Raw genomic sequence first — 72089 nt, forward strand, 5'->3', positions numbered from 1 at the left:
TGTTGGTTTCCTTGGTGTGTGTTCCTGTTAGTATGGGAGCTTATATCGGCGTGTTAGGCATCGTGTGAGACCGCGTTCACGGGAATTGGTTCTAGTACGTTCTCAGGGTTTCGTGGTGGTACACCAACACCTGGAACATCCACACCATTCTCTCCATGGTTCTCAAGATTGTTGTTTATTGAGTCAGACATTTCAACCTGAAATCAAAGATCTTGGGCAAGAAAAAGTGTGAAAGATAACTTGCGTTGTGTAGTAAAACCAGCAAGAAAATAATCACTATTATTTTTAGCCCTACGGTGGGCGCCAAACTAATTACCGTGAAAATGGTAATAATAATTAAATTTGATTTTGTGGTTCTACAAATACATAATCTATTTTTATGCTAGTTGTTAGGGCAATAGATGCTAAGTGAGGTACTTGGAATCAAAATATGTGCTTAAAACAAGATGTTAACCAAACCGAATGGTTGTCGATCGGAGCCTCGAGCTTGCTTATTCGGGACCTCGGGGTTGAGTCTACTGCCCCGCCAAGGGTCGTCAATGGAGACTAACAATTATAAATAAATCAATGACGGCTCTTTATGGCCAATAACAAGCAATAAATGAAGAACAATAAATAGCACACAATGAATATGAACAATAAATGCAAGTAAAGAGGTCTGGAGAATGTGTTAGAGAGTAGAGAGAATGTTCTTGAGTATTTAGTATTGAGAAACAGGCGTTTACAAAATGACAAGGATCCCCTTTATATATGAGGAGGAATCCTAACATAGTACAGATGCATTGATTACGAAGATATGGGGCTGGTACAGCCATTTAATGTCTTGATTCATTTTTTGGACTAGTCCGCTAGGCCTTGTCAGCTAGATGCACGTGCCTTGGGAACTTTACCTTGATCTACCGAGACTGTCAATTTGTACTGCTCCGAGGTCGAGCGTCGATGGCTGATAACTAGGGATTTTGACGCATTTTATACTCCGTCTTGCTTACGCTTTGATTATAAATTCATACAAAATAGTCCCAAAAGGCTCATAAGTTGTGCTTGATTGCAGGTTTGATCAACAAAGTGACAAGATGTCAAAGATCAGCTCAAAAGGAGTGAAAATTGCACAAGTACCAAAGACAAGACAAACTCAGGAAAAACAGGCCTAGTGTGGCCGCACTACACTTTGTGCGGTCCGCACTAGGGAGATTTAGAGAGCTGGTATTTCAAGCATTAAGGCAGTGCGGCCACAGAAGGTTTTGTGTGGTCCGCATTGAAGGCAATGCGGCCGCACTACCATTCTGTGCGGTCTGCAGAACCAAGGTTCAGAGAGGGTGAAGTTGGAGCTTTCAAGCCTGTGCGGTCCGCGGTCCAGTTTGTCCAGACTGCACTAGAAGCCTCCGAGGCCGCAGTCTATTCTGTCCGGTCCGCGGAGCCTGAGTTCAGAGAGTCAAGTTTTCAAGTTCAAGAGCCTAGTGCGGCCGCACACCATTTTTTGCGGTCCGCACTAACCCCGCAGGGGCAATTTTGTTTAGATTTTCCAGCTTAGTATAAATAGATCCTTTTTCTATTTTTAGGGTATCAGACATTGTAATACAGTAGTTGTGCTTGTGAGACGACTTTTCTTAGCCATTTTTGGGCATTTTTACTTAGTTTTCATCATTGAATCTTTATAGCTAACTTAGCTATTAACTAATATATGTTTATCTTCATCTATATCTCTGTTTTTCTCTTTAAGCATGAGTAGCTAGACCCATTATCTAGGGTTGTGGCTCAACCCTAGTGTGGATAATTGATGGGTGTTGTGATTTAGGGCTAGATTGGCTATGGGTGTTTGTTATTTGGGTCAATTTCATGTTTTAATTTATGAATTAGTGGTTGCAAACACTAGTTTGTGCTAAGTTGACTTGGGCTCTTCTTGAGAAAAAGAGCCTAAGTCTCCGAAATTGACTCAACAAGGAATTGGGATGGACTCAAGAGATTTGATAGTTCCAATTAAAGGGTTAAACCTCAAGAGAGTAATACCCGACTTGAACCCTAGTTGCTTGGGCAAATATGCATACCCAATTGGTCTTGAGAAAGTCAATTGGGCGAAATCACTCTTTCTACCGAGAGGTGTAGAGTGGGTAGTATCGAGCAACGGTTATAATATATTCCCCAATCATTTCAATCGTACCTTAGATGCAATTACCCGTCAATTGACCACCTAGGCAGAAGTCACTACCCTAGTGCCTTTTAAACCATTAGATACAACTTGTAGCATTTAACTCTTAGCTTAACCTAGTTGCAACTATAATTTGTAATTTGATAATAGTAGAGTATAAAGAAAACCCAAAAATGAATAGAAGTGCAATTTGGAACAATCACGCAATCCTAAGTTAAATAGACACCCAATTCCATTCCTAGCTCTCTGTGAAAATCGATCCCGACCCACAAATCGGGTAAAAGCTATTGCGACCCTCTCTCGCTATTTATTAGTGGTGCAGAGTTGGTTGCGATCAATGGCCTTCCAGGGATGAAACTCGATCGTAGTCTCGAGCCTCCGAGACATGCTTACGAGGCATTGTAATGACAGAAAATTGGTCCCTCCGATTTTACCGTATACAAGAAGGACTCTTTACTCAAAGAGAATATCATCCACAATAAGGAAGGAGTTAGAAGTTGAAGTTAACTAGAACTCTTCCACCAAGGAAGAGTATAGCACTGGATCTCTAATTATTTCCTATTCTACTAATTTTATAAATTAAATGATGTTCTCACTTTACAGGTACGCACAAAAGCTGAAGTTAAATGTGAGTTGAGAGCAAAATAGCGAGGCATTTTGCAAGCAATTCTTGTGTGATTCAAGTGTGTGAACCTGAAGCTACATAAATCAGATAAAAGAACTAGTTCCAAGTGTCTTGTCTTTTATTCTAGTTCAATTGTAGTAGGTGTTCTTAATTTGTACCCTTTAGCTTTATCTAGAAGCAATTGTATTAGGTACTGTGAGTATTCAAGTTAGAGTTAACTTGAAGTTGTCGTAAAAGTTAGAGGCTGGTTGCCACAACTGGATTAGAGGTAATCTTTAGGTTTACGAAGAGTTTTTATAAATGTTGTTTTGGCTTAGTGATTTAGTGAATTTTTGGGGAAAATCCTACTAAGCAGTAGGTCGTGGTTTTTCACCTTTTGAGCCGGATGTTTTCCTCTCACGCCCAAAACTCGGGAAGCGCGATCGGTGCTCAACCGAGTGAACCCGACCGAGCAAGCCTGTTAGATTTCCTTCTACCCAAACTCATCAATGAATAAATAAAAAATATATCTCATTAATTAAACATTGAGGGGATTTCATTAACAACCCCAATTTCTATTTCTATTAGCAGCCTCATTCATAATTTCCAAAATAGTATGAGTTTATAGATTTATTGAAAAACATGTTTGACAAATACTAACATTTATAAATCAATATTTAACATCAAATACCACCCAAAATATGTCTACGGAGCCTCTAAGTACAACAGAAGAGTAATATGAAAATACTGGTAACAAGGCCCCGGCTATACCTCAAAATACAATACATGAGAAACAAAAGATACATGACCCCGAAATGAAGTGGGGCTCACCAAGTCAGCTGGAAAGAGTGTACCATTATCACTGATCAATGCCACCTGCTGTGGAACCACCTGCATCCATTAAAGATGAAGCACCCCGACAAAAAGGGACGTTAATACCTTCGAATAACACTAGTACGTAAAACTAAAAGTTCTCTTTCAAAATAGAATGACCATATAAGAAAAGGAAAATCATAGAAACAACAAGTCACCATCAATAATATCCAATTGCCCAATTGAAACATAACAATTTTTAAAATACAAAAATAATATATATTTTGGTTGGGAGATCTTTAGTACGGATAATACCACAATTAACGATACCACTATCCACAATACCATTATTCACAATGCCACTATTTATAATGCTGCTATTAACAATATCACCGTACTCTTGGAACGGAGTCCGATCACGACTCGATCGGCTAGATCATCTCATCCGAGGCATTAACCACAGTCACAATCTCAAGAACAATCACAATCACAACCTCTGTGCAAATATACCACCGTTAATCTAGTACGGAGTTTGATCACGACCCGATCGGCTAGGCCGCCTTATTTGAAGACATCAACGACAATCATAATATATATCACATATTTATATCATAATTGTCAGCACAATCACCACCATGTGTGCGGCATAGCGTTCGATCACGACCCGATTGGCTAGGCCGTCTCACCACAATGTCGTGCAGTTCGACATCATTTGCTTTTACCGATAATCTCATCCAAATTGAGGGGAATAATTTCATCACATCAATCTCATCCCAAATAAGGAGAATATTCACAATTCACTCTTACACCAGCATGCGTAGTTTCAGGGTTAGGTTATTTCAACCAACCCATCCTCGGTGACTATTGATACTCCCAAAAATATTTTTATATTAATTTGAAAACAAAGGTAATATAAATACAAATGTACTCACCTCAACATCTTTCACATTGTATAAATCTTCCTTAGTATTTTCAACCACTCACAACTACAATATTTCCTTGGCTCTTTTGGCCATTCACAAGATTCTTTATTCATGGTACAATGGCCGTATTTCATATTTCACACTTTCATTTCTTTCCTTTCATGGGTCATCATCATAAATATCAATATACAGAATATTCCGAAAATCACAACTTTAAGTTCATTAGAAATGAAGACTTTAAACACAATAGATTTCTTTCCAATAAATGGAGCAAAATGATTGGCAATCGAAGCGCAAGTTAAAATCATAAACAAGTAACACGCAATTTATTCTTGAAATACTTTTTCCAAAGAGGGCAATACACAATTTCAACTGATGAATATGTAAGATCTCAAAACACGTTGGGAATACTTACAAGACATATCATTAGTTAAAACAACCAAATTTTTTGGATGACTTGAGTATATAAGCTTTTAGGCAAATCTATTTTCGAAGTCATTTATAACACTTGAATCATGGCTCATTTCATAACCTTTCTTACATCGATCATTTCATTTCATCAATGTCGTTGGCCACAAGTATACTTTCTTTCTAGGTACGTTGGCTACACTTTATATACCCAATTCACTTCCAATCATCTTTTTATTTTATCAACAATAAGACCTTCCCAATAAAGATTTTAGGTACACATATGAGCAATTAATAATCTTAAACATATTGAGATTTTCTCACATAATTTGGCATCATAACCTTCATTTAAAACACGACTCAAAGACATAGCATTTAATACACATATCACTCTTGAACACATTCCCAAAAGATAACATAATACGATAGGAACATTCGGAACACGTTTTGAATACCTAATTCTAGACACTTTGCTTACTCGGAATATATATTAAACATATATCTTTTAATACTAGCTTATTCGGAATAGCCAATTTTATAGTGAACAACTCAGGACTTACATAAAATTTATGAACACTGTGGGATTCAATTCTATGAGAGAAAGTTTAGCCAACATACCTTGTCGAGATTTCCTTAAGTTACTACAACGCCCCAACAATTCTAGCAAAAACAATCTATAGGAGGATAGTGAAAATCGACTAATAATTAGAAGGATTCCCATGATGTAACTCTTTTAGAAATTTTGTCAAACACCTAACATGCGAAATAGACTACAAGGCTCTAAAATGGAGATCCTTTCATCCCTCAACCAATTTCAATAATAAACTACCTAAAATAGTCCATTACTCCACATACTACAACTTTGTGTCATATGCATGGCCTATTTCCAATCCCACAATATATTTGAACTCATAACCTCTTGAATGAAAGCGTAGAAGTAGGACTTACCCGGAAAAATAATGATCTAGTGATTGACTTCCTTGATTCTTGAAGATTGGTGCAATAATGGATGATGGGGTATTAGGTTTTCTCCTTCTCTCTATAAAATGCTCTTACCTCTCTCTAAACTCACCAAAAAATCGTCTCAAATAAAGCCCCAAAGGCTACTTATTAAAATAGGGTCGTTTCATATTAACAAAATCCAAAATTTGCACAGCTGCGATGCATGGGGCACTGCGTGGTGCGGAGCAGTAGAGAAAAATATGTCTAGAAACAAAATTTGGAAGTGTTTTGGAAATTTGCACAGTCGAGCCGCATGGGGCGCCACGGTAGTGCAAAATTCTGCCATCTTTTGGTAATTTAGTCATAACTTCTTGTTGGAGTGTCCAAATGACGAACGGTCTAAAGAGTTAGAAACTAGAATCGAAAATCTTTAATTTGATAGGTTGTTCATCACTTGGCTTAGAATTAGGCCTCTTCTTGGACTTCAAATCACTTATAATATGCCTCGTACACTTATTATTATATCTAGTTGATATTTATCATATTAATAGCCCTCGTTTGCACACAAAATAATATAATTAGCATACATTAACTTTCTTAATAGCACTTAAGTACTTCGAAATTTTCCGGGGTGCTAAATTTTCACGCAAAAATACTTGTTTTATTTACTTTCCACATTTATTATTTTTGCAATAGTAGTATAAGGAACACATAGAAGAACCAGGTCCTTCTATAATTCGTGCATGCGAAAATTGGACACCACTTAAATCACCCCCTCTTGTGTGGCATTGAAGTATAAAACATCAATTTATATCAGAGAAGGTTATCCTTGAAGAGGCTAATACCTTAGTAGAAGATCAATATGAGTGTACCACCTGAAAACTGGAAAGGGCAATCCACTGGTAGGCCACCACTTTTTAAGGGCCAATACTACTCTTGGTGAAAAAATAATATGAGAGTCACATTATAGGAGAGAACTATGAGCTATGGGACATTGTCACCGATAGTCTATTGGCTACCTTGAAGAAAAATGCTGAAGGAGTAGATGTGCCAAAGACAAGAGCTGATTACACTACTGAGGACTTGAGGACGTGGAAGAATAATGCTAACACTAAGAAATGGCTTGTTTGTGGACTTGATCCAAATGAGTACAGTAGAATCCAAGGCTGTACCACTGCTAAGAAAATATGGAACACACTGCAAGTGGATCATGAAGGAACACCTCAGGTGAAGAGATCTAGAGGAACTCTACTGTACTCTCAATATGAGAGTCTTGCTATAAAGGAAGGAGAAACCATTCAAGAAATGTACACTAGGTTCACTACTCTAACAAATGAGCTGAAATCTATTGGAAGGATTATTCCTGAAGAAGAAAGGTCGAAAAAATATTGACAAGAGTTTTGCCTATCACTTGGGAGAGCAAAATCACCACCATCCAGGAATCAAAGAATATTGTCAGTCTCCCACTGGATGAATTAATTGAAAATCTTACTACCTATGAACTTAGGAGATAGACCATGAAGATGGATATAACTAAGAAGGAAAGGAGTTTGGCTCTCAGAATCACTGAAGATTCTAAATGGCCATGATCATTAAAGACTTTAAGAAGTTCCTAAGGAGAGGAAAGGGGTCTTCAAGAAGTATTAGCTACAGCAAATCAAAAGCTCCTGAGAAACTAACCAATGATGGCTTCTAAAAGTGTGGAAAGAATGATCATTACATCAAGAACTGTCCTCTGTAGGAAATTGAGTGGAAGAAGAAAAGAGCAGAACGAAGGAATAGGAAGAAGGAACATGTTCAACCCAAGAAAAACAACAACAAAGGATCAACAAAGGCTATGGTTTCTGCTTGGGGAGATAGCTTAGATGAAAATGATGATGATGATGATAATGATGATGATGATGATGATGATGATGATAATGAACGGGAACTTATAGATATTGGAGAATCTGATGAAGATGCTGAGGTAAGTATTTTTAATCTCAAAGACAAGATTAAATTTTTGTCTAAGGAAAGGTTATCTAAGTTGATCCTAAAGCTAATTGATGAATATGAGGATGTAAACAATGAAAAGGAACAGATGTCAAAAGAGTGTGTAGTTTTAAAAGCTAAGTGCAAAAACCTGGAACATAGGGCTAGTGAAACTGAAAGTGAAAATGCTGGGTTGAAGAACCAGGTAAATGAACTTGACACAAATGTCCTAGAACTTAGATTTGAAAATCTAAAATTAAAATTAGGAACATGTAAAAAGACATGAGTTGATCACACACAACTCACTTTAGAATAAAATATAAAGAAAATGAAAGATGAGTTGTACAAAAGAGATTAGCAGATAAGAATCCTAAAGGAGGATCTAAGCAAGGTCAAGAATGAGCTAGACAGAACCTGTAAATGGAACAGATCCTCTGATACACTTTCATGGCTACATGAACACTATAGTAGCAAAATGAAAGGACTTGGCTTTGGGAACCCTACATCTAAGTGGGATCCCAATAGCAAGTACATCGCACTTACTGAGAACAAAATTTGTACACACTGTGGTAAAACTGGTCACTATAAAAGTGAATGCACTGCAAAAGAAAAGGCAATTCAAAAGAACCAAAAATTTGTTCAAGGGAAAAATAGGTTGCCAAGTTGGGTTAAAAAGAATTTGATTCAATCTTTTGCCTATAGAAAGGGACCCAAAATAGTTTGGGTTCCTAAGACTAACCCCTAATTTTCTTTTGCAGGTCTAAGTGAAGGGGAGTAGCCAAATATGGTACATAGATATTGGCTGCTCAAAGCATATGACAGGAAGCAAGAACCAATTCCTTTCACTTGAGGACCTTAAAGGAGATAATGTCTCCTTAAAAATAGGAAGAAGGGTCAGATCATTGGGGTTGGTAAGGTAGGTAAGACTAACTCTCACTCTATTGAGAATGTCTACCTGATTGATGGATTGAAGTACAGTCTAATAAGTGTATCACAATTGTATGGTAGAGGTAACATGGTTGCATACACCTCTACAAAATGCTTTGTGATTAATCTTATCACTGACAAGATAGTTTTGCAGGGAAAAAGAGTGAACAACATATATATTGTGGATTTTTCCACACTCTTAGATAATGAACTCAATTGTTTAAGTGTGTTGGATAATGATCTCCTCCTTTGGCACAAAAGACTTGGACATGCCAGTCTAAGTCAACTCAACAAATTAGTCTCCAAGGACTTGGTGATAGGACCGCCTAACATTAAGTTCAAGGAAGATAAAGTTTGTGAGGCTTGTGCAAGGGGGAAATAGGTAAGATCCTCTTTCAAAAGAAAGAAAATGGTAAATACCACCAAAATGATGGAACTGGTCCATATGTATCTTTGTGGGCCAATGAAAACATTGAGCACATGCGGCAAAAGATATGTTATGGTGCTTGTTGATGATTACACTAGGTTTCCTTGGACACTGTTTCTAACATCCAAAGATAAAGCATTTGACATATTCTCTTCTTTTGTTTAGAAAACTCAGAAATAACTAGGTAATCAACTTGCATCAATTAGGTCTGATCATGGTACTGAATTTGAAAATGCTAAATTTTCTGAATTTTGTGATGAGCATGACATAGATCATAATTTTTCCTCTCCTAGGACTCCACAACAAAATGGATTAGTTGAAACAATGCAATAGGACATTGGAAGAAATGGCTGGGACTAAGTTTCCTTCTAGTAAACTGCCTCATAGTTTCTGGGCAGAAGCTGTGAACACTGTATGTTTCATAATAAATAGGTGCATGACTAGACCTCTTGTTGAGAAGACTCCCTATGAGTTACTTAAAGGGAGAAAGCCAAGTATGTCCTATCTTAGGGCATTTGGATGCAAGTATTTTGTGCACAACAATGGTAAAAACTCCCTAGATAAGTTTGATCCTAGAAGTGTTAGGGGAGTATTCTAGGATATTCTTCACATAGTTAGTGATTTAGTGAAGTGTTGGAGAAAATCCTACTGAGCAGTAGGTCGTGGTTTTTTCACCTTTTGAGTTGGGTGTTTTCCACGTAAAAATACTTGTGTTCTATACTTTTCGCATTTATTATTTCCGCAATAGTAGTATAAGGAACACATAGAAGAACCAGGTCCTTCTATAATCTGTGCACGCGAAAAGTGGACACCACACAAATCACCCCTCCCCCTCTTGTATGTCATTGAAGTATAAAACATCAATTGATATCAGAGCATGTTATCCTTGAAGAGGCTAACACCTCAGGAGAAGATCAATATGAGTGCACCACCTGGAAACTAGGAAGGGCAATCCACTGCTAGGCCGCCACTCTTTAATAGCCAATACTACTCTTGGTGGAAAAACAGGATAAGAGTCACATTATAGGAGATGACTATGAGCTATGGGACATTGTCATCAATGGTTTATTGGCTACGTTGGAAAAATGCTAAAGGAGTAGATGTGCCAAAGACAAGAGTTGATTACACTGCTGAGGACTTGAGAAAGTGGGAGAAGAATGATAAAGCCAAGAAATGGCTTGTTATTAGACTGGGTCCAGAATCCATTGCTAAGCAAATAAGGGACGCACTACAAGTGCTCATGAAGGAACACCTCAATTGAAGAGATCTAGAGGAATTCTACTGTACTCTCAATACGAGAGTTTTGCTATGAAGGAAGGAGAAACCATTCAAGAAATGTACATTAGGTTCATTACTCTGACAAATGAGTTGAAATCTATTGGAAGGATTATTCCTGAAGAAGAGAAGGTTGAAAAAATATTGACGAGAGTTTTGCCTATCACTTGGGAGAGCAAAATCACTGTCATCCAAGAATTAAAGAATATTTCCCCTCTTCCACTGGATGATTGATTGAAAATCTTACTGCCTATAAACTTAGGAGACAGACCATGAAGATAGATGTACCTAAGAAGGAAAGGAGTTTGGGTCTCAGAACCACTGAAGGTTCTGATCTGGAAGATGATGAAATGGCCATGATCACCAAAAACTTCAAGAAGTACCTAAGGAGAGGAAAGGGGTCTTCAAGAAGTGGTAGCTACAGCAAATCAAAAACTCTTGAGAAACTAACTACTAATGGCTGCTACAAGTGTAGAAAGACTGATCATCATATCAAGAACTATCATCTATGGGAAATTAAGAGGAAGAAGGAAAGAGATGAACAAAAGAACAGGAAGAAGGAACAGGTTCAACCTAAGAAAAGTAACAGCAAAGGATCAACAAAGGCTATGGTCGCTACTTGGGGATATAGCTTAGATGAAAGCTTAGATGATGATAATGATGGTGATGATGATGATGAACGAGCACTTATGGCTATTGGAAAATCTGATGAAGAAACTGAGATAAGTATTTCTCATCTCAAAGCCAAGAATAAATTTTTGTCTAAGAAAAGGTTATCTGAGTTGCTCCTAGAGCTAATTGATGAATTTGAGGATGTAAATAATGAAAAGGAACAACTGTCAATAGAGTGTGTAGTTTTAAAAGCTAAATGCAAAACCTAGAACATAGGGCTAGTGAAACTAAAAGTGAAAATGCTGTGTTGAAGAACCAAGTTCATGAACTTCACACAAATATCCTAGAACTTAGATTTGAAAATCTAAAATTAAATTTAGGAACATGTAAAAAGATAGTTGATCACACACAACTCATTTTAGAAGAAAATATAGGAAAAATAAAAGATGAGTTGTACAAAAGAGATGAGCAGATAAGAATCCTAAAGTAGGATCTAAGCAAGGTCAAGAACGAACTAGACAGAACCTGTAAATGGAACAGTTCCTCCGATGCACTTTCACAGATACATGAACACCATAGTAGCAAAAAGAAAAGACTTGGCTTTGGGAATTCTACACCTAAGTGGGATCCCAAAAGCAAGTACCTCACACTTCCTGAGAACAAAAATTGCACACACTGTGGTAAAACTGGTCACTATAATAGTGAATGCACTGCAAAAGAAAAGGCAAGTCAAAAGAACCAAGAATTTGTTCAAGGGAAAAATAGGTTGCCAAGTTAGGCTAAAAAGAATTTGATTCATCCTTTTGCCTATAGAAAGGGACCCAAGCTAGTTTGAGTTCAAGAGACTAACCCCTGATGTTTTTTTTTGTAGGTTCAAGTGAAGGGGAGCATCCAAATATGGTACATGAATAGCGGCTGCTCAAAGTATATGACAGGAAGCAAGAACCAGTTCCTTTCACTTGAGGACCTTAAATGAGGTAATGTCTTCTTCGGAAATGGGAAGAAAGGTGAGATCATTGGGGTTAGCAAGGTAGGTAAGACTGACTCTCACTCTATTGAGAATTGTCTACCTGATTGATGGGCTGAAGTACAGTCTAATAAGTGTATCACAATTGTGTGATAGATGTAACATGATTGCATTCACCTCTACAAAATACTCTGTAATTAATCTTATCACTGACAAGATAGTTTTGCAGGGAAGATAGGACTGCCTAACATTAAATTCAAGGAAGATAAAGTTTGTAAGGCTTGTGCATGGGGGGAGCAGGTAAAATCCTTTTTCAAAAGTAAGAAAAATGGTAAGTATCACCAAAACGTTGGAACTGGTCCATATGGATCTTTGTGGGTCAATGAGAACATTGAGCAGACGTGGTAAGAGATACGTTTTGGTGCGTGTTGATAATTACTCTAGGTTTACTTGGACACTATTTCTAACATCCAAAGATGAAGCATTTGACATGTTCATTTCTTTTGTTAGAAAAACTCAAAAACAACTAGGTAATCAACTTGCATCAATTAGGTCTGATTATGGTAATGAATTTGAAAATGCTAAATTTTCTAAATTTTGTGATGAGCATGACATCAATCATAATTTTTCTGCTCCTAGGACTCCACAACAAAATAAAGTAGTTGAAAGAAAAAATAGGATATTGGAAGAAATGGCTAGGACTATGCTTCTTTCTAATAAATTGCCCCATAGTTTCTAGGCAGAAGCTGTGAACACTGCATGTTACATCATAAATAGGTGCATGGCGAGACCTCTTGTTGAGAAGACTTCCTATGAGTTACTTAAAGGGAGAAAGCTAAATATATCACGTCTTAGGGCATTTGGATACAAGTGCTTTGTGCACAACAATGGTAAAGACTTCCTGGGTAAGTTTGATCCCAGAAGTGATGAGAGAATATTTTTGGAATATTCTTCACATGGTAAAGCTTATAAGATCTATAACAAAAGAATTATGTGTATAGAAAAAAGTGTACATCTAATTTTTGAAAAGTCCATTAAATATGAAAACTACAATCAGAAGATATACATCAGCACCAAAAAAAACTAACAGAGTTGAGGTTTTTGTTAAATTTTTTAAAATTAAACATGTTTACAAGTAAAACAGCCCCTTAACAAGGCCAAATTTCTAGCACAAGGAAGAGGAAATTAAGAGAAGGTGTGGACACAGCCAGACAAGAGAGAGTTAATGTCTTTCACGAGGAAAACTACGTTCCATTAATCACATAAGATAATAATGCATCTTAAGATCAAAATAATAAAAGAAGTCTGACTATCAAATATGTAGACTGTAACGTATATTTTGTCTTTGACAGTTGAGTGTCCCCCTCCAGGCCCAAAAACAAACGAAAAGCTGGAAAAAAGCATCCCTACCACTCCATTCTCAGTTACTGTAAACCAGCAAAAAGGAGACAACATCAACACCTAGGCCTGAACAAAGATGCACGTACTTATACACCCACCCAGCACTTGGATTTTGAACGTTAGATAACAACATAACATACACAGAGAATACACATAAAGCAATCATTGTTAAAGACGAATTCAGAATTTGTAGTAAATAGTTCTAGTGTATCATTATACTTACTACTCCTTTGTGACAATAAGTTTGAACTTGACATAACGATAAGATATCCAAAATTGTTCAACAATATATATATATAAATCGAGCCTTCTTATCCAAAATTGTTCAACAATATATATAAATCGAGCCAGAGTACATTTGTAAACGCTGCCATTACCCTGAATCCGCCATTCGAGAACTCCTCCACGCAGCCTTCTTTGATTGATCAGCTTGTAAAGAACAACAAAAGGTAGATAATTTCACTGGAACTAACAACCATAAATCCAATGGTTATTCAAGAAGTTGAATAAGAAGCAAATTGTTATAGCTAATCACCAAATGAAATGCCATAATTGATAGTCACACTTTGGCTTACCATAAAAACACATAACATAAAAATAACAGGATGGTCACTCTACACCCTTCCCTTTTAGTCAAACTTTCTCTCCTTTATGCACATTTACTTTTTTATTTTTTAACCTCATAGTAATTTCACCCAAAAAATTAATAAATCAACGAATCAAATACAAAGAAACACATTAATAACCATATTTTATCCAGTAATATTGTTTGTTTTGTCACCCTTTTGGCCCTTCCACTCCACACACTGATCAGTAGGCCTACTCTTCTGCTTCCCGGCTTTCAACGGACAAGCGGTCTGAACCGGCGGTATCATGCAATTATACTGCAAACACAATGAACTGCTCACCGGAATTTCCACCGTCGGATTAATCTCAATCCCTGTCAGAAAATTATGCTGTACATACAAAACCTGCATTCCAGCCGATAATAACCGGTCCACCAAAACCGCCGGCACCTGACCAGTGAACCGGTTATTATTCAAATACAAATTCTGCACATTAGAAAACAATGGCGATATCTCCCCGAAAAACCTGTTAAAACTAATATCCACCGTCGGAATAGTCACTTGTGACATTGGTAAAATCGGACCCGTAAATAAATTCCTCTGTAGCTGAAGATTTGTGAGTGGAAAAGTAAACAAAATCCCGGGAATGCAGCCGGTAAACCGGTTCAAGCTAAGATCAAGATAGTTCAACTGGTTCAGCCGAGTTAACAGAAAATCAACTGGACCGGTAAACTGATTCCATGATAATGACAAGTATTCAAGAGAAGAAGGAAGTGACATAGGCAAAAGAGTACCAGAAAGTTCGTTATGTTTAAGGTCTAAACGGGTTAATCTTTGAGAAACAAAAGGTGGGATCGAACCGGACAAATGGTTGTGACAAAGTATAACGTTGGATAATGCTGGAAGTGCACCAATAGCCCAAGGTATATTTCCAGTGAGCTGATTAAAACTAAGATCAAGAGTTTGTAGCTCCCGGAGCTGACCCAATGACGCCGGAATATCGCCGGAGAGAAAGTTCCGGCTAACTCCAAGAAATCTCAAGTTCTTCAACTGAGACAAACTTTCGGGTAATGCACCGGTTATCCGACCCGGAACTACAGTAAACTCAGCAAGAGAAGAAAGTTTCCCAATAGAAGGATCCAAAGTTCCGGTTAGACCCGGTGACCCAGCTCTCGGGTCACCAAGATTCAATGCGATCACTTTATCTCCATCACAGTAAACTCCAGCAAAATTACAAGGCTCAGAAGTAAAATCCCAAGAAGCAAAATAATTCGAACCTGGTAAATCATCTAAGCTTTTTCGAATAGCTTGTAATGCCAAGAAATCAATAGGGTCTAAAATCCCATGTACAAAGAAACTATTTTTAAGAACAAAAAGCAATGGAGTCAAAAATACAAAGAATGGTACCATAATTACCGTATAGATGAAGAGAAGAATGATACAAAGGAACTTATATAAGGTAAAGATTGAACTTTTTGGTTTGTTTGGTTTACTTTTCCGTGAGAAGCAAAGAGTTCTCGTGTCAAATGGGACCTTGTGATTGCTTTAATGGAAACCAACAGCAAAGGAAAAAAAAAAGTAGCTTCACAGAAAAGCAAAGCAAAAGCTTTTTGTTTATGGTTGAATCAATGAATCTTATTCAATACAATTGGTATAAGAAATTTGTGTTTTTTTTTTTTGGTGGCTTAGGAGAGAAGAAGAAGTGAAATGAGAATAGCAGATAGAGAGTTATTGTTTCTACGGTCACTTTCTTGTGTGTGTACAAGACAGGAGGTACAGAGTTAATGTTTTTTTTACTTATTTTTTGTTATAGTTAATGTTGTGTTTTGTTTGTTCATTGGGAAGAGGGGTGGATGGCCAAACGGTTGTACGTGCCTAGCTGGATATCACGAGCCTGAGGTTTGGAGTGACAGATCATCAGGTTCGGTGATTGAGGTAATTCAGACGAGGTCCACGTGAGCTTATGCTTGCACAATCATCAAAGTCTATTTTTTTGTTCTCTTTATATTTTTCACTTTTCCTTTTTTATTTTTCTTTTTTGCTTAGTTTCTTGGTATAGTTAATTAAGTACTACAGATGTTTAGTACAAATGTAATTTATAGCCTGTTTCGCCAAGCTGGAGAAATTAGCTTATTTTGAGAAGTGCTTTTGAAAAAAGTACTTTTAAAAAAAGTACTTTTTTAGAGAATCAGTTTGTGTTTGGCTAATCTTTTTAGAAAGTGCTTTTAAGTGTCAAATTACGAATAAGGGCATGAATAGATTTACTTAATAATTAATATTATAAGTAAATAAATAATATCAAATTTTTGTTATTACATGCAATAATTAAAAAAAATTCATTTTATTTAAGTAAAAGATGAAAATAAAATTAAAAAGTACTTAATTCTTTTAATATAAGTTAAATATATTAAAATTCCTTTAACAAATATAAAAGCATCCACCCCTAAAGTCACTATATATTAGAAAGTTTCCTAAAAATAAGAAGAAATATTTATAAATTAATATCCTAAGTATTAAGTTTAAGGGTTATTTTGGTATATACTATATTTTGTTAAGGGTATTTTAGGTAAGAAGAAAAGCCAAAACTGCTTCTGCTTCTGAAACTGCTTCTGCTTCTTCCCAAAAGCACTTTTTTTCCAAATAAGCTTGGCCAAACACCTCAAATTAAAAAAAAATGCTTTTGGGAAAGAAAAAAGAAAGCACTTTTTTTGTCTTGAGAAGCTTGGCCAAAGGCTATTAGTCAATGAAATATTGTTAGATGTCTTTAATTTCTGGCAATCACTTGCTTTCCAATTAGTTTTCATATCTACTCTAGTTTTTGTATTATTTTTAGTAAAATGTTACGTGTAATCATAGTACTGAACTTTCGATTGTATCTACCACCAAAGGTTGGGGAATGAATGAGATTATTCATCCTTAGTAAGAGTTTTCAAATTTAAGTCGGGAGAATAAAAAATTTCTGGTAAAAAGTGTTCTACGTTAATAGGCTCTACCCAACGACATGAAATTTAATTAGTGAAACCAATAAATTCTTGATACCAAATGGTATAGAAAGAACTTTAGGCTCTATTTGTTCCATTAAGTGCATTTATTTTACGTATTTATTCAATTTAAACGTTACCGGATCATTAGCAGATTACATTAAATTAATTTTGCCATAACTCCATAACCTCCACAATCTCCTTGTTTTTTTGGTTTGTTTCGTATTATGTCTGATATTGCTTTGCTCAGAGTACATTATTACGGGATTGTGGATCCCCTTCTTCCAAACATAATAATAATAATAATAATAATAATAATAATAATAATAATAATAATAATAATAATAATAATAATAATAATTCAGAAATTGCCCATTCAACATTTTTTATGGTAATAATCTTATCACTATCCTCGGAATAAATGTTTAATTATTACTAGTTGCAGTTTCATTGTCATGCTTAAAACAGAAAGATAAAAAAAGAGACGGAAATTTCTGTGTGTAATTCTGTGTTCATAGTGGCCAAGTGTCTGGTTGAGATGTTTACACAAATTAAGTAAAAATTAAAGGCGATGAAACAGATCTCATATTCCATGTCTTAAATTTTTCTACCATAAAATAAAAACAGTCAAATCCCTCTTTCTGATTTATTCGTATGGGAAGCATGCAACAAGTATGGCGGCTACAGTACAGTCTCATTCGTAGCCATGCAAGCAATTACAGTCAACAACACGGAGGAACCGTGAGAAGAAAAGCAATCGCAGCTGACGGACGGTGCGATTTGTTGCAGTTGATGGACGGTGCTATTATAATATTCGGCAAAGGCCCAAGTACACTCATGTAATACGAGAAATGTTTAAATATATACTTCGTTATATTTTGGGTTCAAATATAATTGTCATAATATTATTAGTTCAAATATACCCTTTTCTATTAAGTTTGTTCAAAATAGACATTCAGTGCTATGTGACACCTATATTTGATGAGGTGGTTGCCACATGGCATGCCACCTCAACGCACTTAATCTATATATATAAAACAAAAATTTGAAATACAACATTTTCATGGTAAAAGTAATAGTGGCAATAGTGGTGGAGGGGAAGAAAATTTTAGTAGTGAAAAAAAATAGAAGGGAGGTGTAAAATAGGTTAGGGGCGCTGAGGTGGCAAACCATGTGACATTCACCGTATCAAATGTCAGTGTCATGTAGAATTGGATGTCCACTTTGGACAAACTTAACAAAAAGGGGTATATTTGAACTAATAGTATAACGACAGGGATATATACAAACTCAAAGTATAACGTAACGAGGAGTATATTTAAACCTTTTATGATAGTATAGGGGTAGATATGGGCATTTTCTGTTACGCCCCATGTTTTCGTACGTGAAAGTGCGCCATATGTAAATTGATATATGTAAGCTCAAAAAGGGATGAAATCCTTCTACAAGGCTAAAGAAGGTTTATCAAAGTATTAGGAAAGTTAGGATGAATGCTACTTTTTAATCATGATTTAAATGAGATTAAAGTCGTGATATGGCTATATATGATGTTTGGATATGAAATACAAAGTTTGGGAAAATTGCATTTAAGTTGTGGAAAAGCCAACTAAGGATTTGCCTTGTAATGAAGCGTTTTGAGCAATACATTTCATCTGTTATATGAGGTCATTTTAGGACATATTATATACCAAAATGAAGGTCTTGGAAGATAGTTTCCAACGTTCCAAACAATTTATTCATATGACATCTGGGCAGAAAAATACGCACTTTTAAATTAGGGTCGCCAAGGCACGTTGCCGCACTTCGGAGAAACTGACAGGTTTATAGGCCATGTTGAGATACAGTTTTCTCCCAATCTATTGAGAGTTACATGGATATATTTATATGGAATTAAATCCCTATGTGTCTAGTTTCTAACGCTGCAAACCGTTTGTCAATACGATATCGGAGTAGAGAGATACAAGTGTCCAAAGTGGTACTGCTCAAGCTGCCAAGCAGGCAGCTTACCCACCTGCTTGGAGATTTGAGGTAGTGGGCTTATAAGTTGTCTTTACCCATTACATTTCGTCAATATCCAGATATTTCTTACATCAAAACTCTCTCAAGCTCTCCAAGAACTGGTCCAGGATCCCAATAACAAGACTCAAGAGAAATCGACACAAATCATCATCAAAGATATTAAAGACTACAAGAGAATGCTTCTATGGTGTTGTGGTGTAATTGAAGGCTATTGTGAGCTAGATTGAGATAGGGTTTCGAGTTGTAGCTGATGTACAAGGTATGCACTCGATTGTGCCTAAGGTTAATCTTGTGTTGGTTGTGTTGTTGGAGTGAAAAACTATAAGATAGCACTTGAAAGAACATGGGATATGGTTGTCTTTTTGGTTGGACTGTTTTGTGGCTAAATATATGGTTTGTGGTGGATGAAAATTGTGAGAAATAATTTGATAATGTGTGGCTGATGTTGTTAAGCTTTTCTAGGTGTTAATTAAGTTGATTGAAGAAGAAAAGATGAAAAACAAGTGATTGACGATAAAAATTAAGGTGCTAGATGTATGAGGTTATTTTGGAAGGTATTTTGTAGATGGTTTAAACTTGAAATAATATGGTACATATAAGTATGATGTTCTGAAAGTTGTAAACTAATTTATGGAATAAGAGTTGGATTCAATTTATATCTTGTTATGAGTAAAAACGAGCTTGCCGCTCAATATAATTGTTAAGATAATCAGAGAAACTCATATTGGATTATATCGTTGTTGTTGCTATTGTTGGTTGTAGTTGTTGTTGTTGGGTTGTTGATGACCCTTAGTGGTATTTGGGTTGTATTAAAAATAGAGGAGTTGCTGCCCAATTTTTCTTAAGTTATACGACTAGCCAAATACGATGGTACGATATTATATGTTAATGGCAATATCATTTCACGCGTTATAGATGAAAGAAGTTGTGTTGAGCTTGGTTGAGTAATAAGGAAGAGACCACACATGTATGCTAAGGCTAATTCTTCCTTCTTTTGGATGATCCAAGTAACGATATGTGAACATAATGCTATTTCATAAGTGTTTCTACTCTTAACAGTAAGGATATCTATGTTATTCATTCCTATAAAGTGATATTTAAGCATGTCTAAGTATGTTCCTAAGTCCCTATTGAGGCATATGATAGTGACGTTAATGTTTAAAATATAGTGATATATGCATATTCATGCATTTACCACTGTGTTATGGTCGGACGGGCAGCTATCACCGGTTGAGCAGTTATGTATCATTATTTACCGCTGGTTGGGCAAACATGTATATTCATTTACCACCGAGCTACGACCGGTTGGGCAATTACATATTTACTACTGAGCTACGGCCGGTCGGGCAGTTACCACTGATCAGTTGGGCAGCCATGCATCATAAGATATGGATAATAGTCTCAAAGATAAGATATGGATAATAGTATCAAAGAGAAGCATTATATATATATGAGTATAATAAGTATGCATATACGGTGGCACTTCAGAGATTCAGGTTAATTCTTACATGTCCTTAATTAATGTTGACTTAGTGTTATGTTTCAATTCCGCCATACATACTCGGTTCATTATTCTTACCGACGTCCTTTCGTTGGGGACGCTGCATTCATGTCTACAGGTATAGACAATCAGTTTGATGAGCCCTCATAGTAGACGAGGTCAGCATTCAGAGAAGGATCGGTAAGACTCCACCTCATTCGGAGTGCATCCGAGTCTATAAGTCATTGTGTCAGAGTTTTGCTACAGACTTATGGGTAGGCCGGTTTCCTGTTGCATTTGATGTCAAATAATCTTACAGACTTCGTAGACAGAGGTTCATTTTGTATAGTATGTCAGAGGCCTTGACGACCCATAGGTATTCATGTTTTAAGAGAGATGGTTCATTGATACAGTGATTTCCCACTTATAGTTATACATTACGAGTTGTGGCCATGTTGGTCCATGATAGTTAAGAAAGAAAAAAAATGAGTTACAGAGTGGTTCGCTCGGGCCAGTACAGTACCGGATACCAGCCACGCCTTCCCAGGTTTGGGGCGTGACATTTTCCGTATAATATTTGTCTAATTTATATATAATGTGTATAATTATATATAATCAATATATGATTTATTTATACCCAGCTCAAAAAAGTAAACAATGTAAAGATCAAATTTCTTAGTAGGGCCTTTTATGCCACCTTTGGGGCCTAGTTGGAATGGCCATATAGCCTTCTTATGTAAAAATAGCACGGGCCAGCCAGTTTTCAGATTGATCATTCAAAAATAGCCAACGTTTGTAAAATCATTGAAAAATAGTCACTATTTTGCTGCAACATGGATAGTTACAGCATAATATACTGGAGATCGGTGCACCTGTGCATGAACTTCCAGCATATTATGCTGGAACTCCAACACGCGGAAAGTTCCAGGATAATATACTGGACCGGTAATACTGGATTATTTTTCCTGATTTTGAACAGTATTTTCGTTCAGATTTATCTTTACATGAAAAGTGACTAAATTTCAATTACTTTTGAAACTGGGGCTATTTTTGAATGACCACTCGTAAATTTGACTATTTTTGAATTTCTCCCCTTCTTCATGGAGTAGTTTCCCAATATAGTTATTTATCGATTTTGATATAAACTTTGATAAGTATCATTTTATTTAATTGATATTTTTAGCTATATATAAACAGTTGAATTTCTTTGATATATGTTAAATTTCTAATGAATTGACGAAAAGTGTTTAAAAGTAATTTTCGGTAATAAAAAATTAAAAATAGGAAGATTAGTAGATAAAGGAAGTGGTGCGGGAAGAGAGTCACATCAAATAGATTCTAAAGTGGCTAATAATCAGTTAATATGGCCCAAGCAAATACATATTATAGAGTAATGATATTTGCTTTTAAGGAAATGGGGCTTCAATTCTTCATAATAGTGACTAGAGGTTGTTATGATATTATGGGTTCTCATTCCCCACTATTTCTTGTTCAGTTTCAATATTCAAGCCAAAGCAAAGTAGTTACAAATGATTCCTTTTTGTGTTAGAAAAAGAGAAAAACGTCTCCTTCCAATATTCTTAAATCCAATAAAAGCCTCTCTTTTGTCACTGTTTTCTCTTCCCTTTCTTTCTTTTTTTCCAAAAGACGAATAACTATAAAGGTCGCTATATATATGTTTCAATCACTTAACAGTTCAAAGGAGAGCAAATATGTCCCAATTCGCAACTATATCATTGACTAATAATAATTGATGCCCAATTCTACAATTATTCAGCTATCAGACATTTGCTTTTACAAAAGCCAAAAGATGCCCAAGATTTAGATAATCAAACAGAAATAAAGGGAGAGAAAAAGAACGGACACTACGTACGTAGAACAATAACATATGAGAGGAGACGAGAGTGCTCATTTCTTTAAGTATTTAACTGATATACACGGACAGCTACGTTAATATAACAATTTTGCACTATATACTTAAAATTGTCATCGTATATTATTTAAATCTATTTTATAATTGACCACAAAAAATTCATTAGAGGAAATACTTTGTGGATTATATAATGCTTAAGCTTTACATGCAAGAAGTAACAATATACCTAACACATTATTACTTTTTTTCTTTTATTGTCCCCTATATTATTTATGATTGTATCAGGACGATGTACCTCACGATTTTATGTTTGACAAACACAAATCTGGGGACACTTCTTTGGGCAGAAATGTAAATTAGTGTAGGCAATACAATGATTATTTCTCAGAGCAAATATTTTTCCCTAGGTTTTGAGACTACTACTGATCTGAGTAGTCATCTTTAAGTCTAACCAAACAAATGTGCATAGCTCCCAAATTATGAAGGCAAACCACTTCCCTCATGATTATACTCTTACCTCAAAAAGGCCCTTTTTCCTTTACATCATCAGCAATACTAGCAACTAATCATTTTTTTTTTGCCCTTAATTATTTGGTATTCAAAATTCATCGATCCAATTAAATTTGATTCGGGCTGAATAGGCTTTGTGGGGAAAGAAGCGCTCTCTCAAAAAGTTTGTCATTCTCAAGTTTGAACTTGAAATCTCTTAATAAGAGCGGATGAATTCTAATCATATCACCGAATCTTTGGCTGTGCATTTGGCCATATTTAATATATTCAGAACTAGTACACTATAGATCCTCCTAAATTAGGAGGGTATATATATATATATATATATACATAGAACTACTAAACCTAATTTTATGTAGCCAACCGAAACAATTGGAACAATGATACTCACTACCTAAGAAGTTAATTAATGAATGAGGATAATAGTTTATTGGAGTTTGGAACTGTAGCAAACGTAATCTTTACGATAAGTCATGTTACCAAACCATTCTTTCATTTTGATACTTCTATGTCAAGAATATATGGGTCTTAACATTAGAAACAGCCTCTGTCTTTATAGAGTAAGGGTAAGATTGCATTCACACTATCCTCCCAAGCCCCACGTATATATATCATAACTGAAATAGTAAATGCATAGAGACGTGTTTGTTTAAATTGCACCAACCCCAACAACTGTGGGCCTTTTGCAGTAAAGATGAGAGGGGTGGACCGAACAATTTTGGATAGCATGAGCTAACTTTGTACAGACAACAGAGAGAGTGAAGGAGGAAAGTAGAATGTGCTCATTTATGAAGCTTACATATCACGTCTCTTTCATCCAACTAGGCTGCTGCGCAGAGCCTGATCTAGGCGGTGGGTTTAACATAATCCATTACTTTCGACTCGTAATTGGTATACATGTATAAGAATATTTTAAAATATAAAGATACAATAAGATCAGTCATTAACTCTAGACTAGATTATGAATTTGTCTATCTTGGTTTTGAGCTCTCTCTCATTTACTCATATTGAGTTGGCCAATGGTACTAGGTTAATGCTCTCGTATTATTTTTGCACATATAACTTCGAATGAGCAATGCACATGCTGTGTCATTGACAAATACTAACACTTTAGCAAATGGATTTTTCATGTTTGTACGTTCTGTTGAATAAATTAGAGGTGTACTGAGCTACTGACAAAGGCGTGGATTAACTTTGTTGAGAGATACTATTATTCGAAGTTAATAGTAAATGTTCATTAAAAGTCTTTTGACAGAAATTGGGATGCCGTCTTGGTCTCGAAATGCTAAACTACGAATGCCAACCATCTCAGCAAATGCTAAACTCCATTTCGTCAAGTTAGGAAAACCAATAATTTTTTTGGCCAAAGGTGTTTTTTTTTTTGCCAAAAGCACTTTTGGACAAAAATTGGGGTGTTTGACCAAGCTTTTGGAAGGAAAAAAGTGCTTTTGAGGAGAAGCAGAAACAGTTTTGGAGAGCAGAAAAAAGTAGCTTCTCTCCAAAAGCTTTTTTGAGAAACACTTTTCAGAAAAATACACTTAGAAACAGTTTTTTAAAGCTTGGCCAAACACTAATTGTTGCTCAGAAGTACTTTTCAAACTAATTAGCCAAACACTAACTGCTTCTCAGCAAAAGTACTTTTGAGAAAAGCACTTTTGAACAAAAGCACTTCTCAAATAAGCTGATTTTTGCAGCTTGGCCAAACAGGCTATAAACCAATTTTCCAGCAACTATTGCACCTAAGTAGGGGCGGCAAATGGGCGGGCTGGGTCGAAAACGGATAATAAAAAAACGGATAAATTATTCGACCCGACCCATATTTAATACGGATAAAAAAACGTGTTAACCGTCGGATAATATATATGGGTAACCATATTATCTATGGCTCCATGAATATGATCACTTTTAGGAGATCTCCTGGTCTCCAAACTTGAGGAATCCTCAATTTGAGATTTTACAAATGTAAAAGTTAAACTCATTAATTATCCATTGATTATCCATTTTTCAAATGTATAATATGATTTTTATCCATATTTGACCCGTTTTTAAAATTTTCATTATCCAATCCATTTTTAGTGGATAATTTCTTTTAACCATTTTGCCACCCGACACCTAAGATTCGTTAAATAACTTTCCAAGATGTGGAATTACGTAGCTGTTGGCTAGATTAGTTATTGGTCTGGACCGAAAGTGACTATGAGCTATATCACACCCTATCCCTTTATGATACTATGGTAGCAGGACCAACCCTAAAATGAGCCTTGTTCCATTCTTCCTTCCCTTGATATACAGATAATTATTAACTAAAAAGGAAAAGGAAAAACAGAGAGCTATCCCAATTTGTGAGGAAACAAAGTATTTATACCCTTTTTCCCTGTTTAAGAGGCAAAAGAACTCTAGTTTGTCTTAAAGTAGTGCTAGGCTTCATCACAACAAGGACAAGAAAACCAAAAGGATGTTCTTAGGCTAAAAGAAGTTAGGAAATCCATGAATTTCACGTTCTAAATTAAAGTAGTACAACAACGTGTTTATGAAAAAGCAGATTTATTTAACTAACTACAGATCAGTGAAAGCTACTCTCATTGACTGACCTCCAAAGAAGAGCTTTTACCATCTTGTAAACTCTAGTCCATAAGCAAGTTCATGCAGGTGACTAACCTCGTAATTAGCTACATGGTGCGGCTCAACGGCAAATCTAAAATAGGTTCTATGTGTTCAACTGAATCAGTTGCTTTTGGCTCAAACAATGTATACAATTATAAATATTGAAAAAGTATGTGTGTAATAAGATCACACTAACCATAGATACTAGATTTGCCTCTGTTGTGGGGCTAGGGGAGGTGGAAGATATCATCCATGTGCATCAACACTGTCCTTTATAATTTGTTAACAACAAGGTGAACACCTCAAGTTCTAGTACTTAATAATGGCTGAAGCTTAACAAATGAATTCTGATAACTGAATGCCCCTAGTGAATAACCATTGAAAGGAGAAAAACTTCAACTGCGAGTACATAGATAGCTTACTACCAAAAGGCGAAAGGAATTTTGAAGTGTTTAACAATATAGGAATCTGTTATTCACAATGAATCTTTACATCTACAACTACTAGAATCCAGCAATCAAAGCAGCTTACGAAATCTTGAAACTCATTTGCACTGCCAACTCCCTTCCTCTCTACTATCATTGTAGTTTGGTATGGCTTAAAATCATCAGCACCTATGACAGGACAGGGATCGTACCACCCGCTGCCAAGATTTGCTGCTCCAGCTGCATTTTCATAAAACAAGCAGTGATTTGAGCTGATTTTATAGACTTTGGGAAGGAAACAAAAAAATCCTTTCTCAAAATTAGCTAATGATATATTGAAAAAATCGGAAACATAATTGGTAATGTGAAGAAATCAAAGACAAGGTGCTAAAAACCTTATTGCGAAAAAATGGAGACTTCAGGGAATCAAAAGCTTTTAAGTTTTAATGAAGCCAAAGAGGAACTGAACCATACTCTTCTCATGGAAGAGAATTCGAAGTCGGAAATCTGGCATCTCAAACAATAGTTGGGTGGTAAAGTCATAAAGATCAAATAAAATATGAATGCTGAGAGGGCAGTTTCACTATCTCATTAAACACCGGCCTCAAGGCAAATTCCATGTTTGCTTATCAAAGGCTAGGACCTATAACACATATTCTGTCAACTATATCATGAAATAAATTTGTGAAATATCCAAGTTGATGGTTGAGCATCAGAACACCCGACTCGCTGAATTTTTAGTATCGTATACTAAGTAGCTTCTTCTTCAATAATATGGTACTTAATCTTCGGAATCCCATGCATTCATAGAAGAGTACTTACCCTCAACAAGGTCTCAAGTTTGTTCTTCACAAGAAAATATTCATGTTTCATGTGCTGCAGACATTGCACACACCTGCACAAGGAAAACAGATGTACAAAGCTGAAGCATTTTGCAGTGCCATGGATACATCTCAAAAATCGAACTTTGATGCAACATGATCACAAAAACAAGACAGTATGAAGACTTGAATCCGAACTAAAGCAAAATAACGTCGGGGCTCGTCATTTCTTACAACCATCTGCAATAATTTATGCTATGTCAGGCGGAATTAATAAAGAGGCTTTCATTTTTATGTTATCTAATGGAGTTTGAGAGTTCCTACAAGGGAATTGAATCAAGACGTAATACCTATCTATCCTTTTATTTGTCTTGAAACCCAAAGCCACAGGTACATGATGTTAGTTGCTGACTCATGGACTGTATTTACATAACATATGGTACATATATCTTCAATGCTTTCTTCCAACATAAAACTAAAACATAACTATGTGGAAATGCTTCAACTGAGTTGGCCTTCGTATTCATCTTGTGAAAGAGAGAAGATTGTGTACTCAGCTAAACAATGCAAACTTAAGCAAATTTTGAGACGGAAAGAAGCGCAAATGCTACTTTTAGAGATCTTGCAGAGATTGCAGTTCATAGTGGTGTCCTCATAAGGGGCAATGATAATTAAGTGAAAATTTAGAGACTCACTAGAGAAACTGGTCTATTATTGTGATTTGATAACTTCGAAAGTGAAAATTACTGCTACTTTGGCAATTCAAAGAATCTGGCTACTATAAGAGATAAACAATAATGGAGTGGCATGCTACACTTCAATATCCTTAACCAGCCAGAAACATCTATACTCAAATCCCTTTGTGCTTCTATACCTGCATACACTATATAAAGATATATATTCTCCCAAAAAGCGTAAACTTCATTTTGTTAATTACTTCAACAAGGTTGATTTTGTCCACCAAAGCGAGACAGAAGCACAACTTTATCCCAAAAACACAAAAGAAGAGATAGAAACACAAAGAGACCAGGAAATTTGAGGGTGATGGAAGACAGAGACGTGACAAACACGGGTGATTGCAATTACAATGGAGTAGAAATATCTGGAAAAGAGAAATCGCAAAGTTCTTGACATGGTACCCTCGTGAATGAAGATCCATATTAGCCTCAAATAGCATCTAAGTTAGCCAATGCCCTATAAACCTGTTTCTCATTCATTTAAGAATATACCACATGATAATAGGTAAATCTTATACATGCACTATCTCTCGACAAGGTTTATCGCCATGCCAAGTAATGAGTCTAATGATTACAAAAGACAATGACCAATGCCGTACATGGTAGAAAACAAAACTCTCATAAACTATTTTTCTGAATATCTAAGCAGCCAAATTTGTCTATGAAATTTTCTCAAATTCCCATATGAATAGGGAGGAAGGAAAATTGTAAGGGCATAAAGCAAAACTCACCCTTCAAGGTTCTTCTGTTCACAAAAGTTTCTGAAAGCTATACAAGCATTCGTTACTCTTTGTGCACCTACGCTGCTCGACATAACAGAGATTCAGGTCAGACAAAGTAATAGTGATACTAAAAGAAAACCAGAAAGTCTTCAATTCAACTATCCACTTACTAACAACAAACCCTGTGAAATCCCACAAGTGGGATCTAGGGAGGATAACCCATACCCTGCGGAAGAGAGGCTGTTTTCGAACAACTATCTAGTTACTGTGATCTAAAATCTAATAGCATAAAACTTAATCTCTGAGTACAATAAATTTACCAAGTAGGTATTACATGTCAGCTAAATATTCAGAAAAGTAGTCCAAATGTAACTGGAAAAATACAAAAAATCCTTCAACATCAATTTAAGTAGTTCAGTCAACGACAAAGACCTAAAAATGTAAGGGACCAACTAAAATTAAGTACCTGGAACTGCTACCCTTGAATTGGTGGACATGGGAATCAACTTGCTTAAAATCCACGGCCTGTTGTTGACTACACAATTTTTTTTTTTTTTTAAAAAAAACATAATGAGCCAAAACTTCAACTTTAATAAAACAAAAACAAGGAAAAATAACCCCAGAAAATTATAAGACACTTAATCTCACAGTGTAGCTGCCAGATTGTTGATAATCTTTTCTGAATCTTCAAAGAAAAGTGTCACTACTTCAAATACAAAATCAGGGCTGCTCTCATCTTGCAATTTCTGAAGCTGAAGAAACTGATCATCCAAGAATCCCTTTTTAAAAGAAAAAAAATCATTTTTTGAACAAGAAAAACGAAACCCACATCAGAAAAGCCTCAATTCAACAAACCAAAACAAAATTGGGGAAAAAGAAACTGACCTCATGGTACAAAGCATTAATGAAGTCAATAAATTGTTTCTGCAATTTTCCAACAATTTCCATGATTTGGGTGTCTTCTCAATACTCAAAACTCCAACTTTGTACTATTCTGTTAGTACTATTTTATTTTATGTGACTTAAACTTTGCAGATCTGGCAGATGCACGAGAGCTACAGATGTGACAAATATATGTGGGTCCCTAAAGTATGTGAGAAAACCAAATGATGGATTTGACTACATTCATTATGATAATATAATAGGAAATACATTGAAAAGGTTTCACTTTTAGTCCTAATATTAACTCGTACTGCTGCAAATTTTTAATGTGGAGAAGAATGAGTTAATTTAATTCCTTTTCTTGCTAAAATCAATTAATTTGAAATTAAATTCAATAGTCGACGGTCAATGGCCAAACAGTTACCTTTATTGACATATAATTAAATACTTACGCTATTAAATCATTTAAAAAATAATTATAGTTGATGATATGATGTAAGTATCGACTTGTTAAACGTAAAAAGAGCGTGTATGACTGTTGAAATTGATCAAAATACACTAAACATGTAATTTTTCGATGTCGTTAGTAGATAAACTTAATATTTTCAATGTAGTCTTCTAATTCTTAAGATATGGACGAAATTAGAAATGGGTTAAGCTATGGAAAACACGAGGTTGCAGATTAATTTTTGGTTGAAGCATAATTTCTGGACAAACTCATTTCAGATATAAAGATGAATCCCGGAAGAAGAAGGAAAAAATAAAGATAAGAGGGAGGATATAATTTTTGGCTATATAACTGCATTGGAAGTAGGGGTGTACAGGAATCGGATTGGTTTAGATTTTTCAATTACCAAATAAAATCAATTGTCTCGGATTTTTAAATCTATAAACTAAACCAAACCAACAAAAGTCGAGTTTTTCAATCTCGGGTTTTTCGGGTTTTTTCCGACAAAATCTTCATAGCATAAAATTTATTATTTGTGCTATAATATTTCTTAGGTCCTAGTAGGATAAAATTATATAAGATGTTACTCAATAAAATAATATAAAATAATATGAGATGAGTCATGATTATACTAAAAAAGTCAACAAATTGCATAAAATAAATATTGCTAATTAATAAGCCATAATAAAAATAAATATAATCTAAAAGTACTAAATCATGTTAAAATAAGCACGACTAATAAGTACTAAGTATTAAATACATGACTAAATAATATTAAAAGTAAGTTATGTATTTTCACTATCTAAAGTAATGAAAAATAAGAAAATAAATATCCAATACTATTGTCATTCCTAGTATCGAATTGAATTTTTTTTTAATTTTTTATTGATTTGATTTTGCTTTGGAATTTATTTGAGTCACTAATTTTTATGGGCTATAAAACATATTTGACCATTCAAAAATTCTAAATCAAAGCTTGAAATAATACATTAAAAGAGAGAACTATGAAAAAGGTTAAAAAATATTTATAAATTACTCACATTACAATAATTATTTTTATGTATAAAATAATTTAAAACTTGTATACATGTAATGTCGGGTTGGTTTGGTTTTGGTTTGGCTTTTTTAGTTAAAACCAAACCAAACCAATTATGGTCGTATTTTTTTTTTCTAACACCAAACCAAACCATAGTCGGATTTTTTTTCTCAATTTGACTCGAATTATCGATTTGGTGCGGTTTTTCGGTTTTTTTTGTACACCCCTAGTTGGAAGTAAGAAGCAGATTTTTATAAGCTCATTATAGCCAGAAAAAATTTGTAGTCCATTCAAATAATTTAAAATTTTAATATTGAGCACACTAATGTTAATATCATTCTACACTCTCATTTTATTGACCAATGACAATTGCACTAATGTTAGTGTCATTCAGGGAGTTCAACGGAACTTGCTTTGGCATATTTATGTGTTTTTTCTCCTTAAATTATGTCATTCTTTTCTGCCGATAACCTCCAATTGCATCATAGAATTAGAAATAAAGAATTCTTTCACTATAATTATAGTGACTATTATCACTTCTTTTTTAATTTTAATGTAAATGTGTGACGACTACATTTATTTACCATTGTCAGTAGCTAGAGGACGCCTTTGGCTTCCAGTAGTCGCGGACTGACTGTAGATCCTTGCCAGGGGCGGAGCTAGCTCTTAGGTTAGGGGTTTAGCCGAATTCAGTGGCTTTGGTCCAAACCCGATATTTGTCTTAAGAAGTTCATTGAATATGTACAAATTGTTAATTTAGAACTCACTAACTTAAAAGAACTAAAATTCCGAACCCATAAACTTCAAATCGTGCTCCGCCTCTCATCCTTGCGTTCGTACTTTGGTAGGTCTCATGATGGGGCAGGGAGAAAAATACGAGCAGATGCATAATTCCATGCTTTCCATTAATCGAAGGTCCTAAATCCCCTATTCCTCTATTAAAGAGTGTGGTTTGTTTTGTCAACCCAACATTACAGTTTGCGACTTAAGTCAGAGTCATCTCAGACTTCAATTGGTATCTGTTGCTGCATGCTTAAACCACTTAAACCCCTGATCATTTTGCATTCTTCTGCACTAAAGAGTTGTTCATAATGCCTCTTCCAATGGGAGGATTTTCTACATCTCCTGATTATATCTAGGCTGCCACGGTTCCCTTTGAGAAGCTGCAGAACCTGTATCCAAAGCTCAATTCAGTTCTTCACAAATGACACAACAACAACAACGACCCAATGAAATCCCACTAGTGGGGTCTGGGAGGGTAGTGTGTACGCAGACCTTATCCCTACCCCTACCCCTACCCAGAGGGGGTGGAGAGGCTGTTTCCGATAGACCCTTAGCTCAAGAAGACGAAAAGAAGATGAAAAGAGACAATATATCAATACTATCAATAAAAACCATCGAAAGAAAAAATGAGAATACATAAAAATTGCCAAGATTGGAACCATTATAATATAGAGTATAGCATATGGAGTAAAAGAACACCAATAATATTCGAAACCTAGAGTTCAATACATCCACCTCAATTATCATAGTGGTTTGATCAGGAACTTGTCTGAATAGCCTTGTGTGTATAGAAATTTAAATTGATCAAGTAATGTTCAGCACTTGCCTGACTTATTCGCGGACGTCTAATGGAAGACTGTTGTATACACAAGGAAGCAGCCAAGACCATGAGGTTCATCTGCAATAAGTTGTAGTCATCAGCAAGTGAAGGATCAACAAGCTCTCGAATTCTGTTCTTCTTCAGCAGGGGTTTGGCCTAGGAAAAGCAAAGAGGAAATATTCAGAAACTGTTTTTCAAATACAATGGTGAGTAAGATAATAGAGAGAGTATAGAGGCATACCCATATGACAAGGCTTTGCTGTGTGTAATCAAGTGCTCGACGTCCAGTTATAAGTTCCAAGATTAGCACTCCAAAAGCAAAAACATCAGTTTTTTCATCTACTATGCCATGCATTAAGAACTCTGGAGCAAGGTAGCTGCATCATCAATTACAAAGTTCAATAAGAAGATTTAGCAACACACAAACTGATACTAAATTAGAAACCTTAGCTGCAAGTACAAGAAATTGAGGAAGCTCTACGAACCCAAATGTGCCCTCAAATTTCGATATAGTGAGGTGAGTCCATCGCTCTGGCAACCATTTAGCAAGGCCAAAATCACAAATCTGAAATGGAAACAGAAAATTTTCGAGGTTCAAGCACCCGAGACCCTTATAAAAGATTCATCAGGATAAATTTACTTGATACCAAAGGTCAGTACAACAACAACAACAACATGTCCCGTGAATACCCACAAGTGGGGTATGGGGAAGGTAAGATGTACGCAGCCTTATCCCTACCCTGGAAGGACAGAGAGTCTGTTTCTGATAGATACCAAAAGTCAGTAAGAGAGAAATTTAAAATACTATTTCCAGTAAGTAGAGTTTAGTTGATACCAATAAGCGCTATAATAGTCATAATATTACCTGAGGTTCAAAGTCCTTAGTAAGCAATATATTTGCAGCCTTAATATCTCTGTGGATAATTCTTCTTTGACCTCCCTCATGAAGATATCGCAGCCCTTCAGCCACCCCAACAGCTACCTTATACCTGATTTTCCAGTCTAGTTTCTGCTTTGACACTTTAAAACACTAAGCAAAATCAGTAAAGAAATATAAACCAAGTAAAAAATAGACACCATATTTGAGACCATGAGAGGGACGAACCCTGCAACATATTGGCCAAGCTTCCATTAGGAGACAGCTCAAGAACAAGATAGAATCCACCTTCAACTGCATAACCAATCAATTTAGCAGTGTTTGGATGGTTGACATGGGCCATTATCCCCAGCTCAGATAAAAAATCCCCAGTTCTCTCATCCTGCTTTCCCTTCGTGAGCCGCTTAATTGCAACAAATTGGCCACTTTTTAAACATCCTTTGTAAACTTCTGCATAACCACCCTTTCCTATCAAATTTTCTACAGAACAAAATTGCAAATGGCCATCAGAAGCTACACGAGAAGTTATCATGATACAACAAATTTAACCGAAGCATAAAGGTCCAAATTTATCCCGATACTACATTGAGTATTTTGCTTTTACCTCGTAGACTTTGGGGCTATTCATATCCTTGTCATTAGGAAATCATCTCGTATTTTCCCCTTGCCCTAACAAAGCTCCAACCTTAAATAAAACAGCAGCTTGGATTGGGTGAATTTCACGTGTCAAAGTATTCTACCTACTTCAGGTTGAAGGTTGGAGCTCTATTAGGGTCAAGGGCAAATGCGGGATTTGCTAACGAAAATGGTAACAAAGGGCATAATTAAGATATTTCGTATAACAAAGGTACGTTTGATCCTTTTCACTTTAATAAGATGTGAAATTCCAAGCAGATTACTAACCTTGGTGGAAATTGTTGGTTGCAGCTAGGAGCTCAGAGAGGGTGAAATTCCTCCTCTGAGGCCTGAAGTAATTCAAATCAGCATCAACAATGGGATTTTTCGCAACCCCAACTAACTCTCTCATGCTGCTACTAAATCGTTTCGATAGTTTGAGAGAACTCAGAGGATCCTTAGCTAAGTATCTTCTTGATTTAGTTCTAAATAGCTCAAGAAATCCAGCCCATATGGAAACAGGTTTCTCATGTTTTGCAACTTCCAATTCTGAAGTGCTGGCTTTTGAAGAGTCTGATTCTGATACTGCAGTCCTCAAAAAATCCTCCAAAACTGTGTCTGGAGAGCCATTTAACTTTTCTTTCTCCATCTCTACAAATTCAAAGTCCTAGCCAAAAATAGCAGAAATACGTGGTACATTAATAATTCAACAACAATAACAACATACCCCGTAAAATCCCACTAGTGGGGTATGGGGAGAGTAGAGTGTAGGTACACCGTACCCCTACCGAAAGGGTAGAGAGTCTGTTTCCAAAAGACTCTCGGCTCAATTCATTTCTTCAAATTTATCTGACACTATTTCCATTTAGAACGTTCCAAAATCTTTGACATCACTCAATGTGTAAACGGCTTCATTCAACTATTCAAGATTTAAACTTTGATGTGATGCTTTTCCATCGTACTAATTTTTCAACTATACTTCAACCTTTTCTCCAATTACCTCTAATATAAGTCCAATTAATATCTTAAACTTTAGCAATATGCCTCAATCTCAAACAAGTCGGGTCGGCTATATGAATCCTCAGGTTTCTCCATTTCTTCGTGTCTAATAAGTACCATCATATATAAAATAAACAGAGTGAGTAACAGACAGCAGAATAGTTTTCCAGATCATGCATAGCTAGCAAAAGGAGAAATAATATTATGCAAAATTCATCTTAACTAGAAATAAACAGACACTGTTGTTTTTGTTACACCACCAACAACAACAACCCACTAGAATCCTACTAGTGGGGTATGGGGAGGATAGAATGTACGCAGATCTTACCCCTACCTCGAAGGAGGGATAGAGAGACTGTTTTCGGAAGAACCTCGGCTCAGAGACAATAGATTCGTAACCACAACAGAAACCAGAAAAATAGTATCAACATCGTAAAATACAACAAATAAATAGAAGGCCCCAAAAAAAATGTGGAACACAACAAAAACTGCTAGCAGTCCTAGACGAAACACTATCACACTAGCCCGGCGCGGCGCGGCGAGGAGAAATGATCGACTACCCCTAATGTACAACTCTAATGTTCGACCTCCCCACCTTCCTATGGCTAATTACTCACAATTAACATATCCCAGAAATTTTCACAGTATTAAGAAAGAGAGAAATTTGTTATGACAACAAAAAGCAGAGCAGTAACAATTGAACAAAACGAACACAGAAACAGAACGAAGTTAAGAGGAACAAAGTTATACTGATATATAGTGTAGAACTAAATCACATGCATGAAAAAAAACATACCCATAAAGCAGAAGAAACAGACGAAGCTTTGATGAAAAACAGAACAGAACTGAAAGGTGGAAGAAAGAGATAAAAATGGAAGTAAAAATATTACCAAGATACATAGATGACTGATGATCAACTTATTTTATATTTTTCACTTCTACTGTTAGAACAGAAACGAAACCAAGAAAGGAAAAAAGGAAAAAAGAAAAAGGAAACAAAAGGAAGGGGAAAAAAAAGAGAGGAGACAAAAGGAAGGGAAAAAGGTATAATAGGAAACAGGAACAGTCTTTGTTGCCTTTTTCTTTTTTCCATTTTAATGTCTGTTTTTTTAATCTATTAATGTTGGCTCCGATCTTTAATTTCAGTAATATACTTCTCTTTTTGGTTTATTGTTTTTCTCCTTGTGTTCTATTGTTATTGGTATTATTGGCAGGATGTTTTATTTTCTTCCAGAACAAGCTAACTTACTCCCTTCGTCAACAACTATCAAAAGAGTGCTAAAATATGAGGTAAATACTTATTTTTTAATTCAAACAAATTAATATTAGTAATAATTAATATTTAAATAAGAATATATTTTACTACTTAACAATAATAATACTGAGATATTCATTTATTTGATGTTAAATAAATATGACGAGCATGGAAGGCTAAGTGCATTTTTTTGTGTGTGTGGGTGGGGGTGGGGTGGGTGGGGGGGGATGGAAGGGGAAATAATAAAGAGGATGAAATAGAAGTTGCAAAAGATTTTTATGAGGGAAAGAATGATGAAATCTTAGTCAGTACGAATGTTTGTAAAATACGTAGCTTTTATTGCAGTAATTGCGGCTCCTCTACTCCACGGTAGGTTTATCTATATAAGAAAACCCTAATCATGTTGATGTATTAGGTTTGCATTATACGTCTAAAGAAACAATATTACTTGGGATGTACCTTTCCTTTCTTGTTTGAGCAAATAAATGCAATGAATCAACATTGCATTTATAATATCAAAATATATAATATCCTAAAAATGCAATGAATGCAAGAAATGACAATGGTTATATAGTATAAAGGGACTATCACCCAATGATTGTGTGATTGGATGCCTCCTCTTTCTGATGACGTGAAACTATATGCATCCGATATGAATGTGGAATTAAGATAATTCTTTCGTATATTCCTCTCTTCTTTTTACAATGTGTTCTCTCCTTTTTGAAATGACAGCTCCCTTTCTTGTTGACTAACTCCTCCTATTTATAAGAGACATTTTCCAAAAAATTCTAAAATGTACAACATAAAGAATATCCAAAAGGCATATGTAGACATATAATTTTTTTGGGTCTAATCCATACAAAATTTGGATTAAATTCAATTGGATTAAATAATTAATTTGGGCTTTACAAGTTAAATTAATCTATTTTATTATTTTCAAGCCCAAGGTCCATTTCATCTTAAGGCCCAGACTCGTACCATGTGTCAAGTGACACGACATGTCCAGTCAAATCCAAAGCCAACAAGATAATGCCACGTGTTAAATGATGTGGCAGTCCAAGTCAAAAAGTAAGAACCAACCACAGGTTGCTAAATGACAAAAATGACATGGGCCGATCAGAATCAAGCAAGAGAGTTCATATCTAGCTGGACTGTCCATCCCTTACAACTATAAATAAAGGGGTTACATAACTCTCAAGGCTTTCCGAGTTGGAGGAGAGCATTCCGCAATTGGTAAAGGAATCCACAAACAGAGAGATCAATCATCAAGTGCTTAGTTCTTCAACAAAGGAGTGATCAACGGAGTTCTTCCCGGAGATCAACCCATAACAACAAAGTGTTGCTCGATGTTCTCGGCGATTAAATACATCACAAGGAGGTTTGCATCATCCTACATTCGAGAAAGACGCTTCTCAAGCCTTCGAATCACGGAGAATTTTAGAGAGGAGAATCAAGGGATACATAGAATTATACTCACAAATATTTATCAATAAAATCTTTTTTTCTTCATATTATTTTTGTTGCAGTTTATTTTTCGTCTTACAAAAATTTGTTACGAACAAATTTTGGCATGCCCGGTTGGACAAGTTCAGCCATTCATCTCTCCTTCTTGCAAGTTGAAAACTACAAACTTCAGATCTACTGCTACAATGGCCTTCCGCAAATGAGTTGTTTCATGCAAAGATGCTACTGTTGCCGCATCCGCTGAGCTCAGTCATGTTGTCCTAATCACTCGAAGCAAGTTCAAGGCTAGTGTCTTCGATGGATCTGAACACTTCTCCTCCTTGGAGATGGAAAAGAAAAGCAGATCTCATATGACGTTCGCAACCGCAATCTCTGAGGGCAACACCCCATTCTCAATGTTTGACGAACTTTCTCAAACAGCCTCAAACCATGGTGGATATGAGGATTTTGGTGGATTCTTCAGTTTCAACGAAAGTCAATGCCTTGATGACTGCCGCAACTAACGTGGACGAAAAGTTTGCCATGATGGAACAAACTATAGAGGTCTTGAAGAAATCTGTTGAAGACAAAGACCTTCAAATCGCTCAACTCATGAACAAATTGGAGGCCTATGCACCTGGAGAGTCGAGCCATGTCCCTCCTTATTCACCTGTCTTCACCTCCCAGAAAACAGCTGTTGAGGAATCATTTGCAAAGTTAAACATTCAAAAGGAAAAGCAATCTACTTCAGTTGCGATGTTATCTGTCCAACAATTGCAAGACATGATAACAAATACCATCAAAGCTCAATATGGCGGACCATCGCAAAGTTCGTTGTACTACTCTAAGCCTTATACTAAGAGGATTGATTGTTTAACCATGCCTACCAATTATCAACCACCAAAGTTGCATCAATTTGATGGCAAAGGGAACCCAAGGCAACATATTGCCCACTTTGTCGAGACTTGTAGCAATGTTGGAACGCATGGTGACCTTTTGGTAAAACAATTTATTCGTTCTCTGAAAGGGAACATATTTGACTGGTATATTTACTTGGAGCCCGAGTCCATTGATAGCTGGGAGCAACTTGAGAAGGAATTCCTCAATCGTTTTTACAGTACCCGAAGAACTGTAAGCATGATAGAGTTGACAGGCACCAAGCAAAGGAAGGATGAGCCCGTGGTGGATCACATTAATCGTTGGAGGGCGTTAAGTTGGACTACAAAAATTGCCTTTCAGAAATATCTGCTGTGGAAATGTGCATTCATGGAATGCACTGGGGCCTTTTGTACATTCTACAAGGGATCAAACCGCAAACTTTTGAAGAACTCGCAACACGAGCGCACGACATGGAGTTAAGCATCGCAAGTCATGGAAAAGCATCTTCATTTGCATATCAAGAGGAGTTCAAGAAAAATGTTGCATAGAAGAACCAAACCAAAGAATCAATGGTGGTGAAAGCAACTTCTGTGAAGGTCACTACTAAGCAAAAAGTGAAGGAGGATAATACCCCGAGTCAATATCCCAAAGAGGAGAAGCGTCGTCCCACCTTGAAGGAATTAGAGGTGAAGGTTTATCCATTTCTAGATTCAGACGTACCCACAACCCTCGATGAACTACTGGACAAGAAAGTCATTAATCTCCCTGAATCAAAAAGGCTAGAGGAAATTGGCAAAGTTGGCGATCCGAAATACTGCAAGTTTTATCGCGTCATTAACCATCCTACAGAGAAATGCTTCGTCTTGAAGGAGAAAATCGTGTCTCTTGTAAGTGAAGGAAAAATTATCATAGACATGGATGAAATAGCCGAAGCAAATCATGCAAGTAACTCGTTCAAGGAAAGAAGTGTTCAAAGTTGCATAACATGTCAAGCACTGCCTTCTTACAATTTGGAAGTTTCGAGCCCGTTGAAGTTGATCTTCCAAGGAAAACTCTTGAAGGTTCACTAGAGCTAGACAATCGCTCCAAAGACAAAAACGATGAGGGCTAGATTTTAGTCACTCACAAGAAGCAAAAACATCAGGCAGTTTTGAGGCTACGAATTCCTAATTCAAGAGCGATGATGAGCAATGCAGATAGGCTACAATCACCAAGGAATATCTAATCTTCTATTAACAAGAAGATTAACAGCGCCTTATCGCCGAAGTTCCGAAAGCCCATCACATTGTATGAATTCTTTCCTGGAAAATTCCTTTTTGGAGGTCACGTTGGTGCAACTCATGTAGTTTCTAGTACTGACGAAACAACAAAAAGAAGAGATGAGCCTGCTCCAATGTAAATACAATAACTTCATGATAACAGAAAAGTTGTCACATGTTGTGCAACAATGTCATTCACAGATGATGACTTGTTGCTGGGGTCTAAGCCACATAACAGACCTTTGTTTCTTGTAGGGTCCATTCGGGAACAACATCTCAATCACATACTTGTTGATGATGGTTCGGCTGTCAACATCATGCCAAAGATGGTGCTAAAAAAACTTTGGATCTCTATCGATGAGCTATCCAAAAGTAACCTAACAATCCAACGTTTCAACCAAGGGGGACAACGATCCATAGGTATGATCCGCATAGGATTATCCATTGGTGAGATGAATTCAAACACCCTGATTCACGTCATAGATGCTAAAACATCATACAACTTGTTGTTTGGACGTCCTTGGATTCATAAGAATGGAGTGATATCATCTACTTTGCAGCAATGTTTGAAGTACAGAAGAGATGGTGAGATAGTAAAAATTGATGCAGACATCAAGCCTTTCACTGAGACGAAGTCATACTTTGTAGACGCAAAATTCTACTTAGATTCTTGTGAACCGAAAGTAGAGAAACCATCAGCAGATGACGAAGATGATGTCAATTCAGAAGAGGAAAATAAGGCTCAATGGACTACCATCAAGCTGCCTAAGAAGGGAATGGAAGAAGTCTCCATTAAGCTATCATCATCTGAAGGTGACATACAGACAAAGACTGAGGAGCATCTGGTTTTTCGCTATGTTCCACGTGAGCGTCGAAAGAAAGGGCAACCTTTGCTACAAGAATGTACTCCAAAAAGCAAATGAGTCACAAAGATATCCAACATTTGTAGGAGCATATGACTGTCCCAGTTGCACAAATCCCAACTGTGACTTGTGAGTCTGCTAAAGGCAATCTCCATGTCAATAAAATAAAAGGGCACTACGTCGCCACTCCAAAGTTTGGGTTGGGGTTCAGTTTGGCAGAGCCTCTTCGAATTTCATCAAAGAGAAGCAAAGAGATATCTTCATTACAATACACCTCGTAGAGGATATGAAGGAAGTTAAGGGAAAGAAAAAAAACAACGGGCTTCAGTATTTGATCGCATTGGAGGCTCAACCTCTCCGGTCTCAGTGTTTGAAATGCTAAGTCACAAAGGTGAACGTGTATCTTCCATCTAAAAGAAGTTTCCACTACCTTAAATACCTTTATCTTTTGTCGCCTAGGGACCACAATGAAGTCGCCATCTAGAAAGATACTGTCAAAACATAAGGAGCAAGTCCATGAGGAGCGGGATCATTTTGAAGTTGTTGCTGACAAATAAATTTATTGTACTTTCCCATCACGTATGAAGAGGAAGTCTATTTTGTCAATATCCACAGATGGTCCACTGAAGGTGCAAAGAAGAACCATTGTTTACACTTGCCAGCCTTGTAAAGAATCAAAGAAAGAGAAAGAAGCCATGCCAACCATCCAAGGAAGTCAAAGAGAAAAGTCAGACTTTGTGGAAACATCCTATCACATAACTGTAGAAGATAGCCCATGCCTTAACGTTGATGATGAAATACATAAGGCTCCCCCTCAACTAGAAGATGGTGGGCAATCAACTGTGGATGAGCTTAAGGAACTCAATTTAGGTACTTCAAAAGATCCATGACTCACCTTCATTAGTGCATTTCTCACGCCTCAAGAGGAGGAGGAATACTCCAAGTTGTTGACCGGGTACAAAGATGTCTTCGCTTGGTCGTATAAAGAAATTCCTGGTCTTAGTCCTAAGGTAGTTGTCCATCATTTAGGGATCAAAAGTGGAGCACGCCCTGTGAAGCAGTCATAACGCATGTTTCGACCCGAGCTTGTATCACAAATTGAAGTCGAAGTCAACAAGCTCATCGAGGTAGGATTTATTCGAGAGGTAAAGTACCCATCATGGATATCGAATATTGTACCTGTCAAGAAGAAGAATGGTCAAATACGTGTTTGTGTTGACTTTCGAGACCTAAACAAGGCATGTCCAAAAGATGACTTCCTGCTACAAATTATTGAACTCATGGTCTATGCTACAACAGGGCATAAAGCTATGTCATTCATGGATGGGTCCTCCGGATACAATCAAATCAGAATGTCTCCAAAAGATGAAGAGTGTACTGCTTTCCGAACTCCAAAAGGGATATATTGCTACATAGTGATGCCCGTCGGCCTGAAGAATATCGGTGCCACCTACCAACGCACGATGCAAAACATCTTTGACGACATGCTTCATAAGAGGGTTGAATGTTACGTCGATGACTTGGTGGTGAAGACGAAGAGTAGGCGTTACCACCTTGAAGACCTTCGAATTGTTTTTGAAAGGTTAAGAAAATTCGACCTGAAGATGAATCTACTCAAGTGTGCATTTGGAGTTACCTCAAGAAAGTTTCTGGGCTTCATTGTGCGTCATCGTGGAATTGAAGTTGATCCTGCAAAGATTGACGCCATTCAGAAAATGCCCAAGCCAAAGAACTTGAGAGAGCTTCGAAGTCACCAAGGAAACTTAGCATTCATCCGGAGGTTCATCTCTAATCTAGCCGGACGGTGTCAACCCTTCAATCATCTATTGAGAAAGGATATCCCTTTTCATTGAGATCAGCCATGTCAAAATACTTTTGAAAGCATCAAAAAATTACTTGTTGAATCCACCTACGTTAGGGGCACCAATGTTTGGGAAGCCGTTGATACTCTACATCGCGGCACATGAACGTTCACTTGTAGAACTACTTGCTCAAGAGAATGAGGAATGAAAGGAACAAGCCTTGTACTACCTTAGCCGAACTCTGATAGGAGATGAGAGGAACTATATGCTTATTGAGAAAATATGCTTAGCGTTACTTTATGCGATAAAGAATCTAAGACATTATTTTGAAGCATACATCATCAAACTCATCTCTCGAGCAGATCCCATGAAGTTCGTGATGACTCGACCTGTTCTTTCTGGACACCTAGTAAGATGGTCCATATTGTTTAACCAACATGAGATCACATACATACCTCAAAAAGCTATGAAAGGACAAGCACTAGCCAATTTTCTGGCTGATCACCCTCTTCTGGCGGAATGGGAGCTTTCAGATGAGTTTCCAGATGAAGACGTTTTGTTCATCGAAGAGTTTCCACCATGGACAATGTTTTTTGATGGACCTACATGTCGTAACGGTGCGGGGGCAAGTGTGGTGTTGATCTCTCCAGAAAGACAAGTCTTGCCATTCTCCTTTGTTTTAGGTGAAACATGCTCCAACAATGCCGCAGAGTACCAAGCTTTGATCGTCGGTCTCAAAATGGCATTAGAAATAAAGATTCTACAGTTGGAGATCTACGGTGACTCTAAGCTAATCATCAACAAACTTTTGGGGAGTTACAAGGTAAAGAAGGAAGATCTATTGCCATACCATGAATACGCTTCTGGTTTACTTGAAAAATTCGACCAAGTGTTCTTAAACCATGTCCCAAGAGAAGAAAATTGCAAGGCTGATGCTTTGGCTAACTTGGCCACAACGATGGCACTTGGAGAGAATGAGTCAACAAAGGTATATGTGTGTCGTCGATGGGTTATTCCTAGACTTCTGGATCTTCAAATCAACGAAATCCATCATACGTCTGTTCAAGTGATTGAAGACGAAGATTGGAGGCAACCACTGATAGAGTACCTTGAACATGGAAAGTTACCTGAAGATACACGACAAAGAATAGACATCAAACGAAGAGCACCACAATTCATCTTCTATAAGGGGACATTGTTTCGCCGCTCTTTTAAAGGACTATTCTTGCGATGTCTTGACAAAGAAGAAGCCTGCCAAGCGATGGAGGAAGCACATTCTGGCTCATGTGGAGCACACCAATCTGGTCCCAAGCTCCATTTTTGCATCAAAAGTATGGGCTACTACTGGGTGACAATGGTGAAGGATTGCATGGATCATACCAAAAGATGTCAAGCATGTCAATTTTATGCCAACTACATCCACCAACCTCTAGAGCCTCTTCACCCAACTGTAGCTTCATGGCCTTTTGATGCATGGGGACTTGATGTTGTTGGACCACTTCCAAAGTCATCAAAGGGACAGATGTACATATTGGCTGCTATAGACTACTTCTCTAAATGGGCTGAAGTTGTTCCACTCAAGGAGGTGAAAAAGGAAACCGTTGTCGATTTTATCAAGTCATATATAATTTTTAGGTACAGCATACCAAGATACATAATCACTGATAATGAAATGCCATTTGACAACAAGCTTGTGAAGAGTCTATGCGAAAAGTTCAGTTTCAAACAACATAAGTCTTCAATTTATAATGCACCTGCCAATGGCCTTGCTGAAGCTTTTAACAAGACGCTTGGTAACCTTTTGAAGAAAGTTGTTGCAAATGGCATGAGAAAATTGGTGAAGCTTTGTGGGCATACCGGACAACCTTCAGAACTGCTACACAAGCAACTCCTTACTCTTTGGGATATGGCGTGAAAGCAATCCTTCTGTTAGAGCAACAAATTCCATCATTGTGGATCGCAATCCAAGAAGGACTCATATCTGAAAAGAATGTTCAACTTCGCCTAGCAGAGTTAGAGGCATTGGATGAGAAAAGATTAGAAGCGCAAAAAAAATTGGAGTGTTATCAAGCTCGACTAGCTAGAGCCTTCAACAAGAAAGTGCGGCCACGATCATTCTAAGTGGGAGACTTAGTCCTAGCTGTTCGATGACCCATAATCCTCAATAAAAGCATAGGTGACAAGTTTACCTCAAAATGGGATGGGCTATATGTTGTGAAAGAAGCCTATTCAAGTGGCGCATACAAAATCATTGATAAGGATGGTCTTAGAGTTGGTCTGATCAATGAAAATTTTCTAAAGTAGTACTTCCCATGAAAGTCACCAACGCTCCTCGACATACGAGCCTAAACTGCAAGTTATGACGCTCCTTGATGTATAAGCCTAAACTGCACGTTGCTACACTCCTGGACTGCATGAGTCTAAACTGTGTACGGCCCAAAAAAATAGTCTACTAGGTTGAAAACCTTGAAAGAGGCGGCCTAGGAAGAAAAAATAAGTCAGCTAGGTTGAAAATCTCGCGAGAGGCGGCCTAGGCAAAAAATTAGGACATAAAAAAAAGAACTCACCCCTCTGAACTACGTTATGAATTGATCCTCTTTACTGAGGTATATAGGTAGCTTAGAGCTTTATTCTAAGTTCAGTCGCGTGAGTTTTAAAAAAATAAAAGTTTGGCGTCATCGGATCATTACATTATTTCTTCCAAGTGTAGAGGCACATATCTATGAGGAAAAGAGACGATTTGCTTTGAAGTATAAAAGATGTTTTATTACTTCAATAGTACAAAAGTTGATACATAATATAGAGACAAAAGGAATTAGACATTTTCCTATACAAAAGCCTAAGTCATGAAAATGACCGTAAACTAGCCTTTGTGGCCGACTCGTCTTGAATGCTTCTTCCAAGTCCATATGACGTCTCCATATTTTGATACACTATCCTCAATTCCCCGTATATAATAAGTCATCTCTATTGAACAACCTTCAATCACCACGGGATCCGCCATTGATAAACTTCAAAACGGTCAACAAATCAAGTGCAACCATTGGTGAAGGGGTGACTCCGTATCTTGTATGACATCTCAGACTGATATCTGGACTCGACAAACTTCTTTGCAAGTCTGCAAAAGAAATAAATAAATAGATAAGATTTGTAAAGCACAATATCTAAAGTTACTATATTCAAGACTGTAGAGTCAATTTCAAGAAAACAACAACATTCATAGGACAACTCAGAGAGCATAGAGATGGGAAGCGAGCTCAACGAATGACGAGATCAACTTTGGAAAACTACTGTGGTCCATCCGGAAGACGTTCTACCCCAAACATTTTATATGTTTTAGATTTAGATGTCTAGTTTCCAACAACGCAATCCGTTTATGATTCGGAGGCTTCTAGCTCAAGATACGATTTTTGTTGTCGGAACTACACAAATCTAAAAGTTACTGCAGCTAGGTGGACTTTGAGAATTTTCTGTTTCTAGCTCAGAAGAAGTTCTTCCATGAAACTCATGTGTATTGCATCTCTATGAGTATACTTTCTAATGGCACAAACGGATCCCAATTTGGAGTCTCCTAACTCGAGATATGAATTTTTCCACCAAAACATGCAAAGCTGAAAATCAATTTCTCGGACAGATGGGTCAAGTTCAGAAAGTTGCTATGGACAATCTACTATGAATTCTTCTATGATATCTTCAGAATTTCATTATCTCTGAGTCTTCTTTCCAATGGCATAGACGACTCATGATTTGGACATTCTTAGCTTGAGATATATATGTTTTGATGACAGCATATGGTGTTGTAAAGTCAAAATGTCATATATGTATACCAGCTTCAAAAGTCGACTCCAACTAATCCTCGAGGAATTTATCCGTGAATTCTTTAAAGGATGTAACTTTTCAAGTTTTGATTCTTTAAAAGTAAGAAGCTTCAGATTTCATCGCTCCTACATCAAGGAATTAATAATTTTGCAAAGGTTCAACAAGCACTAGCCCCCCAAGGATGAAATATGGTCGCTCGAGCTCCAAGCCTCTTTCTTGCCAAGTCGCAAGGCTGAGATGCACCATGTTCTTGCTCGTATGTCGCAAAGTGGGGATATGGATCATCGATCAAGCTCGCTTAGGAATACTGTAATGTCTCTCGTCAAGCTGCAAGAAGGGATGTACCAAGTTGTTGTTGTACTCTCTTGAAAACCTACAAAAATAAGAAAATATTTTGGAGCCCTCGGTGCCAACAAGATGACGCTTTTACAGATACGGTGCGAGTAGACGATCAGCTCGATTAACGGATATCGGTGTCATAGCACGATATTTTTTCTTCTACAGACACGATGCCAGTGATACGAAGCTGTTGATCCCATATGATTGATTGGTGCCAATGATACAAAGCTTTGATTCAGCAGCAAGTACCAGAGTTAATGACACGACACTTCAACGCGGATGGTGAGCATTATGACGTGCACTTCTCCGTCAAATCTGAATGGATCATACGCTTCATGAACCTACAAAAAAAGGAGTGTTGATCATTCCCTTCTTCTCATGATGCATATTGGATAACTCGCCATGCATATCATCTCCGAGCCTGCAACAAAAACTCGCCATGGTAAGCATTGTGACGTGCACTTCTCCATCAAATCTTGATGGATCATACGCTTCATGAACCTACCAAAAAGGAGCAGTGATCATCCCCTTCTTCTCAGGATGCATATTGGAGAACTCACCATGTATATCATCTCCGAGCCTGCAACAACAAAAAGGAAAAAAGAAGTATGTTGCCCGAACAATCCTCTTGATTTCGGCACTTGATTGATCAAAGATTTGTTGCGTCTGGGTCAAAAAGGCTGGAGCTTCGACGTTTATAGATGTTGTATTTCATTGAGTCTTCTTACCAATGGTGTAAACAGCTCGTAGTTCAGATGCTCATATCTTGAGATATGCATTTTTTTAGCAAGACCACGCAAAGCTGAAAACTCGAGCCAGCATGTCAGAACTCGTCTTCCAGATTCAGCAAACTATCTGGGAAAACCTAGGGACATACTGACTGTGATTTCTACATATGTTGTACCTCCAGGAGTCTAATTTTTAGGGCCACAAACGGCTTGTGATTTGGACGCTCCTATCTCGAGATACAATTTTTTTTGCGCAGGATGCGCAAAGCTGTGAGATCAACAAGATAGACGTGTACGCCAACTGCAAAACTTAATTTCAGACAATACATAAAGAATTTCGCTCTTAATGTTTGATATGTTGGATTTCTTTGAGTCTAAAATCAGTAGAATCAAGCGGCTTGTGATTTGAACTCTTCGATCTCAAGATATGAATCATTTGCCGAGAGTGCAAAGTTGTGAGCTCAACACGGGCCAGACGTGTAGATCGACTTTGAAAATTAATTCTAGCTGATGAAAAAGGATATTTGTGCTAATATTTTGATATGTTTCAGTCCTATGAGTCCAGTTTCGGTAGAAGCAAGCGGCTTATGATTTGAAGTCTCCTATTGCAAAATATGAATTCTTTTTCGTGGGGGCACAAAGCTGGCTGACTAGTACTTCAATTAAAAAGGGCATGACTGATATTCTTTCTGTTTTAGAGAAAAAATGAACAAAGAAGTGAAAGCAGACTACGAGCAGCCATGTTAAGCGTGAAAGAAACCCTATGTTCATGACTCTCATATGTCAAGGTAATGGAAACAAAGATCCCTTATAAAGATTGTTTATGATGGTGGAACTTTCCTTATGGAAAAAGAATTCTTCTTAAAGTAAAATAGGAAATTCTTAAAAGTTTTAAATGGTAAATATTCATTAGAAGGTAACTTCTGAAATGTATTTGAATTCAAGTCAAAGTGGACGAGGGGAAAGCTTCATGCATCAGTCTTACATGATTTTGTCATAAGAAATGGATCATTGGTGGAATTGTCAAAAATTGTTCAATGTAACCATGTTTTGGTTACCATAATTTTTCTATAAAGGTTCCTAATAAAGTATTGTTTAAGTACAACACACTTGGCATCAAAGTTTTTTTTTTCAATTCAATTTAGGCTTCACTGGAGAGTCACGATTGCCCAAAGAATTCAAGTCCTTTATTTATGGGCAAGAAAGAAAGTGTTCTTCCCATGGATACTTCAAGCCTCGTCTTCGACTTTCGACAAGCCTATACTTGACAAATCTTGAAGTAGGGGGCATCTGTAGACATATAAAATTTATTGGGTCTAATCCATACAAAATTTGGATTAATTCAATTAGGTTAAATAATTAATTTGGACTTTACAAGTTAAATTAGTTTATTTTATTATTTTCAAGCCCAAAGTCCATTTCATCTTAAGGCCCAGACTTGTACCATGTGTCAAGTGACATGGCATGTCCAGTCAAATCTAAAGCCAACAAGATGTTGCCACATGTTAAATGATGTTGCAGTCCAAGTCAAAAAGTAAGAACCAACTGTTGATACCCAATTTTTCTCTATATATTTTTAAAATGACATATATGTGCATATATAAGCACCCCAAAGGGTTTTGGCATTTTTAATGATTTTTAAATCAATTTATGGCCTATTTTTACATCATAAAATCCCAATAATTATTCCCCAAAAACTTGCCATTTTGGAAAATAATTTACTTTATTCTCATAATTACCTCAAATATAGTTGGCAAGATTTTTTTTTCATATTTTTACAAATTCATCTGGTATTTTAAAACTAAATTGCATGTAATTGCAATGCTAGCCTCTTTAAGGTTTAATAGCATTTTTCTTAAATATAAATTGATCCCAATATTTTAAATTAAGGTTTACATATTATTTATTAACTCAGTACCTTTAATTTGCTTTTAAAATATTTTTACTATTTTTATAAAATAATAAGGGAAAAACTGGCTATTTCAATTTTAGCCTCAATTCGTTTCAATTTTAACCACAATTCCATCTCAATCTCAGCCAACTTCAAGCCCAAATTGGACCATCCCAATTCAATTTAACTTGACCCCTGACCCGTTAGCTAAACCGTCCGTTTGTATCTTCAGATCCTGGCCGTTGATCATTTTGATCAACGGCCCTCATCCCTCCTTTCCTTTTCAATTTCGAACGACCTAACCCTATCTCTCATTTCTCTTCGACCGCCGCCCTCAAACCCTCCCTTTCTCTCAAATGCTCTCTAACACTCAAAAAACCCTAGCCGTCTTCCTCGTCTTCTCCGACCAAATCTCACCGGAGTCCATGGCTTCTCAGGACATGGACGGCCTATGCTCACCTCCCTTCACCCCTAAATCATGGTTGTTCGAGATTTCGAGGTTCGACCTCAACGATGCCCGTTTAGATCCTCCACAATCTGAGGTCCTATGGCCTCTCCAGCTCCGTTTCGACGTGTTCGAGCCTTAAAAAAGCATAGCTATGGCTCAGACCTGTTCGAGACCAGACCCTTTCCAAGCCTTCTCGTTTCTAGGGTTTCTGAGAAACCCTAAAGCTGTTCGAGGTTCCTTTTTCTTTTATTTTTCTTATATCTGTGGTAAATCTGTGTTATACTCGAAGTTTTAAAACTTTTCCCCAATTTTTCTTTTTCAAAACTAGTCTGTTTCGATTTAGGGTTTTCAAAAATCTTAAAACGACTTCTGTCTCTTCTTCTTCTTCTTCTTCTTTTCTTTGTGTGATCTGTATATGCCATGTTTCTTATGAGTTTTTCGCTTATGTCTTATGTTCTTTCCTCGCATGTCTTCTCATATGTTCTTGTGTTTTGCCGTTATTACGCATGTTCTTCTGTTTTTGTGTTTTGTTCTTTCTCCTACTGGGTTCTATAAGCATGCTTTATGTGTCTCCCTCGCATATCCCTCTACTGTATTTTTTACTGAGCTTTTGATCCTTGCCTTCCTTCACTGGATTTTTTGTTTAAAGCCTTAAGCATGATTCTTCTACTATTTTCCTAAACCTGTATTACTTGTCTCTCCTGAACTTGTTTAAGCAACAAAGCTTTGCCTAAATGTATTCCCTGTATTTCGAATTTGCTTTCCTCTTTGCTTATTCTCTCATGAGTTTCTGAGAGAGGCTATTGAGCCTATTCTACTTGTTGTTCTTCGCCTATGTATCTGATTTGAGTCAGAAAACCCTAGTGTTGAAGGTTTTTTGACAAGTTTGGCTGTGTGCTTGGGCTAGGGTTCCATTCAGAACCCTGACCCTCTTTCAAAGACTCACTTTGAGTCTATGAACCTAACTTTCCTTGCTACTCTGATTTCTTTGCTAGTGTTGCAACAACTCTCTCTTGTCTCTTTATGATTTTTATATGACTTTCTCTTCTTTCAAAAGGCCTTTGGCCAGCCTGTGATTGATTCTGAGTCCTTTTTCAAAAGGGTATGATTGATTGTTAATGATTTTCTTCAAATTAAGTTTCTCTTCACCTTTTCGTGGTTGGATCCATTCATGTCAAGGCTCAAACCTTGATTTTTACTGACTGTGATTGATTGCCTTCCCTTATTTAGCCCAAACCATGTAATGTTGAACTATTTCCTTAAATGAATTTCCATGTATTTACCCCTGTTATACTGCCTTAGAAAAGATTTAAAATCAAAATCCTTTCCTTATTTGTCATGCCCGTTTGAAATCAATCCCTTGGCTGAAGGGAAATCTGTGTGATTGACTTTCAAAATCATTTTCTTACCTTCTTCTCACTTGTCTTCTGCACTATAAAAGGGGCTACCCCTTTTGCACTTAAAAGGGAGATACACAGAAAGACTTCGAACTTTTCAATACTTTCTCTACTACTACTTTCTCAACCTCTGGTATTGAGCACTCTGCTCCTCTTCTCTTTCTACTTTCTGAAACATTCTTGAGTTCTCTTTGAACTCTCAAGTATTTGCTGAAGATTCGATTTTGCTCCTGCTGACTTCTGGCTGTTTACTTGCTTTTGTTGTTCTGCTATTCTAGTACTTGCAACTGGTATGTCATTCTTAGTTAAATAATGCCCCCTTAACTATGTGTTTATTTCCTAGCCTGTCATGCTCTCTCTTTCACCATGTGTTTACATCTTAGTCTGTTATGCTTTCTTTCCTTATGTTGCTGCAACTCTTTATGTACTCTTCTCATGTGAATCCCTTTCCCTTTTCCCCTTTGTATGTGAGTATAGTTCCAGCCATAACAGCACTTTGATAGTGCTGTCTATGACTCTGAACTAGGTTCTTTGAACCTCCTAAATCAATCAATTCCCACTCCCTTCTCCCCTTTATGTGTTTGATCCTGAACCTGAGTCTGGTGGTGTCCTAATCACCATCCAGACCTAGGTTTGACCCTCAAGGGTCTGCTCCTAACTTGTTTGACCAAATAAATGGTCAGGGGTGTGCCAGTCTGCACCTGTGGCTGGGTATGACCACCATTTGTTATGGCTCCCCAATTCCTTTTCACTTTTAACTTACTCCTAGCTCTAAGTTCTGTCCCTCTCTTGCAAGCCATGCTTTGGGACCCTTGAGCTCCCACTGAACTTGGATGCCTGAGGGCTGGCTATTCCGCACTACAATATTGTAATTCTAAATGGTATCTTAAGTGTAAGCAATGCCGGGAATCCTTGAGATTCCTTGGAACTTTGAAACACTTTGGATAAAGAGAAGGCTTTGGAAATCCGAAAATGGTTAATCACATGTTATTGGACATTAAGATTGAATTAGGCTGCTCGGATCTAGCTGTTAGTTATTAATGTATTTATTTTCTTTCTTTTGGTCTGTAATAATTTGTATAAAGAATTTGGGGAATATAGTAAAAGGGTGTGGGATGGGTTTTACATTCTTGCATCAGTAAGGGTAGAAACCATGCTTTAGGATTTTAATTTTTCCTGCCTATAGAATTGTTCAATGTTTCTGATTCCACATCACCTAGAGACCATGCCTATAGGGTCAACGCTTCATTCTGTTACAAATCCCATAGAAATCATGCCTATATGACTTAACGTTCATGTAATCAATGCATATAGAGATCATGCCTATAAGGAATGCATATGCATTAGGCAAACTGTAGGGTTAATTAACACAATCATCTTTTACAAGTTCAATAACAGGTTTTAAAAAATCAAGATATATATCATGCCTATAGGATTAGCATCAAACTCGTCTGATTCGCTTAAAGTAATAATGATCTATTAACTGTTCCTTAACATCTTAATACAATAACGATTTTAGAAGTCTTAATTCTTTGACAAAAACTCTCTTGACTCGGTATGCTTTTAAATCTCTCAAATCGGCATCTTTTTCTGAAACAGTTTCTTTCTAAACATTCTGCGTAAACGTTTTACTCGTACCCTGAAATTGTCTTTTAAAACAGTTGCAACTTACCCTTTCCTTAGATATTTCTATCTCTAAAACTCTTTCATAACCATTTTTGTGTTTTATTTTTACTGCAGTCTATACTTTCTTTTTAAAACTCCTCTGCATTAGACTACTTTCCCTGAAACCAGTACCCTTTAAATCACTCGCTTGAAATACCTTAATTTCTGACAATTGGATCCAAGTTTCCTAATGCAGACTTTCTATCTAAACATATGGGTTGAACCAGTCCGTTCGCTGTTTAAGTTTAATTTAAAGACCAAATCAGTATGTGCCAAGACATGCTAAACTAAGTGTTTGTTTGATTAAGGGGTTTACTTGAGCCTTACCTATTTGTTTGTTCATCCTTATATTTGTTACTTGTTTTGTATGTTGCAATTAGAATTTTAACCTTTGAACTCCATATATGCCTATATCCCTTTCCTTCCCCTTTAGGATTAGAAGTCCTGATACCCCGGGACTGATTGGTTGGGACGGGTACTAGCATGCAATAAGTAAACGAGACTGATCGCGTTTAAATACCTTAACGGGGTGGGAAGGGTAGATATAGATATGATGACCGATGCACTAATATCACGTGCGACCCCTCTTCTGAGGAGTGATCGCTGGGTATTGCATTGAAGTAATCCATATTAATTATAAACTTAGGACTCCCCTCCCTTTATTTGCTTTCATCGCTTCTTATAAAACTGTTCAAATCTCTTTTTCATGAATTTATGCCCTCTCACTTACCTTCGAAAATTTTCAACTTGGTCGCAATGTTATGTGTGAATCCTTATTTGAGCCTTGATTTTTTACTTGTAAAGTCACAATTATAACATGGCTGGGAACCACACTAGTGGATCTTGAAGGGTGCCTAATACCTTCCCCTTAGGATAATTTCTAGCCCTTACCCTAATTTTTGGTCTCTTCATCTCAAACTCTTCTTAAAGTGTCCTAATGCACTATTATCATTAGGTGGCGACTCTTCAACTTCTAAACTCAATTCTCTAAAGGGAATAGAGTTGTACTCCCAATGTCGTATACCTGATTTCTGACCCACGGTTAGAGAAAAAGGGGGCATCGACAGCATGGCGACTTTGCTGGGGATTTTCTTTAGGCTTTTACCATTGCATGTTGCTTGTGACTTTATTATCTCATTAATTGCTTTATTTACTGTCTTTCATTCTTTCACTACGAAACTGACTTGGCTTTTCATGTCTTTTCTTTACTTTAGCTGCTTTCCTTTACTACTTTATTTCAATGTTGTTGTAATTACTGCAATTATTGTAATCATTTATCTTATGAACGTGAAAATACATGTCAATTTGTTTCATTCTTGTAAACTGCATCTTCAACATCATATTCCACTCGTGCCAAACAAACACCATAGCAACGCTTATAATGAGTGGTTGCGCTCTTCCAATATTATCACCCTTTAAATTCGGCAAAGGCGTATTTGCAGTAAAACCAGTCGATCAACGGTGCAGTCGACGGTTTCGTGCCTTTCCCCCTTGAGTTGTCCACTCAAGGGTACCTGTCTAATACCCCAATAGGAACCTTACTCTGTTTAAATTGTGCATGCATCAAGGTCAAACCTAGTCGAGTCAGTTATGTTGTCCACATAATGACTCATTAAGATAGCCTTGTCCCAAGTCCACTGGGTTTCCTTGAAACCCAAATGGACACCACCATATTCTGTGCATTTATTTGGAGAACAAAATGCTTGCTATGCTAATTATTGGTTTAAATAGTCGAGTCTGGTGGGGTAAGGGTCTAACACTCTGTTTTGCAGAAAATGAGGCACGACGTCCCTAGATTTGGCATGGTAACCAACATTCATCCAAGGCTGCTAAATTGGTGGGAAGACCTCCACTCCAGTGATCAGACACTCGTCCACAAATACCTAGGGAATCTGCCCTCTCTTCTAGAAATCCAGCCGGACAACAAAATCATAGAGGCTGCAACTCTGTTCTGGGATAGTGACAGGTCCATGTTCCACTTTGGGGACCTTGAAATGACTCCTTTGCTGGAAGAAATAGGAGGTTTAAATGGTATTCCTTGGGATACTCCGGGTCTGCTTATGCCAGAAAATCGTAAGGGTAGGGGTTTCCTTAAGATGATGGGACTGAAGAAGAACCCAGACTTGACATGTTTGAAAGACTCGTACATCCCATTCGACTATCTGTGCGAGAGATATGGCCATAGCAAGTCATACCGCACTTATTCGGACGAATTTGCCCTCACCTCACTGGGGCATATTCACAGAAGGGTCTTCGTATTCATGTTTTGCTTCCTGGGATGATAGTGTTCCCTACGAAGAAGGCTAGGATCCACACCAGACTGGCCATGGTAACTAAGACTCTGATGGAAGGGATTGGCAGGCAGCCTTTCAGTATAGTGCCCATGATTATCGCGGAGATATACCGAGCCCTGGACAACTGTCAGCGAAGGGCCAGTCATTTTGAGGGATGCAATTTACTACTTCAACTCTGGCTCATGGAGCACCTCTAGAAGGGAGAATACCGACAGGAGATCCTGCGCAGAGAGTGGGATGATGACATTGCCTTCCACCTGCCAAGGCGTATGAACTATATGCCTAACATGTTCGCTCAGCCAGAAGACGCCGGAGGATGGGTAGAGCTATTTGAGAATCTGAAGGAGGACCAGGTACAGTGGATGGTTGAGTGGTTCCCTACGGAAGAGTTCATTGTTCGATCCCGAGATGCGCCATTTCTCATACTCATTGGTCTAAAGGGAACTTATCCCTACGCTCCCCTCCGGGCCATGAGGTAGGCTGGGAGAAAACAAATCATACCAAGGGTCGACAAGATGAGTCACTTTAAGGCTGATTTCCAGGACGGTGATAGCCTTCACAAATGCCAACCTGTGGCATTGCAAGATCATCTTATGGAGAGAATATATTGAGCCAGACAGGTATCATGCCGGGTGTGTACCGTATTATTTGGGGTGGTTGGAAGATAATCACAACGGTATGGGTCAGCCCAGGTTCATTCACGAACACAGAATCATCGACGAGAAAGCTGAAGCACGGGTTAAGTACAATCAACTGCGCAAGAGAATTCGAGAGTGTGAAAATGAGCACTGGGAAATACAGGAAGCCCACCAGAAGCTGATCGACGAATGGAAGGATATGGATGTCAACGCCAACAAGCGGTTAGGGTATCTGGAGCGGGGTCTAGTAGAATTAGAAGGAAAGTTCTTGAAGAGGGTCGAAGACTGCCAGAATGCCGAGGAAAATACGGGCGGGCATTTGGCCCGAGCCTACTTACTGTTAGGATTGCGCGAGCTAGTGCAGATGTACGAGGGAGGCAAGAATACCGAATCTGGGGAAGGTCCTTCTGGGACCAAGTAGTAGGACTTTTATTTTCTGTTTTCATAATGTAATAAGGCCACTGGCCATTGGTGATATTTTTATTATTCAGTTGTTTTAAGACTCGTCTTGTTTTTATCAATAAAATGAGGCATTTAGCATTATAAGTTCTCCAAATTTAATTTGTCGCTAGGCCTACCTCGGGCACAACGAGGCACCCAAATTAGGAAACGACTTATATTCCTGCACGACGTGTTTAAATATCACAATATTTTCTTCCTCAGAATCCGCACTAACTTTTTACCTTTTTGTTTTTCTTTTATTTTTATTCCCCTCCCCAAAGGTTAGTTCGTGCATTCTGGCACCATTATCATACAGTACGAGATCCAAGGGCCCTCCACCTCCTCCTCCTCCAAGTCCTATCAGAAACAGGAACAAAAGCAAAATGGGAGATACAAATACTAGAAAGGAAATTGAGAAGACTTCTCAAAATACTCCAATTACCAAGGGAACTGTTGCTCATCTTGAGCAGACATTGCTGAAATTCCGGGAGGAATTGGACCAAGTCCGGAACTTGGCAAGCCTATCAATCACTCTTGCCGCTCTTGATGTTAACGCCCAGAACCCCGCACCTCTATAGAACACCCCACAACCACCAGTACAACCCGCTTACACCCAAGCCTACAACACATGCAATAACACTCCACTACTCATTCCTGAACCACAAAACACAACAAACAACCACCTCCACAATACTCCTGTCTTTGTGGACACTATACCCCACTATACCCAGCCAATCTCAGGTGCATCTGACTCAGACGATAAAGACTCCCTTATCAGGAATTTGACCACTGAACGCAAGAAGCTAACCAGCTGGGTCCAGGGTGTCGAAGGTAGCAAAGGCGTTGAGGGGTTGAACTACGAAGATCTTTGTGTTCAGCCAGATGTTGAACTCCCGGAGGGGTACAAACCTCCCAAGTTCGAGATGTTCGACGGTACAGGTGATCCCAGGGTCCATCTAAGAATGTATTGTGATAAGCTGGTAGGAGTTGGAAGGGACGAGAAGATCCGCATGAAGCTGTTCATGAGGAGCCTGAAGGGCGATGCCCTATCTTGGTACATCAGCCAAGATTCAAAGAAATGGACAAGTTGGGTGAGCATGGCATCCGATTTTATGGACCGATTCAGGTTCAACACAAAGAACGCACCAGATGTGTTCTACATTCAGAATCTAAATAAGAAACCCACAGAAACCTTTCGCGAGTATGCTACTCGTTGGAGGTCAGAAGCTGCTAAGGTCAGGCCAGCCTTAGAGGAAGAACAGATGAACATGTTATTTGTCCGGGCTTAGGATCCGCAATACTATGAAAGGCTGATGCTGATAGAGGGTTAGAAATTCTCCGACATCATTAAGTTGGAGGAGAGGATCAAAGAAGGTATCAAGAATGGTATGGTCACTAATCTCGACGCATTACAGGCCACCAATAAAGCCTTACAGTCTGGCACGGCAAAGAAAAGGGACAACCATGGATCCATGTCGCTGGAGCTGTAGCATCGACCCTGCATCAGGCAGTGAAGTTCGAATGGAATTACCAAGAGGTGATCATTCATGGCGATGGTAGCAACCCCATATATAGTCGCCAGACCATCCCGATGATTGGAGGCAGAAGGAGAATAAGCGGAGAAACATATCACCACATTGAAAGAGTCAACGCTGTAGAAAAAGATAAATGGTGGGATAACAAGATTGAAAGTATCCTGAATTGGTGTGGATACGAACCTGGAAAGGGACTCGGCAAAAATCTCCAAGGAATCGCCAAACCCGTCAAGCTGAAGAAATATGGCACTACATTTGGTTTGGGGTATGAGTACACTTGGGAGGAGTTCAATCACTGGTCACCACCATGGCGCGGTCCCTACTATCCACTGGAGCATCCGATACCTCGTCTAGAGCAGATTTTCCATCCAGCAGATACTATATATGGGACAGAGGAAGATGAAGCATTGGCAGCCATGAAGAATCTATTTCTAGAAGACGATGATGTGGACTACTATGTTATTTTTAAGGAAGAAGGGGAGGAAGGCCCTTCTATACAAGCTGTGAACCGAGGGGAACGCCTCACCAATTGGTCGGTCAGGACCACCAGGGCCCGGAAAGCTTCGGGGTAGCAAGGCTAAACCAAAGCACCATGAATCACATTTTTACTTTTTACTAGCTGATTTTATTTCCGCATTGTCTTTAATTTTGAAAAGAGCTCTAATATTCAAAACAATTATGAATCTAATCGAAGCATTTCAGTTTATTATATATCTCGCTCTTATTATTTTCCTATCATTCACTTTATTTTACATAGCATTACTAATGAACCAATGATTGTGACTTGCAATGAGACAACGTAACAAACGGATACGGACTCAGAAGAGGATGATATACCGGAAGAGATCGTTAGAGGAGTTGAGAATTTTGAAAATAGGCCTAAGTCTAACTTGGATGAAACTGAGGTCGTTAATTTGGGAGGTGTAGAGAATGTCAAAGAAACGCGCATCAGCGTTCACCTGCCACCATCAGAAAAGAAAGAGTACAAGGAGTTCCTAAAGGAATATGAAGACATATTCGCCTGGTCATATGATGATATGACCGGTCTCAGCACATCCATTGTATCTCACAAATTGCCAACAGACCCGACATGCCCACCGGTAAAGCAGAAGCTCAGGAAATTCAAACCCGATATGAGTTTGAAAATCAAAGAAGAGGTTACCAAGCAAGTCAAAGCCAAGGTTCTCAGGGTGGTAGAGTATCCGACATGGTTAGCCAACATCGTGCCAGTACCAAAGAAAGATGAGAAGGTTAGAATCTGCGTCGACTACCGGGATCTCAACCGGGCCAGTCCCAAGGATGACTTCCCTTGCCGAATATATACATCTTGATCAACAACTGCGCCAAGCATGAGCTACAGTCGTTCGTCGATTGTTTTTCTGGATACCATCAGATATGGATGGATGAAGAAGATGCAGAGAAAACAGCGTTCATCATGTCGTAGGGGATGTATTGCTACAGAATGATGTCGTTTGGATTGAAGAATGTTGGGGCCACCTATATAAGAGCCATGACTACTATCTTTTATGACATGATACACAAGGAGATCAAGGTATATGTGGATGATGTCATCATCAAATCCAAGAAAGCCAGGGATCACATGGCAGATCTAAGAAAGTTCTTCAATAGACTGAGGAGGTACAATCTAAAACTGAATCCTGCCAAATGTGCATTCGGGGTTCCTGCTGGAAAATTATTAGGTTTCATCGTGAGCCGTCGAGGAATAGAATTGGATCCATCAAAGGTCAAAGCTATCCAAGAATTGCCACCACCAAAGAACAAGAAGGACGTGATGAATTTCCTAGGAAGAATCAACTATATCAGTCGGTTCATAGCTCAATCCACGGTCATTTGTGAACCAATCTTCAAAATGTTGAAGAAGGACGCTGCTACCAAATGGACTGATGATTGTCAGAAAGCTTTTGACAGAATCAAGGAATACCTATCAACACTGCCGGTCTTGGTTCCGCCTGAGCCAGGAAGACCCCTATTGTTTTACCTTGTGGTATTGGATGGAGCATTCGGTTATGTTCTGGGACAACATGATGAAACAGGGAGAAAGGAGCAAGCCATCTACTATCTCAATAAGAAGTTCACACCATACGAGGCTCGGTATTCCCTTTTGGAACGCACTTGTTGTGCTCTGACCTGGGTCGCGCAGAAGTTGAGGCATTACTTCTGTGCTTACACTACTTATCTCATATCTAGAATGGACCCTCTGAAGTATATCTTCCAGAAGCCCATGCCCACTAGCAAGCTCTCCAAGTGGAAAATCCTTCTAAGTGAATTCGACATTGTTTACGTGGCCCTGAAAGCAATCAAAAGGCAAGCCTTGGCGAACCATCTCGCTGAGAATCTCGTAGACGGAGAATACGAGCCCCTAAAAACGAATTTTCCCGATGAAGAGGTATCTTTTATAGGAGAAGATATTGCAGAATCCTATGATGGTTGGAGATTGTTTTTCGACGGAGCTGCAAATTTCAAAGGAGTTGGCATAGGAGCAGTCTTAGTATCAGAAACTGGCCAGCACTACCCGGTATCCGCCAAGCTCAGGTTCCCTTGCACCAATAATATGGCCGAATATGAAGCCTGCATCTTGGGGCTCAAAATGGCTATTGACATGAACGTTCAAGAGTTGCTAGTTATTGGGGATTCAGACTTGCTCATACTTCAGGTTCGAGGAGAGTGGGCAACCAAGAACTCAAAGATACTTCCCTACTTGCATCATGTATAGGGGTTGAGGAAAAGGTTCACAAAGACAGAATTTCAGCACGTCCCCAGAATCCAGAATGAGTTTGCTGATGCATTAGCTACTTTATCGTCCATGATACAACATCCAGATACAAATTTCATTGACCCTATCCCAGTAAAGATTCATGATCAGCCAGCTTATTATGCCCACGTTGAGGAAGAAGCAGATGGAAAACCATGGTTCCATGACATCAAGGAGTACTTGACAACAGGGGAATATCCAGGACTTGCCAACGCTACTCAGAAGCGTACACTTCGTAGGCTATCCAGCAACTTTTTTCACAGTGGAGGAATCCTGTACAGGAGGACTCCCAATTTGGGTCTACTAAGGTGTGTCGAAGCAAAAGAAGCATCCAGGCTATTGGACAAGGTGCATGCAGGGACCTGCGGGCCGCACATGAATGGTTTTGTCTTAGCAAAAAAGATACTCCGAGCAGGGTATTTCTGGATGACTATGGAAATAGACTGTATCCAGTATGATCGCAAATGCCATCACTATCAGATACATGCAGATATGATAAAGGCGCCTCCAAATGAGCTTACTGCGACAAGCTCACCATGGCCATTCGCCGCTTGGGGAATGGATGTTATTGGACCTATCGAGCCTGTCGCATCAAATGGGCACAGGTTCATCCTAGTAGCAATCGATTATTTTACCAAATGGGTCGAAGCAGCATCATACAGGGTGGTCACTAAGAAGATTGAGGCGGGTTTCGTCCGCGACTGCATTGTTTGTCAGTTCGGGGTTCCGGAATCAATCATCACCGATAATGGTTCCAATCTCAACAGCGACTTGATGAAAGCAATGTGTGAAATTTTCAAGATCAAACACAAGAACTCTATAGCCTACAGGCCGCAGATGAATGGAGCTGTGGAAGCAGCCAACAAGAATATCAAGAAGATACTAAGGAAGATGGTCGAAAGGCACAAACAATGGCATGAGAAGTTATCATTTGCCTTATTGGGATACCGCATTACAGTCCGCACATCGACCGGAGCAACTCCCTACATGCTGGTTTATGGAACAGAGGCGGTCATCCCCGCCGAGGTAGAAATCCCCTCCTTAAGAATCATACAAGAAGTAGAATTGGATGATACAGAATGGGTAAAAGGTCGCTACGAGCTGTTAGCCTTATAGATGGAAAAAGGATGAATGTGGTTTGCCACGGTCAGTTGTATCAGAACAGAATGTCCAGAGCCTTCAACAAAAGAGTTAAGCCAAGGAAGTTTACACCAGGGCAACTAGTGTTGAAGAAAATATTCCCACATCAAGAGGAAGCCAAAGGGAAATTCTCTCCCAATTGGTAGGGTCCGTACATGGTTCACCGGGTTCTGACTGGAGGAGCCCTTATTCTTGCAGAAATGGATGGAGAAGTCTGGCCGAAGCCAATCAATTCAGATGCAGTAAAACGTTACTATGTGTAATCCTCACATTTTTCTTATAGGATGTAATTTGAACTATGCCTGACCTGATTCCCGTTTAAGAGGGGATACGTAGGCAGCCCTATGGGTTCGATCACAATTTAATAAAAAATTCCATTTTTCCCCGCTACTGGAACTGGGGCAGAATTTTGAGGAGGACCCTCAAAATTCCGAAGTTGATTTTAGTTCATGCATCGCCAGAAGCGCCAGCCTAGTAAACTGGGGCAGAATTTTGAGGAGGACCCTCAAAATTCCGGAGAAAAGGGGTTGCAATGTCTTGAACCATGTCGCAGTCGTTGGTTCATCTAAAGAAAACTATTTTTGATTATATATTTACTAGAGCATGCATAACTATTATCTGAATTGCTATTGTTTAGCGACGCTACCCCAATAACACACAACATCAAAGGCCCGGGGAAGACGAACTAACCTTTCCCCTTACAGAACTCACGATTTTTCTTTGGATGCAGGCATTCGACTCACAATATCATCAGGTATATTTATGAACGCATACTTTCCCAAGAATGCAACTTCTCAGAATCATCACTTGCCCGCAATTGCTATCCATACATAATCTCCCCAGCAGTCATATTGTCGTAATCGGCTATCAGCTAAGAGATCTTACTACTAATCATCCTTTTACATCCATGCATCGCATAAGGCTACCTTTCTGCCTTCTGAGGTTAAGCTCTACCTCCATCTGCATCGCATAAGGCTACCTTTCTGCCTTTCGAGACTAAGCATTGTCTCCATCCGCATTTCCCTGCATTGCATAAGGCTACCTTTCTACCTTCTGAGGTTAAGCTCTACCTCCATCTGCCTCGTATAAGGCTACCTTATCTGCCTTTCGAGACTAAGCTCTGTCTCCATCTGCATTTTGCATAAGACTATCTATGTGCCTTCCGAGGTTAAGCTCTACCTCCATCCTGCATAAGGCTATTTATCTGCCTTTCGAGACTAAGCTCTGTCTCCATCTGCATTTTGCATAAGGCTACTTATCTGGCTTTGGAGGTTAAGCTCTACCTCCATCATGCATAAGGCTACTTATCTGCCTTTCGAGACTAAGCTCTGTCTCCATATGCATTTTGCATAAGGCTACTTATCTGCCTTTCGAGGTTAAGCTGTACCTCCATCCTGCATATGGCTACTTATCTGCCTTTCGAGACTAAGCTCTATTTTCATCTGCATTTTTGCATAAGGCTACTTATTTGCCTTTCGAGGTTAAGCTCTACCTCCAATCTGCATAAGGCTACTCATCTGCCTTATGAGACTAAGCATTGTCTCTATCTTGCATGGCTGAAACATCGCCACTTTATTTTTCGAACGGCTGAAATATCGCCACCTGCATTTAAATTCTCGCTTTGGCTGAAAGATCGCCACACTTTGCATTCATTTAGATGAAAGATTGCCACCTTCTCATGAGCTGAAAGATCGCCAACTTATTCAAAGGCGTCATAGTTCGGAGGCACCATCGGCATAGCCAGAGAACACCATTTCACGGCCTGCGAATCTTTACTTTTATGCTCTTCATGGCCCAGGACATCATAGTCCGAGGACGTCATCCTAACCGTCCGAAGACAACATTCATGGTCCAACGGGAACTTGCATCATGTTTTAATTATGCACAATATACGCCGCTTTGCTCATTTGCAGGTACACCAGCTAGGAAACGGCCGTCTCAACAAGAGCGATCCCGCTCCGGTCCTCCGCAGCTAATGCTGTATTTTGTCCCGGGCCCGGGCCTTAGTGGGCCTAACGGGCCGGGCCTCGCGGTCCCGGGCTTCGTGGTCCCGGGCTCTGGCGGTCCCGGGCTTCGTGGGCCTAATGGGTGGAACCGGCCCGTGACGGGCCTAAGCCCACATGGTCCTGTGCTTAACGGGCCGGGCTCGTGGGCTTCGCGGGCCTAGCGGGCTTTTTTTTTTTTTTTTTTTAGACAATTTCTTGTAGTATCATGGCTATATTAAAAATATATATGTAGTATATATGTATATCTAATTATTAAAGTGCTTGATGAAAAAGAAAATAACAAAACAATAGTAAAACACTAAATTGTCATGCATAAATATCACTTCTTGAAGTATATATATTGTATCTTATGTATATATATTCTCTTATATATTTTCTTTTAGTATATATATTGTATCTTATGTATATATGTTCGCATAATATATTTTCTTGTAGTATATATATTGTATATTATGTATATATTGTAGCATAATATATTTTCTTGAAGTATATTATATTTTATCTTATGTATATATATTCTCTTATATATTTTCTTATAGTATATATATTGTATCTTATGTATATATATTCGCATAATATATTTTCTTGTAGTATATATATTGTATATTATGTATATATTGTAGCATAATATATTTTCTTTTAGTATATTATATTGTATCTTATGTATATATATTCTCTTATATATTTTCTTGTAGTATATATATTGTATCTTATGTATATATATTCGCATAATATATTTTCTTGTAGTATATATATTGTATATTATGTATATATTGTAGCATAATATATTTTCTTTTAGTATATTATATTGTATCTTATGTATATATATTCTCTTATATATTTTCTTGTAGTATATATATTGTATCTTATGTATATATATTCGCATAATATATTTTCTTGTAGTATATATATTGTATCTTATGTATATATTGTAGCATAATATATTTTCTTGTAGTATATTATATTGTATCTTATGTATATATATTCTCTTATATATTTTCTTGTAGTATATATATTGTATCTTATGTATATATTGTAGCATAATATATTTTCTTGTAGTATATTATATTGTATCTTATGTATATATATTCTCTTATATATTTTCTTGTAGGTAGTATATATATTGTATATTATGTATATATTTTCGCATAATATATTTTCTTGTAGTATATTATATTGTATCTTATGTATATATATTCTCTTATATATTTTCTTGTAGTATATATATTGTATATTATGTATATATTGTAGCTTATAAATAATTCTAAGTATAGACAAAGAAATATTGCGAAAAGAAGCTCATGGGTAGAAGCAATAAATTTTATTACCAAAAAATGACATATCTTTCTTAGTCATCCTTCCCCCAATGGAATGAGCACAACAAGGTACTAATACCACCATTAGAAGGAAAAAAACTAAGGAAGATGTGCCAAAATACAAGTTACATATTATTCTATGTATTATCTCTAACAAATCTCATAAATCCTTCAAGGTTCGGAGGAGGTTGCGTTGGTGGTGGTGGAAAAGAAGCTTGTTCATCACCACTTCCGGGCGAAGCCGAATCCTCCGCAAGTTCCGCTATCATTTCTTCATAAGCTTCATCTATCGCCGGTTGTGCTTCTGCAATTCCAAAGTTTCTTCTTTCCGAGCGGATCCAATCTCTAAACAATACTGATTTTTCCAAGCTATCCCTCATAGACGCTCTATGATCACCTATTTGCAGTCTTGCTTGACTGAAAGCGCTCTCTGATGCAACAGTTGAAGCTTGAATTGATAAAATATCCCGAGCCATCCTTGCAAGAACAGGAAAATGTTTTTCCCTTGCCTTCCACCATTCCAAAAGATCAAAAGAGCCGTCTGGATTCTCCTTTTCAAGTCCCTGAGACAAATAAACTTGAAGCTCATTTAGATGTGAAGTTTCATCATAATTTTCACCTTGAGACCCCCTGAACTCCGTCCAAGATTTAAGAGCTTTTAAGCCCGCAACTCTTTTAGAGGATTGTGAGCTAGACGAAGTAGGGGTTGGAATAGTTGGCCTAGCATGCTCTAAGGCAAGTTGATAAGCATTATAAACTGTTTGAGCGTTAATCTTAATTGAAGCTTTTGCATCTGCAAGTGTCGCAATTTCCTCATTTGAAAGATCTAAAGCCTTATAAATATTTGAATACCAAAAATGAGGACCTCCCAATTTCATTGTAGGATTTAGCATTGCAGCAAGACCATAAATAGGAGGGATAGGAAAAAAATATTTTTTAAACTTTTGTTTCATTTCATTTATAGCAAGTTCATAAATATCCCCACCCTCACTAAATTCAACAAACAAATCAGATAGTGCTGCAATATAAACTAAACAGTTTGAAATAGTAGGATAATATTGCCCAGAAAATGCATTTGTTGCAATTTGAAAATGTTCTAAAAAATCTAAAAGAATTTTAACATTAGTCCAATCTTGAGTGGTAAGCATTTCATCATCATCTTCACCACCTACCCGAGAATTAAACGTTGCATTAATTGGGTTTCTATATTCATATGCTACTACTAAACTTTCGTACATACAATTCCATCTAGTCGGGCAAGGTTTAGGAACCTTTCTTTCTCTAAGGCCATATTCATCACATTTTTTAAAATACTCTCTAAGTCTACTTCTACGGTTTGAATAAAAAAGCCAATTAAGAGCCATTCTAACCTTTTCAATTTCTATGTTTAATATTCGCATACCATCACCGACAATTAAATGATAAATATGACAAATACATCTAACATGGAAAATATTAGTAAATGCAGGATTTAGTGTTGTTGTAAGCATGCCTATAGCACTAGTGTTACTAGAAGCATTATCCATTGAAATTGCCATTATTTTATCGCTAAAGCAAAAATATCTACAAATATCTGCAACAGTGTTAGCTATAAACTTACCTGTGTGACGCGAATTAATTATTCTATATGCAATTATGCGTTTTTGCATTATCCATTCTTCATCTATCCAATGACTTGTAACAGTTAGGTAATCACAATCATTACCACTTCTACCAATATCAGTAGTAATAGAAATCCGATTAGGTATATGAGTAAATAAATAACGCAAATATTGTTCATATTCATGTTTGAATTTATAAATATCACTCTTAACTGTTGCGCGAGGCCAACCTTTATAAGTAGGATTAAACACTCTTCTAATATAATGAACCCAATTAGGATTAGAAGCAAAAGTATAAGGTAAGCACATAACAGTAATCATCTTTGCTAATTCTTCACGATCTCTATTTGGATCGTAATATAAAATACCTCCAGTGACAGTGTTAATTCCTGGTTGAACTAGATTTGAACCTGTACTAGGGTTAATCGCAGAATCTACACTTGTCCCCTCTAGATGCGCTTTCATTTGAAAAAATCTAGCCTTATCTCTAGGGTGTGTTTTTATGTGCCTAGTCAAACTACCTGTGCCGCTACGGTCTCCTACATATTTATGCGACATTAATTTCCCACAAGTTTTACACTTAGCCTTATTTTTTTCTCTTACTTGAGTAAAAAAATTCCAAACTAATGATGTTTCTAAGCGTTTAGCAGGTTCTCTATTAAAAGTAGGAGTTTCTACAGGTGGGTCGACCGGTGCATCACTTGGGTTATTAAGAGGACTAGTAGGTGTATCATCTAAATCCGGTGCTTGAGTTTCATCATCATCCTCATTTTCCTCATTATTTTCTAAGATGGTTTCATTAGGATAAAGAGCATTCATAATTTCATCATCTAATCTATCACCTGGTGCAACATTATGATAAAATTCACTATCGGTAAATTGAAAACAAGGGTGATCACTATCAAGAATTACGGAAGGAGGAGGACGTCTAGGTTGGCGACTACTTTCAACTTGCTTATCTTTTCTAGGTCGGGGAGCCGGGGGAAGGGTAGTTGGTTGGCCACTACTTTCACCGGTTTTATCTTTTCCTTTACCAAACATTTTTTTCAAAGTAAATGCCATATTAATTATAATTATGCAAACTAAACCACACAAAAATATATTCTAAAAACGTAAGAGTTGAAACGAGTTTACCGGATTGCCGAACAACTTCTTGAAAATTGAAAATCGTTGAACACTTGAAAACTTCAATTCAACAACTTCACAATTTTTCACGAAATTTCAACAATAAATTAAGTAATTGTAGTAGAGAGATTGAGAGAGATTGAGAGATATTGAGAGATATTGATGAATTGGTGAATAAAAATGAAAGAATGAGGGGGTATTTATAGTTGAGAAATGGGGAAAAGTGTAATTATATAAAGTTTGGGGTTAAAATAAAGTTTGGGGGCCAAATGGCCATTTTTTTAACTTAAAAAACGGTCATATTTTCAGCCCAAACGGCTAGATTTTAAATATGGCCGTTTGATTTTTTTTTTTTTTTTTTTTTTTGAAAAATAGCCGTTGGGCCCGCCAGGCCCGCCAGGACCGGCCCAGGCCCGCCTGCCGGTCCCGGGCCAAACGGTCCCGGGCTCGTGGGCTCAACCATGGAGACCAGCCCGTGACGGGCTCAGAGGCCCACCAAGACCGGCCCACCCAGGACCGGCCCACCAGGCCCACCAGGCCCGTTAGGACCGCGGGCCCGGTCCGGTCCGGTTCAGGCCCGGCCCACCGAGCAGCATTATCCGCAGCCTATTCGACTCCAAACACCTTTTCAAATCTAATCATTTCATCCGTCTTTTCGAATCTCCATCGACACACTCCGTCAATGGTTCCTGAACTACATATGGACTGAGTCCTGTAAAACCAGGGATATGTAGGCAGCTCAGAAGCCAGGGCTCGGTCAAAACTCTTTTCAATCACCGATCCGGTCAAAATTGGCCATCTTGTCTTTACCCGACAACTCTTTCATCCTCCTCGGGTAAAGAGGGGCAGCTGTTGATACCCAATTTTTCCCTATATATTTTCAAAATGACATATATGTGCATATATAAGCACCCCAAATGGTTTTGGCATTTTTAATGATTTTTAAATCAATTTATGGCCTATTTTTACATCATAAATCCCAATAATTATTCCCAAAAAACTTGCCATTTTGGAAAATAATTTACTTTATTCTCATAATTACCTCAAATACAGTCGGCATGATTTTTTTTTCATATTTTTACAAATTCGTCTGGTATTTTAAAACTAAATTGCATGTAATTGCAATGCTAGCCTCTTTAAGATTTAATAGCATTTTTCTTAAATATAAATTGATCCCAATATTTTAAATTAAGGTTTACATATTATTTATTAACTCAGTACCTTTAATTTTCTTTTAAAACATTTTTACTATTTTTATAAAATAATAGGGGAAAACTGGCTATTTCAATTTTAGCCTCATTTCGTTTCAATTTTAACCACAATTCCATCTCAATCTCAGCCAACTTCAAGCCAAATTGGACCAGCCCAATTCAAATTTAACCCGACCCCTAACCCGTTATCTAAACCGTCCGTTTGTATCTTCAGATCCTGGTCGTTGATCATTTTGATCAATGACCCTTATCCCTCCTTTCCTTATCAATTTCGAACGACCTAACCCTATCTCTCATTTCTCTTCGACCACCGCCCTAAAACCCTCCCTTTCTCTCAAACGCTCTCTAACACTCAAAAAACCCTAGCCATCTTCCTCGTCTTCTCCGACCAAATCTTACCCGAGTCCATGGCTTCTCAGGCCATGGACGGCCTATGCTCACCTCCTTTCACCCCCAAATCATGGTTGTTCGAGATTTCGAGGTTCGACCTCAATGATGCCCGTTCAGATCCTCCACAATCTGAGGTCCTATGGCCTCTCCGGCTCCGTTCCGACGTGTTCGAGGCTTAAAAAAGCATAGCTATGGCTCAGACCTATTCGAGACCAGACCCTTTCCAAGCCTTCTCGTTTCTAGGGTTTCTGAGAAACCCTAAAGCTGTTCGAGGTTCCTTTTTATTTTATTTTTCTTAGATCTGTGGTAAATCTATGTTATACTCAAAGTTTTAAAACTTTTCCCCAATTTTTCTTTTTCAAAACTAGTTTATTTCGATTTAGGGTTTTCAAAAATCTTAAAACGACTTCTGTCTCTTCTTCTTCTTCTTTTCTTTGTGTGAATCTGTATATGCCATGTTTCTTACGAGTTTTTCGCTTATATCTTATGTTCTTTCCTCGCATGTCTTCTCCTATGTTCTTGTGTTTTGCCGTTATTACGCATGTTCTTCTGTTTTTGTGTTTTGTTCTTTCTCCTACTGGGTTCTATAAGCATACTTTATGTGTCTCCCTAGCATATCCCTCTACTGTATTTTTTACTAAGCTTTTGCTCCTTGCCTGCCTTCACTAGATTTTTTGTTTAAAGCCTTAAGCATGATTCTTCTACTGTTTTCCTAAACCTGTATTACTTGTCTCTCCTGAACTTGTTTAAGCAACAAAGCTTTGCCTAAATGTATTTCCTGTACTTCGAATTTGCTTTCCTCTTTGCTTATTCTCTCACGAGTTTCTGAGAGAGGCTATTGAGCCTATTCTACTTGTTATTATTCGCCTATGTATCTGATTTGAGTCAGAAAACCCTAGTGTTGAAGGTTTTTTGACAAGCTTGGTTGTGTTCTTGGGCTAGGGTTCCATTCAGAACCCTGACCCTCTTTCAAAGACTCACTTTGAGTCTATGAACCTAACTTTCCTTGCTACTCTGATTTCTTCGCTAGTATTGCAACAACTCTCTCTTGTCTCTGTATGGTTTTTATATGACTTTCTCTTCTTTCAAAAGGCCTTTGGCCAGCCTATGATTGATTCCGAGTCCCTTTTCAAAAGGGTATGATTTATTGTTAATGATTTCCTCAAATTAAGTTTCTCTTCACCTTTTCGTGGTTGGATCCATTCATGTCAAGGCTCAAACCTTGATTTTTACTGGCTGTGATTGATTGCCTTCCCTTATTTAGCCCAAACCATGTAATGTTGAACTATTTCCTTAAAAGAATTTCCATGTATTTACCCCTGTTATACTGCCTTAGAAAAGATTTCAAATCAAAATCCTTTCCTTATTTGTCATGCCCGTTTGAAATCAATCCCTTGGCTGAAGGGAAATCTGTGTGATTGACTTTCAAAATTATTTTATTACCTTCTTCTCACTTGTCTTCTGCACTATAAAATGGGCTACCCCTTTTGCACTTAAAAGGGAGATACACAGAAAGACTTCGAACTTTTCAATACTTTCTCTACTACTACTTTCTCAACCTCTAGTATTGAGCACTCTGCTCCTCTTCTCTTTCTACTTTCTGAAACATTCTTGAGTTCTCTTTGAACTCTTAAGTATTTGCTGAATATTCAATTTTGCACCTGCTGACTTCTGGCTGTTTACTTGCTTTTGTTGTTCTGCTATTCTAGTACTTGCAACTGGATGTCATTCTTAGTTAAATAATGCCCCCTTAACTATGTGTTTATTTCCTAGCCTGTCATGCTCTCTCTTTCACCATGTGTTTACATCTTAGTCTGTTATGCTTCCTTTCCTTATGTTGCTGCAACTCTGTATGTACTCTTCTCATGAGAATCCCTTTCCCTTTTTCCCTTTGTATGTGAGTATAGTTCCAGCCATAACAGCACTTTGATATTGTTGTCTATGACTCTGAACTGGGTTCTTTGAACCTCCTAACTCAATCAATTCCCACTCCCTTCTCCCCTTTATGTGCTTAAGCCTGGACCTGAGTCTGGTTGTGTCCTAATCACCATCCAGACCTAGGTTTGACCCTCAAGGGTCTGCTCCTAACTTGTTTGATCAAACAAATGGTCAGGGGTGTGCCAGTCTGCACCTGTGGCTGGGTATGACCACCATTTGTTATGGCTCCCCAATTCCTTTTCACTTTGCACTTACTCCTAGCTCTAAGTTCTGCCCCTCTCCTGCAAGCCATGCTTTGGGACCCTTGAGCTCCCACTGAACTTGGATGCCTGAGGGCTGGCTATTCCGCACTGCACTATTCTAATTCTAAATGGTATCCTGAGTGAAAGCAATGCTGGGAATCCTTGAGATTCCTTGGAACTTTGAAACACTTTGGATAAAGAGAAGGCTTTGGAAATCCGAAATTGGTTAATAACTTGTTATTGGACATTAAGATTGAATTAGGCTGCTCGGATCTAGCTGTTAGTTATTAATGTATTTATTTTCTTTCTTTTGGTCTGTAATAATTTGTATAAAGAATTTGGGGAATATAGTTGTCACACCTCCTTTTTCGGCCTCCGTGAGGGGTGTGGGGAGTTTTTTCCAATTAAAGGACAATCGAAAGGGGATTTATTTATTTATTTCAGAGTCGCCACTTGGGACATTTAGGGTATCCCAAGTCACCAATTTAATCCCGAATCGAGGAAAAGAATGACTCCATATTACAGTCTGCGTACCAGAAAATCCGGATAAGGAATTCTGTTAACCCGGGAGAAGGTGTTAGGCATTCCCGAGTTCCGTGGTTCTAGCACGGTCGCTCAACTGTCATATTCGGCTTGATTATCTGATTTTATACAAATATGAACTTATGTGCAAATTTTAACTCTTTACCGCTTTCATTATTATATTTTTAAAAGAATGTGAACATCGTTTAAAAACATGTCTTTGGATTGCGTCACATGAAATGCACCCGCAATCCGGAACACATTTTTATTCAATGTTTTGGGATTTGGATTTGGGTCGCATGAAATGCGCACCCGAGTCTAAGAAGGTAAGATTAATTAAATCGCGCCTAATGAGTCTAACGCGTTATTATTTTGGGAAGGCCGTGAAATTCGCTAAACGGCCCGTCCCGAAAACTAAGTATTTTAATATATACATTTAACGAGGGCCCCGCAGCTTGTGCATTTTATTTGGTGAGGCTCGTCTCATTTGTTATTCTTTTAAAGAATTTGCAATG

The 72089-nt window shown here is 37.7% G+C and overlaps 5 protein-coding genes across 8 annotated transcripts; 2 read left to right on the forward strand and 3 right to left on the reverse strand.

Moving 5' to 3' along the window:
- The first annotated feature begins 10191 nt into the window (after nucleotides 1-10191).
- Nucleotides 10192-10670, forward strand: LOC138871778 (uncharacterized). The gene is made up of 2 exons (XM_070149678.1): nucleotides 10192-10395; nucleotides 10476-10670. Exons 1-2 carry the CDS (start codon nucleotides 10192-10194, stop codon nucleotides 10668-10670), a joined length of 399 nt encoding a protein of 132 aa, XP_070005779.1.
- Nucleotides 10671-13685: 3015 nt separating this feature from the next.
- Nucleotides 13686-15734, reverse strand: LOC104214396 (LRR receptor-like serine/threonine-protein kinase ERL1). Its single transcript, XM_009764054.2, has one exon. The coding sequence runs from the start codon at nucleotides 15390-15392 to the stop codon at nucleotides 14169-14171; it is 1224 nt and encodes a 407-aa protein (XP_009762356.1). The 5' UTR covers nucleotides 15393-15734; the 3' UTR covers nucleotides 13686-14168.
- A 10060-nt stretch (nucleotides 15735-25794) lies between these two features.
- Nucleotides 25795-29262, reverse strand: LOC104214395 (histidine-containing phosphotransfer protein 1-like). The gene is made up of 6 exons (XM_009764053.2): nucleotides 29040-29262; nucleotides 28803-28933; nucleotides 28621-28689; nucleotides 28164-28235; nucleotides 26697-26769; nucleotides 25795-26114 (listed from the first exon to the last, which is right to left on the reverse strand). Exons 1-6 carry the CDS (start codon nucleotides 29100-29102, stop codon nucleotides 26064-26066), a joined length of 459 nt encoding a protein of 152 aa, XP_009762355.1. The 5' UTR covers nucleotides 29103-29262; the 3' UTR covers nucleotides 25795-26063.
- Nucleotides 29263-31436: 2174 nt separating this feature from the next.
- On the reverse strand, nucleotides 31437-35614 carry LOC104214394 (receptor-like cytosolic serine/threonine-protein kinase RBK2). 4 transcript variants are annotated; one of them, XM_070150136.1, is made up of 8 exons: nucleotides 35505-35614; nucleotides 33904-34282; nucleotides 33229-33480; nucleotides 32989-33143; nucleotides 32609-32688; nucleotides 32365-32500; nucleotides 32130-32279; nucleotides 31437-31692 (listed from the first exon to the last, which is right to left on the reverse strand). In XM_070150136.1, exons 2-8 carry the CDS (start codon nucleotides 34262-34264, stop codon nucleotides 31522-31524), a joined length of 1305 nt encoding a protein of 434 aa, XP_070006237.1. In that variant the 5' UTR covers nucleotides 34265-34282; nucleotides 35505-35614; the 3' UTR covers nucleotides 31437-31521. The 4 variants fall into 4 exon arrangements, with proteins under 4 accessions (XP_070006237.1, XP_070006238.1, XP_009762353.1 ...); XM_070150137.1 differs by having other exon boundaries at nucleotides 33904-34720; XM_009764051.2 differs by having other exon boundaries at nucleotides 35411-35614.
- A 2148-nt stretch (nucleotides 35615-37762) lies between these two features.
- On the forward strand, nucleotides 37763-38671 carry LOC104214398 (uncharacterized). The gene has a single exon (XM_009764056.1). The coding sequence runs from the start codon at nucleotides 37763-37765 to the stop codon at nucleotides 38669-38671; it is 909 nt and encodes a 302-aa protein (XP_009762358.1).
- The last annotated feature ends 33418 nt before the right edge of the window (nucleotides 38672-72089 follow it).

Source organism: Nicotiana sylvestris, chromosome 6 (genome assembly GCF_000393655.2).
Source record: "Nicotiana sylvestris chromosome 6, ASM39365v2, whole genome shotgun sequence".
NCBI lineage: Eukaryota > Viridiplantae > Streptophyta > Magnoliopsida > Solanales > Solanaceae > Nicotiana > Nicotiana sylvestris.

Bases quoted from the DNA above. Each gene is read 5' to 3' on its own strand.
- LOC138871778 (XM_070149678.1), top strand. From the start codon at position 10,192: ATGACTATGAGCTATGGGACATTGTCATCAATGGTTTATTGGCTACGT. The intron at 10,396-10,475 runs GTGCTCATGAAG...TTTGCTATGAAG, and splicing joins AAATAAGGGACGCACTACAA to GAAGGAGAAACCATTCAAGA.
- LOC104214396 (XM_009764054.2), bottom strand. From the start codon at position 15,392: ATGGTACCATTCTTTGTATTTTTGACTCCATTGCTTTTTGTTCTTAAA.
- LOC104214395 (XM_009764053.2), bottom strand. From the start codon at position 29,102: ATGGAAATTGTTGGAAAATTGCAGAAACAATTTATTGACTTCATTAAT. The intron at 28,690-28,802 runs GTGAGATTAAGT...AAAATTGTGTAG, and splicing joins AACAATCTGGCAGCTACACT to TCAACAACAGGCCGTGGATT. The intron at 26,770-28,163 runs GTGAGTTTTGCT...TTCCTTGTGCAG, and splicing joins GAACAGAAGAACCTTGAAGG to GTGTGTGCAATGTCTGCAGC.
- LOC104214394 (XM_070150136.1), bottom strand. From the start codon at position 34,264: ATGGAGAAAGAAAAGTTAAATGGCTCTCCAGACACAGTTTTGGAGGAT. The intron at 33,144-33,228 runs GTTCGTCCCTCT...AGTGTTTTAAAG, and splicing joins CTTGGCCAATATGTTGCAGG to TGTCAAAGCAGAAACTAGAC. The intron at 32,501-32,608 runs GTTCGTAGAGCT...TTGATGATGCAG, and splicing joins AAATTTGAGGGCACATTTGG to CTACCTTGCTCCAGAGTTCT.
- LOC104214398 (XM_009764056.1), top strand. From the start codon at position 37,763: ATGGTGGATATGAGGATTTTGGTGGATTCTTCAGTTTCAACGAAAGTC.